This window comes from Adiantum capillus-veneris, chromosome 14 (assembly GCF_014529385.1).
Source record: "Adiantum capillus-veneris isolate H3 chromosome 14, ASM1452938v2, whole genome shotgun sequence".
Classification (NCBI taxonomy): domain Eukaryota; kingdom Viridiplantae; phylum Streptophyta; class Polypodiopsida; order Polypodiales; family Pteridaceae; genus Adiantum; species Adiantum capillus-veneris.
Genome location: NC_140944.1, coordinates 116,388,796 through 116,460,884, shown reverse-complemented (window position 1 = coordinate 116,460,884; position 72,089 = coordinate 116,388,796). Strand labels below are relative to the sequence as shown.

The following is a 72,089-nucleotide window of genomic DNA, read 5'->3' as shown; positions in this document are numbered from 1 at the left end:
AGCTTACTGCTGCGGATTCGTGCACAGCGCCAGAGGGGGAGAGGGCTTGTGTGTGATGGTGTGTGTGTGTGTGTGTGTGTGTGTGTGTGTGTGGAGAGAGAGAGAGAGAGAGAGAGAGAGAGAGAGAGAGAGAGAGAGAGAGAGAGAGAGAGAGAGAGAGAGAGAGAGAGGGGGGTTCTCCTCCTGCTGTCCGTGAGAAGAGGAGAGAGAGAGAGAGAGAGAGAGAGAGAGAGAGAGAGAGAGAGAGAGAGAGATTGGTCTACGCAGCCTGAGCGCCCAAGAGGGGGAGAGAGAGAGAGATTGGTCGGGCTGAGAGAGAGAGAGAGATTGTGAGGGAGAGGGGGGGGATAGGGTGTGTGGATAATAGAGAGAGAGAGTGTGTGTGTGTATTTCCTGTGCCTCCATAGGCTCGTGAGAGAGAGAGAGAGAGAGAGAGAGAGAGAGTGAGGGAGAGAGAGGGTGAGATCCGCGCCTTGTGGGCCGCCGGACAAGAGAGTGAAGGAAGGGGGGGGGGGGGGGTTGGCAATGGAGTGGGGTAGGGGAGAGGTGTGGGTGAGAGAGAGAGGGAATAGTATCTACTGTCTTGCATGGTAGCTTAAGGACGAGAGGAGGGGAGCAAGTCAATGGGTGGGAGTGAGGGAGAATATTAGCCGGCCAAGGGGGAGGGAATGAGGCCGAGGGGAGGGTGAGGCGAGCGGGTGGGGAAGAGGGGGGAGGGGTTGGGGAAAGAATATTAGCGGGCCAAGGTAGGGGGGTAATGAGAGTGGGGGGGGGCGGTGTAAAGGGTGAGTGTAAGAATACATGAGAGCCGGGGGGGGGGGGGGGGGGGGTTTCCATGCGGCTCACACAGAGGGAGCACGAGAGAGGGGTCGGGGGTGAGTGCTCAAAGCTTGCGCCTGGCCGGGGGGGGGGAATAAGTTTTTTTTCTTTTTTTTTCTTTGATTTTCAAAAGTTGGCTATCATTAGCCCTCTCCCTTTGGCTAGAGGCATTCATGCTTCTAGCCCTTCTTCTGCTTCCTCAGCTATAGAGTTAGAGGGTTCTCCCTCCTCTGGAATATCTAGCACGAATTCGGGGTCAAACCTAAGAAAATACCTTTTCAGTCTCCATCCATTGACCCTAGTCTTGTGAATTCTCCCATCTGCTTCCATCAGCTTATAGCTGCCGTTGTCATAGCGTTTCTTGATGATGAATGGCCCTTCCCATCTGGGTTGGAATTTCTTATCCTTCCTAGTGTCAAATCTGTTGTCGTATCGCAGTACTAACATGCCTCTTTCCAGCCCCTTTTCTTTCAGCCCTTGATTGAAAGTGAGCCAGCGTCGTTCTACTTGTGCTGCATAGTGATTGATTGCTTCTTCCCTATCCAGTTGGAGTCTCTCCAGATCCAATATGTGGTTTCGGAGGTTTACAATTGGACGATGTGTTTGGCTAGCCAAAACTCGTAAGCTGGCTATTTGTACTTCAATGGGTAGAATTGCCTCCTTCCCATAAACTAGATGGAAAGGAGTGAAACCTAGTGATGTTTGGAACGTTGTTCTGTAGGCCCAAAGAGCTGCCATGAGATGTTTATCCCAGTCCCCTGTGTGGTGGTTCACCTGTTTTGTGATGATTTTGCAAATCATTCCATTTACCTTCTCTACCAGACCATTGCATTGTGGATAGAATGGTGTGGAATGCTGACGTGTGATGCCTAACTTCTTCATCAGTTCTCCCACAAATCACCTCTAAATCCTGGTCCTCTATCTGATCTTATCTCAAGAGGAGTGCCAAAACGGAAAACGATATGCTCAAAAATGAACTTTGCCACCTCTTGGGCTGTAATGCGGGTGGTGGCTGTTGCTTCTTCCCATCGAGTCATGTAGTCTACACCCACTATGATGTACAATTTACCTGATTGGGCCCTTGGTAAAGGACCGATTGCATCTATTCCTCAAAAGGACCATATGAGATGATAGGGGTTTGTGGCTCGTAGGTTAATGTGCGATCACTGGCCACTTGACAAGCCTTGCATGTTTTACACCAATGGTGTACATCCCTATTCAAACTAGGCCAAAAGTATCCTGCTTGTAGAATCTTCCTATTGGTGATATCTAGAGCAAAATGACCGCCGCAGACGCCGTCATGGCAACTTGAAATTACCTCTGTGATTTCACTGGAGGTTGGCACCCGCCTGAGAATTTGATCTTTGCCCTTACAATACAAGTGGTCGTCTATAAGGCGGTACCTAGTAGCCTTCCTTACCAGCCATTGTTTTTGGCCTTTGGTGTGTCCTACTGGACATTCTCCTGTATCTAGAAAACTGATGACATCAAGCATAGCATCACTACCTTGGAAGAGGGGTAGTTTTAATTTGATCGCCCTTACGGGAACGTCTTCTATTCTTTCTTTACTAGCGCATCTGCCTCTTGATTTTCTGCTCTACGGACATGGAATAGTTTCACTCCAAAACTTCTTTAGAAGGTCCTTAACTTGGCGAAGTTGACCAAGTAAAACCTGATTTTTGCAATCCCAGGTGCCATTTATCTGCCTTATCAAAAACAAAGCGTCGCCGAACACATTCAGACACTGAATTCTTTATGAAATACATTGTTCCAGCCCAAGAATTAGGGCTGCATATTCTGCTTCATTGTTGGAGTGGGAGTGTAATAAGTGCCCCATGGAGAATACTCTTTCTTGCCGCTCATTGAAAATGACCATGCCTGCTGCAGACTGATCCATTGTTCTCTTGTATGCTCTGTCAAAGAAAAGAGAGTGAGCTCTCTCTAGCCTAGGACTTTCTATCGTTGGTGTTTCTTCCTTTGCTTCCGTGTTGACCTTCAGCTTCTTCTCATAGTGGCGATGAGTGAGAATTCCCACTAAACTAGCCCTGGTGGAGTTTTCTACTTGCATGGTGTAGTCAAACTCTCGTAGTCTAATTAACCACTTTGAGATCCTAGATGAGACATCCATGTGTCGCATTACATATGGAAAAACCTCCTCCATTGTTAGGATTACAAAGGGTCTAGGCAGGAGATAGGAGCGGAACTTTGTGGTAGCAAACATTAGTGCCATAACCATGTGTTCTACTTCGGTTAATCCTTTTTCTGATGGGGTCATGACACGACTAGAGAAGTAAATAGGGCGCATGAAAGAAGTTTTGGGGTCCTTTTGCATTAGCACTGCTCCAAGTGTATCACTTCCCACACTAGGGTTCACATAAAATGGCTCGTCCCACTTAGGAGGTGAAATAGTAGGAAGCTTAGCTAGGATTTGCTTCACCTCAGTAAATTGCTGCTTGTTCTCTTCACTCCATGAGAAGACATCCCTCTGGGTGAGTTGTTGTAGGGGAAGGATCACTTGAGATAGCAGGTGAATGAGCCTGCTTAAGTATCTTACCTTCTGAAGGAAAGAAACCAGCTACTTGGCGGTGGTGGGTGACGATAAAGATACCAGGGCCTGAATCTTGCTAGGGTTAGCCTCGATTCCGTTTGCTGAAATTACATGACCAAAAAGAGCGACTTTGCTCTCACCAATGTGACACTTGTCCACGTTGAGTTGGCCACCCAAGGTTTGCAGCCTGGTTAAGCCATCATAGACTTTGCTTAAATGAAGGGCTCGTGAGCTATAAATGCAAAAATCATCTATGAAAACCCGTATTGATGTTCCAAAGTAGGGTTGGAAAACAAAAGTCACATAGCGTTGAAACGTGGCCGGGGCGTTAGTGAGGCCAAACGGCATCACTCTGTAGGCAAAACATCCCCAAGGTGTGATGAAGGTTGTCTTCTTCTGATCCTCCTCTGCAATGCTAATCTGGAAGTATCCTGAGTAGCCATTGCATCCTTTGTATCACTCGTGACCTGCCACTTCATTGAGTATTTCATCCTGGAATGGGAGGGGAAAGTGGTCCCTCTTCGTGGCTGCATTGAGAGGTTTTTAATCCACACAGACTCTTCACTTACCATTATTTTTTTGGTGTGACTACTACTGGGGAGACCCATTCTGAGTCTTCGACAGGATAGATGAAACCTGCTTGTAGCAAACTTCTCACTTCTTTGAGCAATGCCTCTTGTTGGATTACTCCAAGTCTTCTGAGCTTTTGTACTACGGGTTTACTGCCTTCCTTGAGCTTTATGTGGTGTTGACTACTGTAATTCCTGTGATCTTATCATAGCCATCAATGAACAAAGTAGTGAAGCTACCTAGCATGGAGACGTACTCCTTCCTTTCTTCATTGGTTAACTCATTCGAGAGCATTTTTTGTAGCTTACCTGCATCCTCCAAGGACTGCATACCTGATGATCCCTCTTGGTTTGTCGAGGTTGTTTCAGATTGTGTTAATCTATTTGGGTCTTTAAGAATGACCCCCATCACTTCGATGCTACTGTCACTTCCGTCAGTGGTGGTCGTCTCTTCTCTTGAGGTAGACGAGTAGTCGCTGGTGGACTCGTCTTCTGAAGCCTCCAAGATCATGTTGCACTGCTTTCCAGTCCTCATGTCGTAGAATATGGACTTCCCTTTAGCATCCTTCATCTGGATCATCCCGGTGCTCCAGTCTTGTTTAGCTTCCATAGCCATAAGCCAAGGCCTCCCAAGAATGATGGGGTAGCCCTCCCCTTTGTGTGGCATGACGAAGATGTCTACCTCCACTTCTGTATTGAATTCTTTTACTTTGACCGCATTTACAATGCCTACGCATTTCACTCTTACATTGTTTGCCATCTTGGCTCGGCAGGGTGCCGGCCTACTTACCTCTAGACCTAGATGGTGCATCATCTTTTCACTCATGACGCATATTTGCGTGCCACCATCTATGTAGACGTTTGAAATTCGTTTCCCCTTGATGTGAGCGTCCATGGTTGGCAGAATGTCGTCGAGATCCCTCGCAGAGATAGCCCCAGCTATACTGGGCCTTGATTTCCTGGTACTTACCATTTTTGTCCATTTCCTCCTCATTCTGGGTGCAAGGTGGAGTAATTGGGGCCAAGTTATCTTCGGGCCCTCCATTAACACATCTTGAACTAAGTCATAGGGTTTTGCATACTCACCTAGTGAGAAGTCCACGATGTCTATCTTCCGCTGTGGTTTTTAGCTGCTTGCTTGCTAGACTCGGCCTTTCCTTTCATCTTCTCTTCTCTTTGAGATGCCTCCTCGTGCCTTGCACGTTTCACTCCCATAGCATCCACTTCTTCTACCTTTGCTTTTCCTTTGTGCTTCTCTCGAGATGATTCTTCTACCTTCGCCTTTCCTTTAGCTTCCAAGCTAATAACACTCACCGCTTGGTTCACAACAGGTGGTGGGGGTAGTGGCGGAATGAGGGGTTGGGGTGGTGGTTGCTGTTGTAAGGTGGTCGAAGGATTTGGACCGGTGGGATTGGTCTCCGTTACCTAGGTGGTGGTGGTCTTGCTCTTGGCGGAGAGATCTGATTCTGTCTTCCCTCTCTATTGAAATTCTGCCTCCTCGGGTGTGGGTAGTACTACATTCCATGGCCATCTTCCTCGCAGTTGTAACAATGGTACTCTGGGTTCTGCCTTCATTGTCCCCTTCCTTGTTCTAGGTTTCTGCCAGATGCATGCCTTTGCTGCACCAGATGCACATATAAACTCTCTAGTTGGGTGGTGATGCGACTCAGCAGGTCTTGTTGCTCTTCTGATGCCTCCTGTGGTTGGACTCTATGATTGGCTGTTGCAGCCACTGGGGTTGGTCGGGCCGAGCTTGTTTCCTCTGACTCGTTTACTCTTGCTTGCATGCGCAGCTTCTTGTCTTTAAGGCGGGCTACTTCGACTGCCAACTCATATGTTGCAGGAAACCTTCCCTTCAACTTCTCTCTAAGCGGCGACCATAGACCAGCAATGAAACGGACCTTCTTTAGGAAATTAGGCGCTCCTTCACCTTCCTCCAGTGAGGCAACCCATCTCTCCCATAAGTCCAAAAATTTGGACTCGTAGGTGGCATACTCCAACAGGCCTCCCTGCTTTAATTTTGTCAGTAGCTGCCATAGCTTCTCCGAGGTTGTGCCTCTACCAAACCTCTTTACAAAAGCAGCCCTTAACACATCCCATGCATTCTTGGTAGCCTGGGGCAATGCATTATACCAGGACTTGGCCTCTACTTTCATCAATAGAGGAAAAATTCTAAGTCGTGAAACGTCGTCATCTTTGTTGGAGACGAAACAAGCAATGTCGAAATCATCCAAAAAGTTGGTGGTGAGATCCTCTCCCTTCTTTCCACTGAACGTGGGGCAAGAAACACTTGCCATGGTGGTAACTTAGGAAATTACAAACCTTTTTTTTCCTTTTTTTCTTTTTTACATTAACAGTAGCGGCTCATAGCGCCTTTTTACAGGGGTGGGTGGATAGGTTAAAACAGGATAAAGATAGAGACATTAAAGGAATGATGGTAATCTAATATGGGGAGAATGATAGGGTTTGGGGAATTGAGGATTTCTCCTAGTACCGCCGCACCGAATAGATGTACGATCTTTTGTTGGTAGAAGACTTTCCTATCTACATAGATATTCACATGCATATGCTGCAAGAATCTGAACGGGAATGCCGTCGGCCCGTTTTCTATCATGCACAGAGGGTGGAATACTTACTTATTCTCTTACCGTGCCAGTGTTGATGAGTCGTCACATCCACAAGAGGTCGTCGCCTTTCATGGGCTCTATCTTTCTTTTGTTGCTCAGCACGTACGGGGTGATGGCGACGTGTCTAACCACTCCTAGGATCTTGGCTAACAGCAATTGTAGGTAATTTCCGTAGTCGGCGTGTTGCATGAATTCTACTCCATTCAGTTGCAACTCGTCCCCAGCCCACTGGGTTTCTCCCGTGGTAGAGAGTTTCTTCAGATAAGTTGTACAGGGAGAGGAGGAAGATCCTCCACTCGCTTTCCAAAACAGCGAGAGCAGTAGCCGAACCCCTCTTCTCTAGGACATGGGAATCTTCTTACCACTTCTTCTTCCGGATTGTTGAAGTGGATTGGTAGCACTCACATGCGTCATGTAAATCGGTAGGCGACCTTCCGCCGTTTAGCTTTGGATGACTTCTTCCTTGACAAAGTGGGTACAACCCGGCTTTCTGAGCTTGAAGCACTTGCTTGGCCAGATGCTTCTGCTTTCGGGGTCATGTGTTTCCAGACTGGCTTATCTTCTCCTTGCCTTTGGCTTGAGCAGCCCCTTTAGGCCACTTTGGAGTTATAATTTTGACTGCAGTTTCTTTAGGGAAAAGAGGTCTCGCCGTTTGCTTCCCTTCCTTGACGTGAATGACTTCTTCGCGATGAATGTCGATGTAGATGACTTCAGTCCTTTCGCTGCCTTCGTTGCTGGCACTCATTGACAGTGTGCCTTGGTTGACAACAGTGATGGCACTTCACCGACCTCCCACCTGATGCTTTCGATTTATAGTTAGAACGAGCGACACGAGATGGAGATTTTACCTCTTGAATGCTGATGACAGTGCAGCCTGGCAGTAGCACCTCAATGAAGGCGGCTAGTGCCTCCATCGTCTCATCTTCTTCCATCCTCCATTTAGAAAATTCCTTTAGCCATTCGTCCATGATTGATAGTGGGCGTCACTTTCAACATTGTAAACTGAAGGGTCTTAGAAACGCCCTCCTCCATGGGTGCACCAAATGACGGACGCAAAGCGGACCCCGAACCCTGACGGCCTCTAAAACGCCGGGGGCCGAATGGTGCGCCTCGAGCCTGCCACGGTAAAGTGAACAGGGGGCATCACCTAGCTTTTAGCGGCTAGGACGCAAAACCACGATGATATGAACACCGCAAACTTACACACACACACAGATTTGCAAATGATGAAAACCCTCGGGGGTGTGAGGGTGAATTATTTCTGCAATATTTACAAAGTGGCATGCCGTGGTGGTAGAGAGATAGGGAGAGGAGGTGGTGCAACCTACTTGGTGCGTTCTCTAAGATGACTCAATGATTGTGAATACTTACTACCAAGAGCGTGTATACATGCGTGCATCGACCATTGGAGTCGAGAGATGGATGTGGTTCCCTTCGCATGGTGCAATTCCCAAGGCAAACCCAACACACAAGCCCCCTCCCCGTGATGGTGATAGTGTCAATCCTTCCCACTACACTCTACCAAATGCTTGACTCCTCATGAATTGCCCGCCCCCCGATAGTGACCTCTCAGTGCCAATTTATAGGTGTTGGCTGCTTGGATTATGGTAATCCTAGTGTGGTTAGGGTAAGCTTAATCGAGGAGACAAAGCAAGTGGTGGGCCTGGTGTGGTTGACCCTTGCTTTGTTTTGGGAGGTTATTAAAAGATGGGAATCTCTAGGTGGGCCTTTGTGATCATCACCTAGAGAGAGGATATTTACAAAAAAAAAGGGAATTTACAATGGCTCGGGTGAAAACTGAAGATAATGATGAAAATAACCTATAAATTACTGGAATGGCATCGTAGTTGCGTGTTGCCGGCGAATGGTGTGCTGCCGGTGCGTTGATGTCGAGCATACTTCTTTTCGAAGCTGGCCGGGGCATGCCTTCGACGCATTTTCTCTTTTTGTTGTTGGCGGCGCGTGCTTTTGATCCTTCTTCTTATTTGTCAATGTCGTAGTCGTAAACCTTTGGTTTTTTTCTCTTTTTTTTAAGGTGCGGTGCGTATACGCATGTGTGTGTGTATTGGTGTATGAGGACGGATGTGTGTGTGTGTATATGTATGTGTGTGCGCGTAAACGTGCGTGGGAAGGGGGGCTTATTATTAATATACACAATATATATATTTATTTATTTATTTTTATTATTTATTTATTTTTCGTCGATGATTGACGGCCGGCTACCTGCTAAACTATGCAAGGTGGGTGGGGGGGGGGAGATGGGGTCAGAGAGAGATCGTGGGTGTGTGTGTGTGTGTGTGTGTGTGTGTGTGTGTGTGCGTGTGTGTGTATTGTGTGTGTGTGTATGGTGTGTGTGGATTGAGAGAGAGAGAGTGTATTTCCTGCGGTCTAAGCGCCCGTGAGGGAGAGAGAGAGAGAGAGAGTTACTGCTGCGGGTTCGTGCACGGCGCCAGAGGGGGAGAGGGTTTGTGTGTGATGGTGTGTGTGTGTGTGTGTGGAGAGAGAGAGAGAGAGAGAGAGAGAGAGAGGGGTTCTCCTCCTACTGTCCGTGAGAAGGAGAGAGAGAGAGAGAGAGAGAGAGAGATTGGTCTGCGCAGCCTGAGCGCCCAAGAGGGGGAGAGAGAGAGATTGGTCGGGCTGAGAGCGAGAGAGAGAGAGAGAGAGAGAGAGAGAGAGAGAGAGAGAGAGAGAGAGAGAGAGTGTATTTCCTGTGCCTCCACAGGCTCGTGAGAGAGAGAGAGAGAGAGGGAGAGAGAGGGTGAGATCCGCACCTTGTGGGCCGCCGGACAAGAGAGTGAAGGAAGGGGGGGGGGGGGGGGGGGGTTGGCAATGGAGTGGGGTAGGGGAGATGTGTGGGTGAGAGAGAGAGGGAATAGTATCTATTGTCTTGCATGGTAGCTTAAGGACGAGAGCAGGGGAGCAAGTCAATGGGTGGGAGTGAGGGAGAATATTAGCTGGCCAAGGGGGAGGGAATGAGGCCGAGAGGAGGGTGAGGCGAGCGGGTGGGGAAGAGGGGGGAGGGGTTGGGGAAAGAATATTAGCGGGCCAAGGTAGGGGGGTAATGAGAGTGGGGGGGGGAAAAAGTGTGTGTGTGGGGGGGGGGGGGGGGTTTCCATGCGGCTCACACAGAGGGAGCACGAGAGAGGGGTCGGGGGTGAGTGCTCAAAGCTTGCGCCTGGCCGGGGGGGGGGAATAAGTTTTTTTTCTTTGATTATCGAAAGTCGGCTATCAACACCTATGCTTCTGGGTAGGTGTATCTCATTGAGTAAAATAAAGGATACCCCTCACACCGCCCTCCCAAGCGGCGGCCATATCGTGCAATGGAGCTTCTAGCATCTGTATACCTACCCCGCCTTGCTCTCATACCATCTAGCGATTCACACTCCACACCTTCCAAAATATGGTCACCTACCTATGTCCACATCACCCTTAGGTCCCCATCCATACATACCCCACACACATACTGCCTTCTAGCAAATTAAGTTGCCACACCTCCTTCAAGATGCATGCACTCCCCTCTCAGCACTATCAACACGGCGCCCTGCTCAACTCAAGTAGAATATGCAAACGCAATCAACATCTAACCTTGATGTCTACGTGTGTGTGTGCGCGCTTGAGAGGGAGAGGGAGAGAGATAAATGAAATGTTATATAACGTCTTCAAAAGGCCAAAGTGACCTATGAGACCAAAAATTTACAATATGGTGGATGTGATATAAAGTCTAAGCAACAAAATTAAGAAACTATAGAATCCTAAGCTGCTAGATGTAGGCTAAGTAGCTAGTTGGGCTTGTGTAGGATATGAGTAGGGGGTAGGTGGTGAGGTGAATGGGGGGCTAAGACAACATAGTGTGGATGTATCCTCAAAAAGTGATAAATCACAAGAGATCCAGCATTGGTTGCTCACAAATCTCATCAATCTCCTCCATGGTCAGTAGTCTGACCGGGCGTCATGCATGTCGAGCCAAAGTGATCTGACTCCTCTGATGAAACCTCCATCGATGTTGTGTAGTCCTCAATAGTCGTGGGCATCTGGATCTCCCTAGCTTGATCTCTCGCTCTAGTGCAAGGAGAATGTGGGCTCTATTGTGTCTAGCTGATTCAAGTCGTGGTAGATGAGCCTAATGATTTGGGACTGTGCAATAGTCAAAGAGGATGCACTCCAATGAGTCCTAAAAGGGGGGCAATTTGTACATGTTGGACCCATGTGCCTGAAACCATGATGTCATCTCCACATGCCAACATGTTGTATGTCCTTGCATGGCTAATTGTCGGGAGGACTCGAGCTATGTAGGCACATGTGGTATATGAAGGAGACTGATTTGAGCACCTCAACCACTAGTGGGGGACATCTAGCTCTGCTTTGATAATGTCACATGGTACTGAGGAATTGGCTTTAATAAGCTGCGAGATCATGGAGACCAAAGGCTTCTCCATTCATCTATCAATGCGACCTGAACGCCCATGATGGTCCAATGAAAGTCCCCATATCTCATCTCCATAAGAAGAAGAAGAAGAAGAAGAAGAAGAGAGTTTTAACGTTGTAAGACCTTAACGATCTAGCCGACGAGGAGTTGAACTCAAGACCTGCAATGCAAAAGCCACCAAAGTTTCAAAGAGCCAAAGCTTCATCATAGGCTCCTCAAACTAAACTTGTGAAAACACGTGTGCAACTGTGAGTTGGCAGTGTGAAATTGGTGCTGCATAGTAAAAAGTAAACAGAACCCCCTCCCCTGGCAGCAAGCAATGGATATCAGCCAGTTTCGAACTATCGACCATGAAGCAACTTCACAGTGGTGCTAGATTGCTTGGGTGAGGACAGCTCTGAACGATTTACAAATAGTGCGCTCCTCATCTGACAAGCAAGGCATCCCAAAATGAAAAATTGGCCTTGTCCGACCACCCTCGTGAGCAGCCTGCTCGTCTGCACGCGCGGACGACCGTCGACCACTGACCTCCACACACTGTCGACCAACGGCTTTCTTCCCAAAATGTCTTTACTTAGGATGCGCTGATTGCAAGGTACACTAAATATGGTTCTGTGAAGGACGCCTTTAAAGGCTTGTGATATGGTCGAATGTGGTGCCCGACCAAAAGCTTGAACTGCATCCTCTCATCCTCAGCACAATCAACTCTGTTACAATTTTAATCAAAATCGGCACCAAGCAACATCAACTAACATTCTCAAGAGCAGCCTGGTCGTCCGCGCGCACGCAGACGACCATTGAGCTCCACACACTGACAACCAGTGCCTTCCTTTCCGAAATGTCATCACTTAAAATGCGTTGATTGCAAGGTACACCGAACATGGATGTGGCAATGATGCCTTTAAAGGCTTGTGATTTGGTCGATATGTATGTCGAATGTGGTGCCCTACCAAAAGCATGAACAATTCTTGAACTGCATCCTCTCATCTTGTTGATTATAGAATATGCCTAGCATGTCTCTATAAAGGAAGCTCAAGGTTGTCTTGATTGGATACAATGGGAAGGCCTTTTTCTAAATGCTAAGGGAGTGCTTTCAAATGAGTAAAGACTCACAACATATGCTCAAAAGCAGCCCGATCATCCGCGCACACACGGATGATCGGTGAGCTCCATGTTAGTGGGTTTCTCATGAAAGATGCATATGTAGGGAGTGCATTGTTGAGTGCGTATATCAAATGTAAGCTTCCTTCTCGGAATGTCAGCACTAGGAATGAGTTTATTGTAGGATATGCCAAACATGGCTCTAGCACGGAATCTGTAGGCTCTTTCAACTAGATGCAAAGACGACATGCAAAAGACAACTTGGAATGTGTGCTCAAAAGGAGCCTGATCATCCGTGTGCACGCGGATGACCAGCGAGCTAGTTACTTCAATAAGATGCATATTTGGGGAGTACATTGTTGAGTCAAATGTTGTACCCTCATGTAGTCAAATTGTTGAGTCATCACTTGGATTGTGTTGATTAAAGGGTATACCCAACATGGCTATGGAATAGAAGCCTTGTGTTGCTTTCACCATATGTGAAAGGAGGGCTTGCACCTTGAAGGCTGCCTTATACGAGATATTTTCTCAGCAATGCTTTGGTAATATGTATGCCTGAATAGTTCTTGATGGGCATGCTCTCCAAGTCATCATCTCATTGATTGTAGTATATGCCCATAGTTCTTGATGGGCATGCTCTCCAAGTCATCATCTCATTGATTGTAGTATATGCCCAACATGCTGGCAAGGAATCTCTTGATGGGCATCCTCTCCAAGATTTCATCTCATTTATTATAGGATATGCTCAACATGGCTTTGGCAAACAAATCCCATTGCATTTCAACTAGATGTGAAGGGAAGACCTTTCTTCAAATGTTTTCACTTATGCTTGTACCTTGAGGATCTATGGCCTTATGAAAGACTTTCATATGGGTGAAAGACTTCACAATGAGATTGCTGATCAAGGTCTATTGAAAAAAGATTTCATGATGGGTTATGCTTTGATCTCTGTGTACATGACAAATGTAGTGCCCTTTCTTGGAGTACATTTAATGCAAGATATGCCCATCATGGCTGTGACAAAAAATCTCTGGGCTATCTTATCCAGATGCAAAGAAAAGTCCTTTCTCCAATTTCATTCACCTACGCTTGCATCATGAAGGCCTATGTCCTTACGCAAGACGTTTACATGGTCAAGAGAATTCACAATGGGATTTCTAGTTAGGAGCTATTGGAGGAATATGTGCTTGGTTAATTTTTGGTTTATATATATATATCAAATTAGTGTCCTTACAAAAGCACATAAAGTCCTTGGATGAGCTTTCTATCCACAACCTCATTTCTTGGACCATGTTGATGGCCGGATATTCCCAACCTGGCTGTGGCAAGGAAGCTCTAGGCTTTATAACCCAACCTTCATACGAAGGCCTTTTCTAGATGCAATCGCCAATGCTAGCAATTTTTTGAGAAACACATTGATCTTGGAAATGCTTATGTGGATATGCATATGGAGAAAAGGTCTTTCTAAAAAAGGCAATCATGCATACATGTACCATGGAGACCTTTGACCTTACACATCTTTACATGAGTGAGAGAATTCACATTGAGATCGCTCATTAGTGGCGGTTGAAGAAATATCATGTTGTGGTGGGCAGTGATTTGTTTGATATGTATAGTAAACATAGTGCCCTCATGAAAGCAAAAAATTCTCTTGATGAGCTTTTTGTCTGAAATGTTGTCTCTTGGAACATGTTGATTGCAAGATATGCCAAACATGGCTACGCCATGCTTAGTTCTATTGTTCATTGGATGCAAAGGGAAGTATACAATCACTTATGCTCGCTTTTTAAAGGCTTGTGGTCTTACACAAGAAGTTGATATGGATGAGAGAATTCATGACCCGGGGGATTCACTCTTTATACAAAACTAGACGCCACCTGCGAGTGGACAACTTTGATAAAAACCCTATATACGACTCATATTATGGAATATGACCCCCCCTTTTTACGCTTATATGACAATCAATGAAGAAAACTATTATACCCCTATCTTACATATAAAATTTAGGTCTCACATAATCTAGCTGAGTAAAACTAGTCAATGAGTGTGTAGCATAGTGACTGGCAACATATTACGGAACCACTTATGTTGATTACTAGATGTACCTCCAATGTGTTTTAGTTTGACTTTCAATCTATGTGCTCGATCAGCCTACGCTCTAGATACTCATCCAATTCTGACCCATCCAAAGCTAGTGCAAATCAACCCTTGACCTACTCTAAATCATCTCTTATCTAAGACCGGCTTGATGCAAAATTTGATGTGTGACTTGAAAAAAAAATTCTCCTAAATTCATCCGAGTTATAGTGCACACCGGTGACCAATCGTTACAAGTAATCAACCCGAGTCAACCCCCCCCCATTAATATGATACCCCCTCCCTTATTTTTAAGCTTGGGAGATAAATTATTGGGGCCTGCACCTAACTTATACACTTATGTAACTTGGTAAAAAAAAACCCTCTGCTGCACTTACGTGGTGCGGTAAGTTTTCGATGGTGAATCCCCCGGGATTCATGATGAGATTGCTTTGGGGGCTATTAGAGAAAGATGTCATTCTTGAAAAGGCTTTATTTGGTATGTATGCCAAGTGTGGTTATCAAGATGGTGTTGTCTCTTGCAACCAGACATACCAAAGAGTTCTAGGATATGATGAACATGGCTGAGGCAAGGAAGCTATTTCATGGGCGAAGAATTCAGGATGAGATTTCTAGTCAAAGGCTATTTAGGAAACATTTTGTGCCTGTTAATCTTGGAATGCATTGAGTGCAAGATACACCTAACATAGCTATGGCAAGAAGTAGTGGGTCGTTTTTACCAGATACGAAGTGAGGGTTTCTTGATAGACAAAGTCCCTAAGAGTCCTCTTATAGGAGGATATGCTCAGTGAGGGATTGTTGAAGAAGCATTGAATTGTTTTTGTTGGATGAAACAATAGGAAACCTCCCCAACTGTGGTCGTGCTAAGGGAGTAGGGTACCTCTCCAATTGCGAATGATCACTTTCCTTAGTGTGCTCAATTCATGTAGATATTGCAATCTTTACAAACACTCTAGACATATAGAGACTCGACTAGAGTTGCAATATGTAGCAAAGGTGAAATAGAGCCATTACAACACATTGGGATAATGTTTTGCACGAAAATGACGGCAAAAATCTTTAAAAAGGTGAAACAATTACAAAAGTACAAAAGTAGAAGCTCTTAAATAAAATACACTCCATTCCTTTTTTTTTAAAATCGACCATGCTCTCTTTATACGAAGGACTCTTTAGTCCGATACAAAAAATGGCCACCCTCATGCAAGCTTCCACGAGGAATTTATTGCATTTGAAACACTTGGTTGACACTTCTAATCATGCGTATACATTTTATAAAACCATTCAACAAAGTATCCTTTGTACGAGGGACTCATTTCCAAAAATAGTTTGGTTTTGAGGTTTCCTGAGTTGATTTGGTAGGTTACTTTGAGACTATGGTAGAAATGTTATTTGGTATTCCTCACAATATGATGTTCAAACAAAACTAAGTAGAACACCTTATCTCTGTTAAGACGACTTATACTGCAGACATTACGAGGGTATTTATCAAGGAAGTTTTAAGAATTCACGAATTGCCGAAAAGGATAGTAAGCGACCGAGATGCCAAATTTACTTCAAAATTTTGGACATCCTTATTTCAAGCAGTTGGAACCCAACTGAATTTCAGTACATCTTATCATCCCCAGACTGATGACCAAACTGAAAGGGTGAATCAAGTAATTGAAGACATCCTTAGAGCTTGCTGTAGCCGTGAACCAAAGAAGTGGATTCAATATCTTCCATTGGTGGAATACGCCTACAATTCATCTTATCACTCGAGCATTGATATGACTCCATTTGAAGCACTCTATGGACAAGACTGTTTGTCACCTTTGAAATTTTCAGATCCTACCATTAGAGTGGAAGCTTCTATGCAAATGCTTGAATAGATGAATCATCAAGTTAGAGCTGTTCCGAAAGAGATTCAAGCGGCAAATGACCGACAGAAGCGCTATGCCGATATCAATAGATCGGAAAGAATTTCCAATGAAGGCGACATGGAGTTTCTGCGAGTTAAACCAGACAAGAGCTCTCTGTCAATTGGAAAGTACAGGAAGCTAAGTCCTATATATTGTGGACCTTATGAAGTTCTGAGAAGGATTGGACCTCAAGCGTATAAATTACGACTTTCGAAACATCTGAAGATTCATGACATGTTTCATATAAGCTTGTTGAAGACGTACAACCCTAGACCAGATCATATCTTGAATGATGAACAGGTTGTACTACAACACAAAGAACAATGGAGATTCGACCGGATTGTATCCTAGAGACTCAAGAAAGGAATCTCAGAAATTAAGTGATCAGAGAACACTTGGTTCAGTGGAAGGAGTACCTCGTTAAAGCAGCGACTTGGGAAGATGAGAAGACCTTACTAAAGAATTATCCAAAGATGTTCCTGAGATGAGGACATCTCGAGTTATTTAAGTATGGGAGGATGTAATATCCCAAGAAATTCTTGAAAAATTATCTGACTCCGGAATTTTTGTACTCTGAATTATTTTATTAATAAAGATTAAATTTCTTGATTTATCATATTTTTCGGCTTCAAAAATGGATTTTTAAAATTGCAGTAGGCTTAATTTCCCATCAAAATTAAGTCCAGAGAACATCTTTTTAATATTAATTGTAATTATTTGTGGGAGAGGCTATTTATGTGAGTGGATAAGTGTTGGAAGGTTCTAAAAGCTTCAAAATTGCAAAATTAGGTTCCCATCTACCAAAATTAGGCCAAAACTCATCAAAAAAGCTGGAAACTTGAGGAACAAGATTGGGCAAGCTTAAAAAAGCTGTAGAAACCCTCTAGAATCAATTTTGCGCAAATTTGATCTCTCTCTCTCTCTCTCTCTCTCTCTCTTGCTTTTTGTGAACCTTCTCTCTCCTCCTGGTGCTTATAAAAAGACAAGCACCCTCCCCCATAATCACAAGTTTGGTGAAGACTTTGGAGCGCAAGTTTGTGCCCTTCATCCCCAAGATCTCCATAGCCACGGGTATGTCTCTCTAACACTCTCTCTCTACCCTCTCTCTTGTTTTTACTGTTGTCACATGTAGGATGCATCCAGCGGTGCACAACTGCACACAAGTTTTGTTTGGCCTACCTAGATCTTGAAGATTAAACATCTATTAGCAACTGCCATATCCCAAGATCCATGGTGATGAACCCTAATCTTGATTTGCTATTTTCTTGCTTTTTAGGACAGTAAGAGATACTTTTTATGCTTTTTCATATCAAATAGACTCCAAATTGCATAAAAATTTATGAGCCTATTTCCTAATGTCTATATTTCATGCATATAATTTTTATCTAATTTATTTACTACTAGAAAAATTATTATTAATTTTTCTATGTCAAAAAGCCTATTTTTCAGAGATTTTTGAATTTTTCAGACCCTTTTCTGTGCTCAATACATTCTAAAAAAATTATCACATACTCTAGAATAGGATAAGATGCTGAAAAAATAACTCTCTGTTGGAAAACAGAAACCTAAAAATAGAGTAAATTGACTCTAAAAATAGGTTTTTGATGCTCTAAAATTAGGGGAGTGAAAACCCTAAGCTTTTATGGACTTTTGGTCGAATTCTAACCAAATTTATTGCAGTATTCTCCTTTGTTTATTTTTTACCTCAATATGGCACATGCACGAAGCGGTCGTGGTGGTAGCGGTGGACGAGGTGCTAGGAATGAAGCTCAAAACCCTCAAGAACTGGTTGTAGCACCCGAAGTTCAAGAAGGAGCCCCAGTTATACAAGTTGAAGTGCCAATTGTACAAGAGGTTGCGATGAACATAGTTTGGACGATGACAGCTCCAACACCAATGGCTTTTGTGCAACCTAATCGATTCGAAAGCCAGGTTCCAGCATTTTAAATTCATAGATAAAATTGCAGGCATGCATAAAAAACGATAGAATTGCCATAGGATTCCCGAGAATCGAACGATTAAGAATTGGTTATACCAATCACGAAACAACGAGCATGTGTTTTGCTGCATCTTAGGAAAGTAAGTTGTTTTCCTAAATGAACACTGTTTGATTTCAAGTTTGTTTTGCAAAGTAGCTTAAGAAAAGGATATGAGAAAGATATGGTTGAATCCACCAAGATTATGGCAAGGAAAAAGATATGATTCAATATGAATACTGCCAAGAACATGGTGAAGATGATATGGTTTATGATTTGGAATTCCACCAAGAACACGACGATGATGATTATGATTTGATTATGGTTTGAACAAGGAGTTGAATCCCTACTCTCCTATGTTCCTTATCCCACTCAGCATGTGGCCAAGGTCATGAAGTGGATGAGGTGTTGGTTTTTGCTGGGCTGAGAGACCAATGGTGCAAAGAGTGCCCCCAAGAGATGATCACCACTTTGGAGGGGCAGAAAAGCTTAGAATGTCTATGAGCATTAAATTTTTTGGCACCCATTGAAGAAGGTCGAGTTGGTCCCTTGGTATCCTCTCCTAGTTACGGGTAGCTTTAGGAGAGAGGTCAGATTCTAGATACATCGACTCTGTTTGAAAGAAAGTCTGAGGACTGTTGTGAGAAGTCTTGATGAGAAAAGACTCTGATTGAAAAGAGGTCTAAGAAAGACTATGCTGAAAAAGTCTTGTGGAGACTGCTCTTGAAAAGATTAATTTGAAAGATTCTAATGATGGAAAGAGCTCTGAAAAGAAAAGAATGTCTAAGGAAAGATAAGCTATGGAAGGAAATCAAAGATAAAATTGTTTATTTGAAGTAATGAATACTGTTTTACTTGGACGTTGTTTTCAACTGTTTGAAGGACTGATTTAATGAATGATTGTTCTGGGAATAATTAAGGGAGCTGTTTTTATATGTCACATAGTGTGGTAGCTTAGTTCACTAAAAAAGAAAAGAAGGGTGCATGCGGGGTGGAAAGTGGGTGATTGGTTTCCCCGACTGTTAACCATTCTCCCACCCCTTTCCCCTTACGCAGGCGGAGTGGATGCGGGAGATGCCCTAACCATCATCTTCTTTGCTTCACCCCCTTATGCACGAAGGCTACACAAGTAAGAGGATCATTACCGAGACTTGTGCCTTGACCGTGGGTGAGCATACACGCATACACACACACACACACGACCAGAGGGTTGTTCTTGAACGAGAAGAAGAAGAAGAAGAAGAAGAAGGTGTGTCACTCACCTCTTTGCCTATGCTTGTCACCGGATAAGATGAGACTCTAGTGCGTCATAGACACCGATACCGAGCCAAGGCACATAGAGAATGCCTCTTTGGTTGCCTGCAACACCTCTCTCACCTCCCTCTCACACACAATGAGAAGCGGGATGTAGAGAACATAGAAAATCTCTCACGTTTTTGCACTAAAATCTCAAATTATGAAGTCTAGATTAACAATTTTTGGCTTTTAAAGCACTTGAGTAAGTGTCCGGGCGCCCATACTATGACCCTAGGCCATTTTAAACATGTTTTGGCGCTCCCAAAACACTAAGAACTCCTACTTTTTAGCTGCTAACGAGAAAAATAAAAATTACAAGGTTTTGATGGAAAATGCTTAAATTACAAGAATTCGGCAAAAATTGGGCATGGATTTGGCATTAATTAAAAGTACAAATTAATAGATATTTCCCTGCTTGATTCCACTTTCCACTCGTGCTTGTTACTTATATCCCGCTTCTGAGTCCTTTGAGCTTCGATCCCACTTTGATCCATCCCGCTTTTGAGCATGTTGAGGTGTCGAGTTAACATCGAAGGCTCCTTTCAATGGATGGGTGGACTCGATTAGTCGAGTAACTTTCCAACAGATTAAAACATTTAAACATTGAAACACTATGATAGATTGTTTTCTTTTATTTTTGTTTGTCTCGTGACTAAACATTCTAGAGAGACAACGGCTGTGCCTCAAACATACATGAGGAAAAAAGCGTTGGATCAATGGGATGAACTATCCAACTAATGGCTGCGCCCTAAAAATATGGGGAAAAAGCATTAGAAGGACCAGTTATGTCAACAACCAGCGTTCCTGTCAGGACCTTCCTGAGTACTTGAACAAAGGTGAAGGGGATTATTTCACTTCTTCTTTTATAGCTTCCGACTATGAGGTAGAGCTAAGCTAGGCATCAACGGCTTGTATTCCATGTTTCACGAGTGGAAATGGATGTCATCAATTGGATTACCACAAATAGATAGCCGACTATCGAGTATAACTCGTCCTTGGGCTGGGTGGTCAAGGCGTCATCGCTTGGTTGGGATGGGTTTCTCACAACAAATATTAGAGGACCATTTTTCTCAATGCTAGTAAAGTTGTATTTTTTTTCCATTGCCTTCTATAATAAAGTTATGCAATAAAATATAATATTACCTTCATTACATGAAATATGCCTATCTTTGTGATGGAATATGCTAGTTACAAAATATGGCTCACCAATCATCTCACTTATTTCACTGTTGAGATTTACTCTCTCTTTTCTTACATGGTATGGTTTGGGAAGTATATTTGTATGAACTTTTTGTCCTTTTAGTGTTTTTTTTAATACACTAAATAGCTTTGTATAGCCCCCTCTACTTATACGACAATCATCTAGTGTCTTTTGGACATCTCGTGTGTGTGTAGTATTTCTGCCCATTCACAATCTTAGATGCAAGATATTTATACTTTGCACCTTTTATCATACTGCACGCCATAGAAGGAGTTATAAAAGACAAATAACATGAACCAAGTCTATCTTTCTTGTCAACTTTTTCTTGGGGGTGCAATAAAGTTCTGCAAATCCATAAACACACATTTTCAAGCTTATGGAGCTTGTGAAAGTGCACACAGATGATAACCCTGCATATCTTCTTACCAAAGGTCTAGCTTCTGAGCGGTTTGCACACTGTCGGGCACTTATGGGCGTGTGTTAGATAGATGTATTCTAACATGATTGTACATACTTGTATATTTTACACCCCATACTTAAAGGCACATTGTCCTTTAAGTGGGAGGTTGTTGGGGTGGTAAAGTCCAATGTGCTAGCCCTAAGTAAGTGGGCGGTCAAACACTAACACACTGACCATTCATACTATACAAAACAATAAGGACTCAAACCCTAGCTCACTATTGTGAGTGAGTCCACCACATCTGTGTCTCATCTTCTTCTCTACTTCACCTCCATTGCACCGCACACTTGAATGCTTCCACGGTGCACCTTCACTAGGTGTGGCCACAATAGTAGGGTGGAGCTGACAGAGAAAACAAATGTGTGTGTGTGTGGGAGTCTATTCCCTTGATTTTGCAAGAAATTTTAGGACTCTTGTAATCATTAGTGATGGCCCCACCCTTCTCTCTCTCTTCCCCCCTCTCCCCCCTCTCTCATTCTCTCTCTCCCTTTCTCATCTCTCTCTCTCTCTCTCTCTCTCTCTCTCTCTCTGTCTCTGTCTCTGTCTCTCTCTCTCTCTCTCTCTCTCTCTCTCATTTCCCTCTCTCCCCATTCTCTCTCTCTCTCTCTCTCTCTCTCTCTCTCTCTCTCTCATAGATTGGTTATCTCATTTCCCTCTTGAATCAAAGCTCTTGAGTTCAAAATTTGTCAAATCGATCAATTTGGTCTCTTGGGATAGTTTCCTATGACATTAAAATATTTCTCTTCTCAATGTGTGTGTGTGTGTGTGTGTGTGAGAGAGAGAGAGAGAGAGAGAGAGAAAGAGAGAGAGAGAGAATAAGAAGAGAAAAATGGGATAACCTTTCTATCACCCAAGTGTGGTAGATTGATTATCTCATTTTCCTATTGAATCAAAGGTCTTGAGTTCAAAACTTGTCGAATAGATCAATTTGGTCTCTTAGGATAGTTTCCTACGATGTTTAAAAACTTCTCTCTCTCTCTCTCTCTCTCTCACACACACACACACACACACACACATTCAGGCCATTTGTAGACATTAAGATATCATTTCATCTTTCTCTCTCTCTCTCTCTCTCTCTCTCTCTCTCTCTCTCTCTCTCTCACATTCAGGCCATTTGTAGACATTAAGATATCATTTCATCTTTCTCTCTCTCTCTCTCTCTCTCTCTCTCTCTCTCTCTCTCTCTCTCACACACACACACACACACACACACACACACACACACACATTTAGGTCTTTTGTAGACATTAATATATCATTTCATCTCTCTCTCTCTCTCCCTCTCCTCTTTTCTCTCTCCCTCTCCCATCTCTTTCTTTCTCATTTTCTCTCTCCCTCTCCCTCCCTCCCCCCCATCTCCTCCCATCTCTCTCTCTCTCTCTCTCTCTCTCTCTCTCTCTCTCTCTCCAGTCCCTTTCCCCATTCTCTCTCTAATATATCATTTCATTTCTCTCTCTACTCTCTCTCTCTCATTCATCTCTCTCTTCCCCCCTCTCTCCCATCTCCTTCTCTCTTTGTGTTGGCATCTACGTCTATTAAAACAATCATTTGAACTTAAATAAAACAATCTTTTCCTTTGTCTCTTCCAGACTTCTCATATCATCAATTTTTCCACAAATCATGGACTATCTCAAAATATAACATTCATCAGCAAATCCTTTTTCATCAACGTCCTCAGACTTTCTTTCAACATAGTCGGTGTATCTAATATCCGACCTCTCTCCTAAAGCTACCCGCAACTAGGAGAGGGTACCAAGGGACCAACTCAAACCTTCTTCTTAGGGTGCCGGAAAATTTAACGCTCATAGCCCTTCTAAGCTTTTCCGCCCTCCAAAGTGGTGATCATCTCTTGGGGGCACTCTTTGCACCATTGGTCTCTCAGCCCAGCAAAAACCAACAGCTCATCCACTACATGACCTCAGCCATAATTCCGAGTGGGAGAAAGGAACACAGGAGAGTAGGGGTTCAACTCCTTGTTCAAAAATCCATATTCAAAAATATACTCTTCACCATAGACATGGCAATAAATCAAATAGCTTTCCTCGCCATAGACATGGCGGCATCAAATCATATCACTTTCCTCGCCATAGACATGGCGACATCAAATCATATCACTTTCCTCGCCATAGACCTGGCGGAATCATTTACTTCTTGCCATAACTTTACCATAACTTTTCTTAAATCTACTTGCCAAACAAACTTGAAATCAAACAGTTTCCTTTAGAAAAACAGCTTACTTTCCTAGTGATGCATGAAAACATATGCTAGTAGTTTCATGTTTGGAAAAACCAAATCTTTAACGTTCAGTTCTCGAAAATTCCTACAGGCAAAACTAGCGTTCGTTTATGCATGCATGCAATTAAAATTACAACTTAAAGTTGCTAGAACCTGGTTTCTTGCTTGATTTGGTAGAACGGGAGCCACTGCCACTGGAGTAGTCGTCGTTGCTACGTTTGCCGCTTCTTGAACAACTTGAACTTCCTCTTGATGATCTTGCACGACCTCTTGCACTTTGGGTTCATTGATTTGATCTTGTGGGTTTGGAACATTGTTATGGGCACCACGTCCACCTCTGCCACCGCGTCCGCTACGAGTACGCGCCATAGTGATAAAAATACTCAAAAATTCCCGAAAAAATATTGAAACTTCTCGAAGGAGAATACTACAAATAAACTTGTTAGAATACATCTAAGAAAATCTTGGAATTTTATTTCCTTATTTTAAGAGCTTAAAAATCCAATTTTTAGAGTTAGATTGCTCTAAAAATCACTCTTTTTACTGTTTTCAGGCACTAAATGAATTTTTATAGCGCCTAAAAATATTCAAAAAACTCCATAAAAATTACAAAAAATCACACATCTCAGCCAAAATACGTGATAAATTTTTCAGAATTTTTGGGGTAATGGGAAAGGGTCTGAAAAATTCAAAAACTACTGAAAAACAGTCAAAAACAGCCTTTTTTGACACTGAAAAATCAATAATTAATTTTTTAGCAGCAAATAAATTCTAAAGAAAACATATTTGTAAAATATAGGTGTTAGGGAATAGGCTCATAAATTTTTATGCAATTTGAAGCAACATAGCTATCAAAAAGCACAAAAACTAATGCTTGCTGTCCCAAAAAGCAACATAAAAGCATAAGGGAGTTAGGGTTAGCATCAACATGCACATAGATCATGGGATTTGGGAGTGGTTAATGGATGTAGCACTCCTTCATCAACAAGAAATAAATAAACAAGATGAGGCATGGGTGTAGATGTGCAACAATATAAGCATCATGTACCAAACAACTATAAAAACAAAGGAGAGGGTAGAGAGAGAAGGTGGGGGAACGTACCCGGCTATGGAGAGCTTGGGGGAGAAGAGCACAACTTGCAGAGCCTCAGTCTTCACCAAGAATAAGTGAGTTATGAGGGGGGGGGAGTGCTTGTTCTTATATAGGCCCTAGGTACTCCACAAATAAAGCAGCAGGGCAAGGGGGGATGCTTTTTCAAATTTGCACAAATTTGAGCTTTTGGGCTTCCTACAGCTTTTTTTAGCTTGCCCTGTGGCTTGTGCCCCAAGTTTCCAGCTTTTTTTGCAATTTTTGGCCTAATTTTAGCAATTTTCACCTATTTTTGCAAATTGGATCTTTCTGGAACCTTCTAGAAAATTCCAGCACTTATCCACACACAAAAATAGTCTTCCCCACAATTAAATACGGAAAAATATTAAAAATACGTGCTCTGGACTCAATTTTTAAGGGAAATTAAGTCTACTGCACTCAAAAAATCCAATTTTGAATCCGAAAAATACAGTAAATCAAGAAAAATAATCTTTATTGATAAAATGAAATGGAGTACAAATTTTCCAAAGTCAGATAATTTTTACAAAAATTTTCGGGATATTACACCCGGGGAGTCATGGGCTGAGGTAGAGGAGAGTAGAATCCTCCTTAAGTTTGAAGAGGGATCAACACATATAGAAGAACTTTTGTATAGGAAATCATTGCTTACCGTAGTCTCCTTTAAAAGAATTCTCTTCCCGGCTCATAGCGACGGACTGGATGCTTCTCCTCCTTCTCCTTGATGACTATGGAGTACCGCGAGAGGGATAACTCTTGTGTGTGTGTGTGTGTGTGTGTGTGTGTGGAGTAGCCAAGCTTGAGAGCTTGTGTGTGTATAATGCTAGAGAGGAGAAAGCACCCAACTTGGAGCCCACTTGATGAAGAAGTGAAGGAGAGAGAGAGAGATATTTAACTCAATCTAATTGGAATTAACTGAACCTGAACTGCCTGTAACTAGATTTAACTAGATTTAATTACTTTACAACTGTTAGGAAGGCTTCCATTGGCTTGCATGTCAGTTACATGGTGATCTCACTATTTGGGTTTGCATGTAGGTACATGTAGCTTGCATGTACTTGCATGTGGGTTGCATGTGTCTGCATGCAGCTTGCATGTACTTGCATGACACTTACGAAGACTTAAACTCTATTCACAGTCACTTGTATGCACTTGCATTTTCTCATTTGAGCTGCAGGGCTCACTCCTAGTCACTTGCATGTGGTTGCATGTGCTTGCATGTAGCTTATTTGAGCTGCAAGGCTCACTCCTAGTCACTTACATGTACTAGCATGTAGTTGCATGTGCATGCATGTGCTTGCATGTAGCTTATTTGAGATGCAAGGCTCACTCCTAGTCACTTGCATGTACTTGCATGTGCATGCATGTGCTTGCATTTGCTTTTTTGAGCTGCAAGGCTCACTCCTAGTCACTTGCATGTAGTTGCATGTGCATGCATGCGCTTGCAAGTGTCGCCTGGAGTGCTAGTGAGCTCAGTCCTACTGTTGAAATGAGGATTTTAGCTGCTAAACCCACTTCATTATCACTTACTCCTCACTATACCAACTAAATAGCCCCATTATAGAGCTAGTGAGCTGGAGTGAGCTGGAACGAGTTAGTTTTAGCTGCTAAACCCACTTCATTATCACTTACTCCTCACTACCATGGACTTTAAAATACAATGGCACATACATAATGGTTTTAAAACACAATGGTATCGATAAATGCACTAGCTTCACTTCATGACTCATAGTAAGATCACAAAAAGTACAAAAAGTATGGTGATTACTTTTTGGGATCTTACATCCTCCCCAAGTAGAAGAAATCAAGTTGTCCTCACCTTGACATGAATTTGGGGTAAAATTTGAGGAGAGAGTCTTCACCTTCCCAAGAGGCATATTTTTCTGGATAACCTGTCCATTTGATGCGGTGCTCAATTATGTTCCTACTGCGAAGGATATGCTGACGGGTTTGAAGGATTCTTACGGGGTTGATATCCAGAGTACCGTCTTTTGAAACAAGGGCTATTTTGTCTCCCAAAATGTGGTTTTCATCTGGAACATACTTCTTGAGGAGACTCACGTGGAAGACATTGTGTATCTTGATGTGTGGTGGTAACAACAACACATAGGCTTGGTTGTTGACTTTCTTCATAATGACATAGGGCCCACAGTATCTTGCGCTTAGCTTTTTGAATTTGCCTAAAGAGAGCGAACTCCGCTTGGGTCTTACCTTTAGGAAAACCATGTCGTCTTATTCGAATTCGCATTCAGATCTATGGGAGTTGGAATAACTTCTCTGTCTATCTTGTGCAGCTTGGATTTCGAATCTAATGAGTTTCGTTTGTTGTTGCATTTTGTCGAGCATTTCTTTGGAGGCTTGGATCCTGATCATTGGATCTGTCCATTTAAGGGGCATCAAGCACTCTTGGCCATAAAGTGCTTTGAAAGGAGACATACCTACAGAGTTCTGATGAGAGGCGTTGTATGAAAACTCCACTAGGTAGAGATATCAGGTCCATTTGGTAGGTTCCCTCATGCAGTAGGATCTCAACATATCTTCCACTACTTGTTTCACACGCTCTTTTTGGCCATCTGATTGCGGGTGGTAGGCCGTGCTGAAGGACAATTGCATTCCTGTGGCTTCAAAGATGGCTTGCCAGAAGTTTGATGTGAACTTGGAATCTCTGTCAGAGATGATTCTCCGAGGAAGACCATGCTATAAGAAAATACCTTTCATAAAGACATGTGCTATGTCTTTGGCGGACGCATCCTTGTGAACTTGGAATAGATGAGCCATTTTTGTGAGTAAGTCTACAACTAAAAAAATAGAGTCATACGCTTTTGAACGAGGAAGGCATATGATGACATCCATGGAAATAGTTTCCCACTTCATTTGGGGGATATCATTGGGTTGGAGCTTCTCGGGGTATTTGAATCGCTCAACTTTGATTAGCACGGTAGACAATGAGTGACATAAGATAAAACATCTTTCTTCATCCCTTTCCACCAAAAGCTTTTGCGGAGGGTATTGTAGGTCTTTATGTAGCCTGGGTGGGCTTCTATGGGGATATCATGGGCTTCCGCTAAGATCTGGTGTTTGATGTCTTTATTGGGGGGAATGTAAAGACGATCCTTAAAGTAGAGGAATTCATCTACAAGCTAGAAGCCTTCCACTATCCTCAACTACTTCTGTGACTTAGTTTGGGCTAGAATCGTGGATACTATCTTCTTGAAGAAGGGATCTTTGAGAGAAGCCTGGCGTACTGTATGCATGATGGTTGTGCGAACTAGAATGATGGTTGCTAGGGTGCTTTTCCTACTCAAGGCATTAGCTATGAAATTCTCTTTCCCCAATTGGTATTCTATTGTAAAATCATATTCAGGTTGGGTAAAAATCCATTTAAGGCTTTTGTGATCGGTTTTGATCTTAAAGGCGTTACCCAAGAGATAGTGGCGCCAAAGCTTTAGAGTGAGGACGATGGCAAGTAGCTCCAGATCATGAGTCATGGAGTTGAGCTCGTGAGTTTTGAGCTTCCTAGATTCATAAGCGATGGGTCTGCCTTCTTGAGTCAAAACTCCCCCTATGGCTTGCCCGCTTGCATCGGTGGTCACCAAAAAGGGTTTTGCAAAATTGGGCAGAGCGAGAATGGGGTCAGACATGAGGGCTTCCCTCAAAATATTGAAAGCTTCCTCGGCGGTCGTGGTCCATACAAAAACTTTGGTTTTCTTTAAGGTGGAGGTGATTGGTGAGGCTATCTTTGCATAAGATTGAATGAAGACGGGGTACCAGCTTGTGAGACCTAGGAAGCCTCGGACCTCACGTATATTCTTGGGGGATGGACAGTTCTTCACTGCCTCTACCTTTGCGGGATCGGTGGAGACTCCCTCTTTTGAGATGATGAATCCAAGGTATTCCACCTTCTCTGTGAAAAAAGTACATTTGCTCTTTTTAGCAAATATCTGGTGTTGGCATAGAAGCTCAAGCACTCGTCGGACATGCTGCTCGTGCTCTTCTAGGTTTTTGGAGTAAACCAAGATATCGTCAAAGAACACAAGCACAAACTCATCCAAGTGCTCTCGAAAGATATTTGACATTAAGCAATTGAAGTTGGAAAGGGAATTAGTTAATCCAAAAAGGATAACTATGAATTCATAGTGCCCATACCTAGTGTTAAAGTCGGTTTTGGGAGTTTCTTCCTCCTTGATGCGGATTTCAACTTGAGATTGATCTTTGTGTAGATGTGAGAGCCATATAAGCGGTCTAGCAATTCATCGATCCTTGGTATGGGATACTTGTTCTTGATTGTGCTTTGGTTGAGGCCGCAATAATCAATACACAGACGCACAGTTCCATCCTTTTTGCGATTAAATAGGACAGGGGCACTCCAAGGTGAGATGCTTGGTTCAATCAAACCTTGCTCAAGCAACTGTGTGAGTTTCTCTTTGAGTTCAATCGCCTCTGACAGGGACATTTCGTAGGGCCTCTTGGCAACTGGTTGAGCTCCTGGGACAAGCTCGATTGCATGGTCTACGTCTCTAGGCGGTGGCAGCTAAGTGAGTTCCTCAGGAAAGACATCTGCGTACTCAAACAGACACTCTAGTTCATTGGGTGGTCGAGGTTTATCTGTAGGGTTTAATTTGACCACATAGATCATTTACTTCTTGTGGTAAGCCTTCAAGAGTTTTGTGGCAGTGACTAAGGGCAGCTTGGGGTCCCCTCTAGTTCCCGTTGTAGTCACCCTTTCCCCTAACAATGAAGTAAAAGTGAGCTTGCGAGGTTGGCATTGTTTAAGGCTAGCCAGTCCATGCCTAAAATCCTATCATAGATTCTCAAGGATAGGACTCTAAAAGAGGATTTGGTTGGTTGACCCCCCGATTTGAAGTCTAAGCTGTTCACAAATGCTGAAGAATGAGTATGTCTACCCGTTGCCAATTCGACTGTGAGTTTGGTATCATTTTGAGTTGTTAAATTTAACTTTTTGACAATAGCAGGTGAGATAAAAGAGTGAGTTGCACAGGAATCAATGAGTAACTTGAACTCTTTACCTTCATATTCCGCAAGGGTTTGCAATACGACATATTGTCTGTTTGGCCCTTGATGTTCGATGGCTGCATTGAGGCGGCCAACTTGCGTGTCATCTTTAGGGGTTGCTTGCAAGTGGTGAACTTACGTCTTTGGAGGTGGGTTCCTAAGGTTGACGTTGGCATTAGATCTTTGATTGCCTTGGTTTTGAGGTGGGCGGGGCTGGTTTTGATAATTTGCACCTTGTGCGTTCCCCACATTGGTTGGCCTCTGGTTGGAGTTTTGATTGTCAAATAACTGGGATGAAGTTTGGGTTTGCATTGCGATATTGACCTGACCTTTCATTGCTCCTCCCATTTCTTGTCCCATTAGTTTGGATTATTGGCCTAGGGTTGGGCCTAACATAGGGAGTCTTTTACGCGATGGTCTGGGTCCATACATCCCAAGAACAAGTGTTCCCTCCTAGCCTTTTTGAATACATGGGGCGGTAACCTCGGCCTTGGTTCCTGGCTTCAAGGAGGTAAGCCTTCAGCTCCTCTCTTCCTGCTAGGTGTTTCTCGTGTTGTACCCTCTTTCTGAGGTGGGGCCTTGGTGTCTTTCTGGGCAAGATTGGCTATTTCTTGTTTGATGGGTCCCCCTACATCAAGCACGTCCGCAAAGGTTGTAAGCCTTAGCGACTGTAAGAATGTATCCATGGGAGGGTTGAGCTTAGATAATAGACACAAAACATGCAACTTTGGCTTCTTGGTCCATCCCTGAAGGTGCATACTTCAGAAGTCTCAAGAACCTCTGATAGAAGATGTCAAGGGTATCATTCCCTTGCACACAATCCAAGAATTCATTTATCTTATCAATGTGGTATGTGCGGCTTTGATAGCTCTTAGAGAGTTGGGTACTGAGGTAATCCCATGTAGCATGGTCCGGGTTAAGAGCATTCTCCTTACAATGGTCTTTCCACCATAGTTTAGCAAATTTCTCTAACTTGAAGCGGCCCATCATGGCTTTGTTTTCTTCAGAGGAATGGAAAAGATTGAAATAATCTTCCATCTTCTCAAACGAGTCTTCCAGTTGCTCACCCACATTCTTCCCTTCTCCGCTAAAATACCCTGGTTGGGATTTGCGGAGCATGGCCTCCACATCGCGGTCAATTTGGTTCGTGGCCATGGCTAGCCATAAGATTGATTTTGCAATCAGCAAAATAAATCTTAATATAGGAAGGTAATCTTTCTCGTTATATTTTTTATGAAAGATCCCCAATCCTTGGCCTACTAAGCAAGATCAAAGAAAAGTTTTTCCTATTTGGCGTTAAAAATGGTTAGGCCTGATTAATTTGGAACAATTTCCAAGACAACAAGGATTTATGAAAGAGAAAAATTGCTCTTTATTTCATCACTTGAAACACTCTAGACTTATTACATTGGGTAAACCTACTATTCAAGGTCAAAACATAAGAAAGTTTCTTAATCCCTTACATTTCTAGTAGCTAATCCCGCATCTCTGATGGATTTGGCTCTAAGGTTGGCTGCGCGAATCCGGACAGTCTGGGTGGTCATCATGCAAGGTTTCCTCATTCGTGGACATAATCTAGGACTATCATGTGTTTTCCCACTACATCTTCTAGTTCCTAGGTCTTGGCGAGGACTTCGCCTGCTAAGATAGAGGGGTGGACCATGTTGACCCTCAAGGAAGTGATGAGGTTAAGTTTCTTTCGGATTTGGAGGAGGTAGAGGTTCTTGAACCACACGTTGGGCATAGCTTCCAACGAGGTGGTGATAGGGCAATACAATTTACTCTCCATTGTAAAAAGGGTTTGGTCAAAACCCCTCCAAGAATCAAGCCTTACGTTTGAAGGAAAGGCCGTGTAAGAGGCGATCTTGAATAACTCTTCTCACTCTTCTATTGGCCAAGTCGTGCCAATATGCTCAAACATGTGCTCCAAGCCTCGGTGTGCCCCTTTTGGCAACCACTCCCTAGTAACGCGCTTAACCATCTATTTCAAAACAAGAGATCATTTCTTAATGCCTTTCAAAAACCTTTGTGGAATAAATATTAATTCTTAAAAAAAAACATTCTTTTAGCAAGCGCAAGCATATATGAGTGCATTCCTAGAATGATTCCCTTCATTAAAATGCATGTTGCTGTATTACCCTTAATTCCTATGTGTAGAGATTCTGGAGGGTTAAACCTCGCGCTTTGATACTAGGTGAGAGGTCCCCAACCCTTACTCCTAAAAGTTTTACCTTATTTTCTTCCTTTACTTATGTAGTGTTAGAGTGGGCTGGACGACCTCAGTGCCCACCGTGTTACTGGTGAACTGGCCCAGAGGCATCCACCAACTTTAGTGGTTGACTCTAGGAGAGAGAGAGAGAGAGAGAGAGAGAGAGTAACAATTGTGGAATTTCTAAATGCTTCACACTGTGCAATAAGTTGGCATTAAAATAACTCAAGAGTACATCACTAAGGATATCGTAAACTCTCCCACAGGCGGGAGTTCCCTACTACATAGACATAAAAAAAATAACACTAAACACGATCATGAATTTTTATCAAGGCAACTTATCTGTCAAGTTCACCTGCACCATTTCCAAGAATCACGAACATATTAATTTCTCATACACATCTCTCTTTCACCTTAACATACTTCAAAAAAAACACTTTTCCCATTTGTTGAAGCCCCGCACCCATATGGGCTCGACCGGGCCACCCATCCTCCCTCTCCAACCTACATATGAGGAGAAACTTGCTTCCTAGTGACACGGCTTCAAAACGGCAAAAATGGCATAACTAGCGCCCCGGGACTCGAAATCACGAAAGATTCTACCTGTAGCTCAAGTATAAGGTCTAATGAGCACAATGGTATAAGGTCTAATGAGCACAATGGTGTAAAGAAACAATATGGGTAGGTCGGGCACACACATGGGTATGGGTATAAGCACTTAGAGCCAAAAATCTAGTCATTTGCATTCACGGGGCTTAGAGAGAGCTTGCAGCCTTCTTGCGCACGAGACTTCCAGCAGTTCCTGCGACCTCCACGAGCACCCCATCACCGAGCCATGAGAGGTAGGCCTTAAGCACTTACAAAAGAACTTGTGTATATGCTCTAAACTCATTTGCATCACTTGCATCACTTGTAATCAGTAAAACCGTGACCGCACGCACTCACACACAAAACACAGGAGTTGAACAGGTTTTGAGCATCCAACCTTGATGAAACTTGCATCAGAGGGTAAAACAAGCATGGGGAACACACTCATGAATCCAAATCCTGCACAGCTCACCTGTGCCTTGGACACGAGTGTCCAAGGCACATCACTGAAACTGACATGCAAGTATGCCATCATGTAGCTGGGCATTTTGCCAGCATCCGAGGACGGACACTGAAGTAGGTGGGGGGGAGTGTTTCAGGGAATGGAAAGCAGCAGAAAAAGATGGAAAGCAGAAGGAGCACAAGGAGCGGAAGCGGCAAAGCGGGAGTCCCACAAATTTTGCCTATATTTATTTCCCGCACCCAAAAAAGCCGTTGTAATACAAGCCTTGTAAAAAAAGCCCTTTTTATTATAAAAAGCCTTGTATAAATAAGTGAAAGGAGCCATGGGCTTCCAAGTTATAAGAATTGAGCTTTAAAAATTAGGTCCACCCAATGTGAAAGCCCTATTTTTAGAAGCCCTTAGATTAAAAGAAGAGGAATTATTAAGAGGAGATAATCTTGTGTAGTGAGTGAACGTGTAAGAGCTTGAAGAAGAAGAAGAGCTCTTGTGTGGTGCTCCCCTCACGCCATTTGTACTCTCCCATTGATTCTAATGCAAAGAAGAGGTGTTGCTCCATCTATTGTCTCTCTCCACATTGTTCTTTCATTGCTATTGGTGAAGAAATGAATGATTTAAGTGTGTACATGCTCTAGGTAAAGAGTGATTAATCCTTGATTAATGTGGATTCTAGTGCTTGTAATGTTCTATTGGTGTAACCCACGCATGCTCTAGGTAATGGTAGCATTGATTTCATGCTTGTGGAGGTGTGTGCGCGTATTGCCTCTTTCATGAATGAGAACAAGCTTTCCATTGAAGCTTCTAATATGGTTATTGCATCATTAGTTGACCCACAACACTCTATTCATCCCTTTGGTCCTATTAGCATCCATTAGGAGAGTTAATAGATAGGTCATGTTCTCTTTGGCATAGTGTAAGTGTGTACATTGGCTAAGTAATGGTAGCATCCTTCCGTTCATTAATGCATGATTACCATGAGCTTGACACACTCATGAATGCCTCCATGCACTAGTTGGGTCGCTTCCTCGCATTGACATTTGTGTTAGTGTGAATAGCTATGCTATGGACGTCCGTCGTGGCGATCCGCTAACAATAGTCGAGTTTCCCACATGCTCAAGCATATTCCATAGCCTTGGTTGGCTCTGATCTTGCCTGCTCAATCCCTAGCACTTGCTCTGAAAATGGCACTTCTCATTCGTCCATCTCTTTGGAAAAAGAGTCCGTGCACCGCAAAATGTGTTCTCTTTTCTCCTTGTGCTACTTCCAAATGGAGACCCAAATCCCTCTTTTAGGACATGAAGATCTATGACTTCTTCTGCCCTAACTAATTGTCGAAAGGACGCCAAGTGATCATAGGGATCACCTGACCCATCGTATTTCTTTACCCATTTTTGGAAATGTGATGGCCGTGTTTTGCTTCTCATGGGTGCACCCATTACTCCTGATGGCCTAAAGCCTGTGGTTGTCAAGGGTGTATGTAGAGATGATGTTGGTAGTGGTCGTGAGGGCACTCTATTTGCCTGATGACCACTCGATCCGCTCATGATTCCTGATCCCATTCGTCGTGTTCTTGGTATTCCCGTAGGTAGTGGTCTCATGTCCACAAAGGAAACTCTTTGAGTACTGGGTATAGGTCTATGTGTGTGAAAGGAAGGCGTATTCATAGGCGGCATGTAGATAGGACCAGGATTACGATACACAAAGTTGGATGGACTCCCCATATCATCCCAGTATCTAACTATAGGCGTGCCTTGAAACATTAATCCCCTTATGTCACTGGGGAGCTTTAGATCCCATTCCAGATTATATTTATCTAGAAAGATAACGCTTTTGTAAGCCCCAGCGGTTGTGTCCAAGAATGAATACAGAATTTTCTCTTCAGTGGTGGTATTATCAGGTGGATTGTTTCTCAAGTAGAAAAACTTCGTTACTGCATCTTCTCGCTTGTACAAGACCTTGGTGTTGTCGTCTATCAGGACTCTATGGACCCAAATAGAATTGACTTGCCTAAGTCCTGCCCTGTCGGTTATTACAGGGGGATGCTCCTCAATGAGCTTCTCTTCTCTAGGGACAAGATTTCCTAGCGGATCCACATCTTCCGGATTCTTAGTTATGAGGTACATGCACCCGCACCCATCCCGTCCCATGAATCGGTCATCTTGGAAGTTTACCCATGGAGCCTGGTCGAAGTCAAGAGGGGTGATCCTCCACTTTGACCGCATAAAGACTTTGATAATCCTTGTATATTTTGGCCCCATGCGCATTTTCCATATGAAAATACAACCTTACATCATATTCCAGCTCAAGATCGATGGACTAGGATTGGTACGATGCCGATGTTTCCATGCTTGAATCGGAAAGATGATCCGGGAGGTTCTCCTCAACCTGGTATGGCCCTGTGCCTTGTGTCCTAGCTGTGCTCTCTTCAGTGGATATTCTGCTTATGTTCTCTCGTTCAACAGGGTTTCCTGACCTATAAAAAGCTCCTGACCTAAGGTGCATAGAGCAATGCTGCAGTCTCAAAAGCTCAAAAGTTTGTCAAGGAAGAGATTGACCTTCCGGTACGCTTGAAGTTGATGCTCCAATTGCGTCGGCGCTTGATTTATGTCCTGATTCCTGTCACGGAATGCATGCAAAAATTGTCAATTCTCTCAATTCACGAGCTTTTCAAGTTTTGACTTGATATACGTGTTCAAAAGACCTGTTCTAAGAATTCTGAAAGTGATTGTGATGAATTCTGAGGTTCCTAGCTATGGTTCCCCAGACCCACGTGTCCAATGATTTTTTGGAGTTTTTTACACTTTTCTTGTACTAGATGGCTCTGTCTAGGTTTGTAGCTTACTACTATGGCCTAGTAATTATTTTTGGTGTCCTATTTGACTATGAACAGGGTCTTTCCGTCAGTTTAGTCCTCAGATTTAAACTGCAACTAGATGATTTTCTTGTCCAAATGGCTTAGGAATTGGTATGTGTACTGTACAGGGGCACAAAGTCACAGTGGCAAAGTCAAATGCTCAAAATCAGTCAGGTGCCTGGGACACGCGTGTCCAAGGCACATTCAAGTTTCTGCAAATGTGGCCTCACCAACTTGAGCTGCCTATTTCCTAGGTTTCCCAAATGCCAAGTTTCCCTATGTTGTGCTTTTATTTGAGCCAGAAAAGACAATTTTGTTGTGAACGTGGCTGATTTTGACTGAAACTTGAAGAATTTTGTGATTCCTTTGTCCAATTTCAATCTTCAAAGCATATTTAGCAAGCCAATCAAGGAGCAAAGGTGCAATTTTGTGCAAGTTGTGTCCAAGACACTTTTGGATTTTGGCAGCACTACCCCCTGCAGGTTGTAGCTGATGGTTTCCTCTTTCCAAATGTGCTCTCACAGTTTGGACAAAAATCAGGTGGTTAAATGACTGATTTGATGCATCATAAATTCTTCTGCGGTTTTTTTTGCCCTTCTTTCAATTTTTGTGCACAAACACCTACAAAATCTGATTCAAATCAAAATATCAGCTTGGACAGGTGATCTACAGGCCCTAGGGGAGCTGTGACTGAAATCTGGACCTATTCTGAGCATGTGCCTCGGACACACGTGTCCAAGGACACAAGCTGAAAATGAATAATTTTTCAAATTTGATATTTGCAGGTTTTAGAACTTGTTTTTAGCTTTCCATAGACACCTTGATCACTAAAATCGGAGTTGGTTTGCCCATCCAAACATCTATCCAAAGATATGGCGTTTTTTACCGTTTAGTGTATTTGATGCCAAACCAAATGGGTTTTGGGTGGTATCTACTTACCCTACTCCTAGCAAATACACATATACACCTATTCTATGAAAGAGAAGTACAAAGTAACTCGAACAATACAAAAAACACAAAAAATAGATGCTCCAAAGAGCTCACAAAACACTAAGTCCTAAAATGATATGCATGTGGCGTGCTATCAAGAATGCAATGAATGTCCAACACTCACTCAATCTCAATCCACTCTCTAAATCCTAAGTGAGAGCCCTTAGTAGTCCACGACCCTTGGCTACTCTCGAGAGCCTTGGAACCCCATTCCAACCTCTCCTACTCTAAATGAATGAATGTAAAATGGTGAGTAAACCCACCCGAGAATCTAGGATAGAGCTAATGCAATGACTACCTAGTCTAGGAACTCTTCCCCGGCAACGGTGCCATTGTTAGCGGATCGTCGCGACGGACGTCCATAGCATAGCTATTCACACTAACACAAATGTCAATGCGAGGAAACGACCCGACTAGTGCATGGAGGCGTTCGTGAGTGTGTCAAGCTCACGGTAATCATGCATTAATGAACGGATGGAAGCTACAATGCATACCCAATACACACACACATACTAAGTCAAAGAGGACATTGCCTATCTATTAACTCTCTTAATGTATGCTATTAGGACAAAGGGAATGCTAAGAGTGTTGTGAGTTAAGCTAATGGCCCAATACTTTCATTGGAAGCTTTAATGGAAAGCTTACTCACATTCATGAAAGAGGCAACACACACACACACGTCCACAAACATGAAATCAATGCTACCAATACCTAGAGCACGCGTAGGTTACACCAATGGAACAATGCAAGCCTTAGAAACCACTCTAATCAAAGATTAATCACACTCTTAATCACTCTTTACCTAGAACACACACACACTCAAAACCTTCATTTCTTCATCAAAATCAATGAAAGAACATTGAGGAGAGAGACAATAGAATGGGCAAAACCTTTACTTTGCATTATAATTAAATGGAGAGTACAATGGGCGCTAGGGAAGCACCACAAATAAGCTCTTCTTCTCTTTGAAGCTCTCACACGTTCACCTCATTCACAAGATTATTCTTCCCTTAATAATCCCTTCTCTTTTAATCTAAGGGCTTCTAAAAATTGGGCTTTCACATTGGGTGGACCTATTTTTAAAGCTGAATCTTTACAAGTGGGAAGCCCATGGCCCCTTTCACATCTTCACACAAGAGATTTTATAATTCAAAATGGCTTTTACAAGGCTTTGTGTTACAAAAGGGGTATTCAAGTGCAGAAAATAACAATGGGAATTTAATTGGGACTCCCTGCTTTGCCGCCTCTGCTCCTTGTGCTTTCCTTCTTTTTGTGTTGCTTCCCGTTTGCTTTGAAACAAGGCCCTATCGAAGTCATTCTATGAGCGACAGTAGTGCAATACAAAAACTTCAAAGGAGAATTTCACATTACATCGATGGTGAATAAAAAAAGAGGGACATCAATAAAAATTTGGAAATTCAAGGGACAATGTTACATTCAAAATATACTCATGGCCAAGTGGAACTTAAAATATATACCATGCAAAGTAAATGGGACAATGTGTCATCACAAAGAGGGTCTCAAGGGGCATGGACATGGCATTTTCGGGGACCTATGGGACATCATGGCATTGCAAAAATGGGCTCAAGTGGCTCATGGGGGCATAAATTTAGCACAAGGCAACAAACTGCACAAGCCCGTCAAGGGGGCCTAGATAGAAATCCCTACCAAATACCGGTGTGTAGATACTGACCTCCCCACCGCTATTTTGGATTTTCAATTGCTTTGATATGCACCGATTCTCTTGTAGTGTAAGGGCATTATGCCCTTCAAGATGATGGGAGACAAAATCATGGACACAAGTTATGTGGAAACTAGTACCTTGGAAGACCACAACACTTTAGGGAAGATTTTATGACAAGCAAGCAAGGAAGGTTTAAGTGGTCGTGACATTGGACACATTCTTTAACATTCAAAAAAGTAAGTGTTGCAAATGAAAATATAAAAAGCCCAACCATATGAGGAGAGACTAGACAAGTCCACAAAAAATTGAAGATGATGACTAAAAAGGTCCATGAACTTGAAAGGGCACCTAAGAAAAAGGCATAAGGGAAGGAGCTATAAGAAAATTAATCCCACTATTGAAAGAACCCTCGGGTGGGTCACGTATGGAAAATGTTTCTATCACAAGAGTTCAATAGAAGGGAATTTTAAATATTTAAAACTTACGTAAATATATTTAAAGAGGAGATTCATTCATTAAATTTTGGAAAAAAAAAATTGAATAGAAAAATATATATTATATTCATTCAAAAATTCACTAATAAGGGATTTTCAAAATAGGCCTTGAATGCAGGAGATAAATTAAGCTTTCATAGAGTGAACTCCCCGAGAAATAAACCCCTATTTGGACTCCCAAGCCAAAAGAACATAATGAGGAAGAGATGGTAAGCCCATGCAAATCAAAGCAACTTTGTCAGACAAATGATTGGATTGTCATGCCACCATCATGTTAACATTATATTGAGTCATCACTCCCCAAGAAGGGTAAGGAAATTTTGGAGGAGAAAGGTAAATTCTTTTGTATATAAAAGAATATATCCACAATGGATGAAGAAGCCACCTCTACCAATGGAAGAAGATCCACATATGACGGAAATAAGCCTCTTGAAGAGAAGGATGAAGCAATCCCAAGTGGCACCAAATATGACAAAGAGGGTGAGGATTCACGAGATGATCAAGAGGAAGATGATGATGTTGAAGATGACATCCCCAAATGCCTTCGTAGAATGTTTAAACAAATGAAGACCATTAAAGATGAAAAAAAGACCAAACTTTAAGAAATTTTTAGAGGGATACATATAATGGCAGTTCAAGAGGGCCAACAAGATTGATCAGTGCATTGAACAAGTGGTCAATAAAAAGAGCCTCTTTGAGACTAAAACAAAGTGCACACACTGAGAGGGAATCATCTATTGTGATAGTCCCCAAGAAGAATGGAAAATTACACATTTTTGTCAGTTTTGAAGAAGTAAATGTTATCACTATACATCACCACTATTGTCTACCAATCACTAACCACTTGGTGGAAGAGTAGTAGGCAAGCATGCCTATAGCTTCTTAGACAAATTTTTGAGATACAATCACATTTCCATTGCACTACAAGACTAGCATAAAATGGCTTTCTTCATAGAATGGGGTATCTTTGCCTATAGAGTCGTGCCTTTTGGGCTAACTAATGCTCTTGCCACATTCCAAGGCTTAATGGCTCATGCATTGAAGACATATCTTTTGGATTTCTTGGATATTTTCATGGATTACCTCTATGGACATTCTTACAGAAGAGCCCACCAAGGTATCCACATAGCTGATTTGGGGGATTATGGCACTCTACAAGTCGGTGAGGGGACAAGTTCACACCCGAAGGAGTTATTTCATGCACTTCACTCCACTATTGGGGTGAAGCAGGGATGCCCAATATCTCTGACACTCTTTGGCATGTATGTGGATGGGGTTTTTTATTACATTGAGAGGGGAAGTGACTGAGGAGCTCAATTGGCTAGGACATGGATTCTGTTTTTACATATTGATGATATTGTGCTCATTTTTAATTCCCAAGAGGGATTGCACTCACTTAAATGCTTTACATGTGTTTGCCCACGATAGTGGATTATCGATCAATCTTGGCAAAACCAAGGATATGGTATTTAATACCGCACCACAATGGGTTGGGAGATCAACACCCACATTTTTATATGACCAGGAGTCAGTAGAGTATACACATACATACACCTACTTTGGGATAGTCTTCAGTGGGTTAGTGTTTTCATTGACGAGAGTAGCTGAGACCAGATTGACCAGAGTATATGCGGCCCTAGACATATTAAGAGAAGGTGTGTTTCCACATTCAGTTCTAGGAACCTTGAACAAAGCTATGGCTCTTTGATACTTTAGTGGCATCAACTTTGCTTTATGGAGTCTAGATATGGGGACCTTCAGTTGACCACCACAACAGATATGGTAGCATAGATGGGTGGAGATGTATGGAGAGGCCTTTAGTTTCTATGATCTCTCAGATTATTAGAGCTTAGGCTTCAATACCACATGAGATTATCAGAGTAGAGCTAGGTGCATCTCCACTAGTGGTCAAGGCACTCACCAAATGAGTCTCCTTTCTGCATAGTTTATGAGACCTCCCCAAACATAGATATGCTTGCTAAGCTCTCAAGTCTCCTTGACAGCTAACATTGTGGGGAGATACTACTTGCTGGTATGGATAGATAGCATCATGGTTTCAACTACACACTTTCAATATGGAGAGATTACCTCCTTTCCAGTACTCTTTGGATGCACCCTCTCTATCTATTATGCACACGAAGATCACCAGGCTCATTCGTCAAGACTTGTCTGAGCTTTTTTGGACTCGGATTCAACTGACACGAGTGGGACACAAAGATAGCTTCCTATAGACAACATCTTCTCCAACTCACAGAGGATGAGTTTGTGATTAGACCTAGTGACATAGATACACATTTATCTTGGGGAATAAGGTGCGCTATTGGTTACTCACCTCTTCACATCAACTTGAGGTCGAGACTGGCAGATTTAGGGGGATACCTACAAAGGCTACTGGGATATGCCAGCTATGCCCATGTCTACATTACATATGTCACTCCCTGGTATATTATGAGATACGAGGAAGATTTTATTGTCTCTTTAGAGAAGGTTTTGGACCACTCCAAGATCATGAGATGCTAGGATCAAAGATATCTTGGCTTACTTTTACTCCAGCTATCCAGACATAGAGAGAGCCTATTGCAGAGACCTATAGAGAGTCTCTGGGCTAGATTACAAATTTCTTTAGACCACCTACTGAGTAGACAAAGAGAGAGACCACTCAACAAAGCCCAGGTATAACCCATTCCAGAGATACACTGATTGATCGAACAACTGAGGTAGATGCCCGACAGGGAAGGGGCTCACAAAATCTAGAGGACACCAATGATATTCTATAGCGATCAATGCAACACATCCTCGCACAACACTCGATGCCAAACATACTAAGACAGTGATGTTCATACACTGAGATTGTACTACCCATTTTATCACCACCACGCACTTTATAGTGCTACACATTTCTAGGTGACTTAGATTCATGATAGTAGCCATTTAGTCTTCATTTTAATTCATTTCATTTTACCTCGTACTGAAACATTGTATGAGACTAGTACGGCCGGCCGCCTTCGGCGGCCTCTCTCTCTCCTTCTCTCTCCCTCTTTATCGCGTGCAAAGGGGCTTGTTTTTGTTTTGGACTTTAGCCTTCAAGTCGCAGATTGCGACACGTGTAAAGGGCTCCCCTTTCCGCCATATTATGTTAGTAGATTCACCAGGATTGTAACATTTTGGTCTCATAGATCATTTTAGCCTTTTCAAGACGTTTCATATAACATTTCATTTTATTCTTCTTTCTCTCTCTCTCTCTCTCTCTCTCTCTCTCATGCACACAACCGTGTGATCAAAGCTTCTGCTGAAAACCTTCACAAATGAATTTCTCAAGAGTCAACATCCACAATATAAAAGTTAATGACTACACCAAGCCGCCCAATGGAAAGATTTATGACTTTTTGAAAAGCTTTAGCCATATGTAAATGAAGTCACTAAGGACCCAAAAACAATTTAATTGGTACCTCAATCAAGACCTTCCCTTAACCTCTCTTCAAAACCCTACTTTTTGAGATCTCTTATAGTGTTTGATCAAAAGCCTTATAGTACTTGAAATCCATTGAAACAACCTTCAAATCAGTTCATTTCTTGGTTTCTCTTAAGTCTCTGAGTGAGAGAGAGAGAGAGAGAGAGTAAGAGTAAAAGAAACAAAAGAAATTTTCAGGGAAATAAATCCAAACTATTATGGCTTGAAAAAAGGAAATTGTTTACAAGCATTACCAAAACACAAGCACAGATAGGATCCAGAATTCATTAACTTCATATATATCAAGAAAAGGTATATAAACAGACACTCCAAATTGTTTGCAATTTTGGGCTTAATCTAATGCATCATTTCGAGGATAAGTATTCATTTGTCCTTATGATCAGACTGTACACGTTTTCGGGTGGCTAAAATTGTGCTAGATGTTCACCCCTGGCTCATGATGGACAGTTGCTTCGTAACAGCTGGATACTGCATGTGCCATCACAAGAAGATATAGAAATTTTCTCATGTAGGAAAACGGAGTCTTTCTCAGTGTTTTTCATACAATGCATAACATCATGAGCTTCTACTCGAGAGGCACCACATACCTAGCTAGGTATGCGGTGCCTCCCTCACAGAAGCTCATGATGTTGAGGTAAGTCACAATGTGGGAATTATTGTGAGAATTTGTCCAAAACTTCTTGTGCATGGAGCAATGTGGCCGGACACTCCAAATTGTTGCTTCGTAACAGCTGGATACTGCATGTGCCATGCAGCAATGTGGCCGGACACTCCAAATTATTTGCAATTTTGGACTTAATCTAATGCATCATTTCAAGGATTCGAGGATAAGTATTCGTTTGTCCTTATGATCCGACTAAAATTGTGCTAGATGTGCACCCCTGGCTCATGTTGGACAATTGCTTCATAACAGCTGGACACTGCATGTGCCATGCAGTGATGTGGCATTGAAGTGGAGCTCCAGAATGATCATTCAACAAGTGAGATTTTCAACAGATAAGATTTCATTTGCAATGCTTCTTAGCAGAACAAAACCTATGTGCATAGTGTACAAAAACCATTATCAATCTATACATTTTACAAACATTTGATTACACACATACACACAAGGAAAATATGTGGCTCATTTCACAAGGGCAAGAATGACAGATAGTAATGAATCTTACAGGTGTCTAGGTGCTAGATCCACCATTCAAAGACCCGATAGGCCCCAGTAACCGAAGATAGGCAGGGGTCACACAAAGGAGGAGGTTGACGCTGGTTCAAATACAGAGGCTCCCCATCTAGTGAAGCATATGAGAAAGCCATGGATGAATCAAGTCATGGAACCTATTTTCACCAATATTTAACGACCACCGCCAATATTTAACAACTGCTGAGGAGGGCAAGACTTGCTGGCATCCTTACAGCGCATAAAATCTCACTTCTTGCCAAACTGGTGGCATCCTTACAGAGGATATCGCATGGCGGAGTAACCTGCACCATTCTCAACATGCTAAAGTTATATTAACTAGATTTTCTTCTCACCTGTTTTTAATCAAAGACACCAAGAAGATAAAACTTCACCAATATACCCATAAACTTAATTGTTGCTACTTGTTTTAAACAGTGCAGACATGCACTCGCACACACACATGCAGACACGTCTATTCAATGTGAAACAAGCTAATCCCTAGTGCCTTGCATAGGTAATAATATCATAGTGCAATTGTACTGACCTTGATAACCATAGCATGCCACGAGATAAACATATAACCCCTTCTTTTAGACATGGAGTTATCTTTTTAGAAGGGTTTGCAGATAGGGCATTCTTCACACTGAAGACAAGGCTATCTGATGAAAAGTGGGAAAATCAGGAGGTATATTTCATTATTAGTACCTTCAACTCATAGGCAAGCACAATAAGAGATGCTTACAATGAAAAATACAGAAAGAAGCAACAAAAACATGCACCTACCATTTGCCATGAATAGTTCACCAACATAGGAAGAAATAGGTGATCTTTCCTGAAGGATTACTATAAGCACAAAAGGTTTTCTAAAATACAACTCTCCTTCATCAAAAGTATATTTAATCGAGCACACAGTTAAGGTGCAAAAGAGGTGAAACTCAGTCTGTGCAAAACAACTCTTCTTGCTTCAGCACCCATACATTATGTCACGTCTCTTGAGGAAAACTGCAAACACCCAGTACTCTATCTGCACCCATACAGAGCTTGCAAGAGCTTTCTAGTGCATATAGATCAGCCCACACACACCCACACTGCAGTAGGTTTGCAGAAATTGATTTGCGCAGGAGCGTTTTTTGGCCCAAAAAACACGTTTTTGGTCATAATTTGCTCATACGAACTCAGACCTGCGCAACCCAGGACTCTTTTTTGGGATTTTGGCACGTTCCGGACGCAATGGTGGTACCCATTTGACCTAATTCTAATCACAGAATTTTCTGCAGCAGCACAGGCAGCTCATGTGTACGGACCGGATGGTCTCTTATGGTGTCTTTTCTTTCACAGGAGAGATGCACAGGTTTTGAGCAGCATATATACTCCATTATGCAGGTTGTATACTCAGTTTGACATCGGATGTTGATGTCAGATGTATGTGTTGACGTTGTATTGGTAGCTCAGTGTGTGAGCGATGATACTCGTCGCACAGTGAATGCTTAGAGTAGTGTTTTGCTGGACATGTATGCCTATTGTGGTGCTCATTTTTGAGTGCATTTGTAGCACACAGATTTGCAGAGATATGTATGCATCGTTGTGGTTTGATGGGCTTACATAGCTCTTGGTTATGAGCTAGTAGTTTACTAGTTTCAGATAGCCGTTTTACTGTTGGGACTCTGCCGGATTTTGGCAGATTTTATGCGCATCATTTGGCATTCCGATTTGGTTTGCAGGTGGCACTCCAGGGATTGCATAGTGCAGATATCTTTGCAGGTGGGAGATTTATACGTGTATGTCTCGATACCGCACATAGTGAGCTTGGTGATTAGCTCACAGGTTGCAGTGTTTGTTAGTGCATTGGTTTGCCTTATGTATAGACATTGCAGGAGCATGGTTGCTCAGTGATCCAGAGGTTACATTCTTGGATTGTTTGTCACTCATTTTGGCATTGTTCTCTACTCTGTTTTCTGGGTGAGATTTACTCTCCGTGCAGAGGAGATTCTGTCCATTTTGTGCCAGGGATATATGCGCTTTGTTATATGCCTTTGTGAGCCGTTTGAGCTTGGTTTAGCTCGTGTTTGCAGGTGGTATTCTTGCTTCTACGCTCACAGGTTATGGTTACAGGCATGCGCTATTGGCATTGATTTTGACAGATTGTTTTGGCACTTTGGGCGCTTAGTGCCTCATATGCCATAGTGGTTTGACAGGTGTTTGATCAGCAGTTTAGCACTTGTGGTTAGTGTATTGTTGGTTGATCAGTGGTAGACTCTATATGCTTTCAGTTATGGCATCTAGCAGTGACGCTATGTCAGTGGACACACAGGTTGGTGTGTCAGGTAGATCTCATATGCGCAAACGTATGGTTTACTGGCATTGTGGCAGACCAGGGCACATGAGGAGACCCTGTTTTCGATGATGGAGACAACAGAGGATGCATAGATGTCAGGCACACACATTGGCAGAGAGTACGAATGCAGTTGGCACTCCTACATGTGATAGTTCACCCAGTGATACGTGGACTATGTCTCACGATTGGCAGCTAGATAGTAGTGCTATTTACCATGTTACTCCACACCGGGAGTGGTTTAGCACATTTTCTGCTCTGAGACAGGATGGTGTTCATGGTGTGGGTGAGATTCACTTGCAGTTTGCCAGTGGGAGTATGCTTGTACTTCATGATGTGCAGTATGTGCCGAATGCTCAGTAGAGTCTGATCTCCATCTTGCAGTTGAGAGATCATGGATGCCAAGTGCATTTTTCAGATGAGTCTTTCATACTACAAAGGGGTTTGCTTGTGATAGCACGAGGCACTCGTGGTGCTCGTTTGACCCTTCTTTCAGTTGTTGGTGTTAGAGATGCCATAGTCTCTGTGAGTTCGTTGCCATGCATATGTTCGCGGTCTAGGCGAGTACACTTTGCGGATGAGCAGCGTGACACTTTGCTCGTTGTGCATGCAGGGTCTGAGGTCAGACATGTAGAGCAGGAGAGCTCTATGGACGCACGACTTGAGCAGTCATCGGTTTTGGTGACAGATACGGATGCTTTGCAGACAAACCAGAGTATAGATCTTGTTGTGCATGATACTCCTATGCTAGATAGATAGGTAGAGCAGTCTTGCTCTAGTGAGACACGACAGGAGATAGTTGTGCAGGAGTCTATGCATGGAGAGATAGAGCAGGTTAGCTCTAGTGGAGATACACAGCGATGCGAGTCATCTACTCGAAAGATGGTGATGGCTGAGGACTCAGTCATACAGGTTTTTCTTGAGATGCTTGACAGTGAGTGTATGAGTACAGCAGTGCAGGATACATCTTTGTGTAGACAGGAGTCAAAGCAGGTTGGCTCTGAGGATGCACAGCTGTGTGTGTCTCTTGTGGACAGTCAGGAGATACAGGAGGTTAATTTTCCTAGTCAGTCAGTTTTGATGACGGATTATGATTGCATAAGTGCTGATTTTTTGGTGGTGCAGTCATTTCTTGATATGCTCGATAGTGAGCATGAGGATTTTGTTGTGCAGGATTTGTCTTTGACTAGACACCTAGAGCTGCCACCTTGCTCTGAGGTTGCACAGCAGGTTGATGCGTCTTTTGTGGACACTCAGGAGATACATGGGGTTGACATGCCCATTCAAACAGAGATGCCTATTGCCAGGGACATTCATGTTCATGCATGTTCATTACAACTAGCAGGTTTAGCTAGTATTGCGTCAGCATTTGGTGGTCTCATGTATGAGATGTTGATCTCGAGGCCGGATATAGCAGCTGCAGCGGGAGCATTCACAGTGAGTGCTATCAGTCTTTCAGTGACTGATGCTGGCATAGTGCATGGGGAAGCTATGCAGGTCTTGTGTAGATACTTGCAGGAGGTGTGTCCAAGGTCTGGTAGTGTTGGTTACATTGAGGCAGAGCTACCATCGACTAGCTTTGTAGGTCTTCACCGTGGAGGACAGCCAGATGCACACTATTTTCGACAACCAATGGGCATTGGGTGAGCAAGGTTTCACTCATCACCGTGTACTTTTGTGTACAGTAGTCTTGTGTAGACTAGGTGCTCTTGCTTAAAGGCACATCTGTCTTTAGGTGGGAGGTTGTTGGGGTATAGGCGTCTGTGCCTGTGCCCGGCCGCCCACAGTCTGGGCGCCCGCCCACTTAGCCTTTATACTTATAGTTAAGTGTACAGGGGGCTGCTCATTATTGGAGTCTCCCCACCCATATCTGTGTGTGTCTTGTGCTCTTCTTCTTCCTCTTTGCTCCCGCGCATGATCCTTCTTGGGGTATAGGCGTCTGTGCCTATGCCCGGCCGCTCACAGTCTAGGCGCGCGCCCACTTACCCTTTATACTTATAGTTAAGTGTACATGGGGCTGCTCATTATTGAAGTCTCCCCACCCATATCTGTGTGTGTCTTGTGCTCTTCTTCTTTTTCTTTGCTCCCGCACACGATCCTTCTTGGGGTATAGGCGTCTGTGCCTGTGCCCGGCTGCCCATAGTGTGGGCGCCGCCCACTTACCCTTTATACTTATAGTTAAGTGTACATGGGACTGCTCATTATTGGAGTCTCCCCACCCATATCTATGTGTGTCTTGTGCTCTTCTTCTTTCTCTTTGCTCCCGCACACGATCCTTCATTTGTTGAGGTGTAAATCCCAATGTGCTAGTCCAACCATACAAGGTGGTTGTACACTAACAATGACCTATTCTTTGTACTTTATAATAATAAAGACTCACAAACCCTAGCCAACATTGTGGCAAGGAGTCCATACATATTGTGTCTCTCTTCCTCTTCGTCATCCCCATCTTTATGCATGCACACACGCTCCACACGCGCACTTCATTATTCATTTGAAGAACCCTTTTTGATGATGCTTTGCTCTGGTAAAATCAAGTGCCAATACTTGTACTAAAATATGCAGCATTGAGTTTGACATTGAATGAAAGCCTAGGTAGGACATTACTAGATTCTATCATAAAGAACTTCTGATTTGTTTTAAACCCATTTAAAGCCACCGGGGCTCCTCACATAGAAGTTGAGACATCATAAGGCTACATGGAGAAGACAGTGTTGGTGTTGGTGTACATCTATGATGCCCTTATCTAGTCCACAACAAACCATGATGAAACTTTGATAGCTATAAGTGTTGGGCAACTAGATTGTGAAGACATTGGTTGCCCATAGCCTCTCACCTTTCAAAATGTAGGGTGAGATTTTTCCCTTCTCATCAACACTTCACCGACATTCAAATTGATCAGAAGGTTGTAACACTCATCTTAACAAATATCATGGTGGATGACAACGGCTTGATCTTCCTACAAAATCTCCTAGCTTACAATGTAAGTTCTTGAATCCCTCAATAGTGTTTCGTTATCTCATATGTTGATTTCATGGACCGCCTAATTGAATAGAGTTATGATAACGTGGTACATGCCTCTCTCTCTTATCCCCTCATGCGATTTGAGAACCACCTACCTACTATCATGATGCACCTTTGAGTAGCTTTGGGGGGGGGGGGTTCTCAGCCATTGTTCACCACAGAAGAAGCTGTGTTAGTGACCTAGCCAAGGGTCAATCAACCTGCATGGAGGCTACAGTGGTTTGCCAGCCACACTTGAAGCACACTAGAGTATAGTAGAGCTCTAAGGGCTATCCGCATAGACCCTACCTTTTTCCCTATGTCACGAAGATGGACGTGGGAGAATTTCCTTTATTACTGCAAAGAGTGCCATCTGAACTAGCTGAACTACTCAAAACTCCCAGGATCCATAGGCTTTCTCACTCTTAGTTATTCCAGAAGGACCTAGAAGAGGACAAAAAATATATATCAGGGAGTGACAAACCTTTCATGTAACACAAGAAGTTTTGGACAAATTCTCACAATAATTCACACATTGTGACTTACCTCAACATCATGAGCTTTTGTGAGGGAGGCACTACCTAGCTAGGTATGCGGTGCCTCTCGAACAGAAGCTCATGGTGTTATTCATTGTATGAAAAAAACATGAAAAGACCCCGTTTTCCTACATGAGAAAATTTCTAAATCTTCTTGTGTAAGATGCTTTTGAAGTTCATTGCTCGATATGTTTCAGGGGGTCATTGACACATTCAAGGATGAGCCATCGTGACTAACACTCCTTGAGAGATGTTCCTTGAAGGAGACCAAGCACTGACATTTGACTTACAAAGACTAACTTGTAGATCATGGGATTCTATGTACGGTGCCAGTTCCTTTTGTCTTCATTCTTGGCCACCTTTGAAAATGTTCCACATGGGTTCCATCAAAATAGACTCACATTTGTTCAAGCCATCCATGGCATCCATAGCCTTCAAGGATGCCTAAGTGCAAAACCCTATGCATAAGCAGACTAAAGAGAAAGAAAGACAGCAACAACAAGCAAGAGCAATAGTTGCATGGATCAACCTTCAAGAAAAGAAGGCTTCTACATCAACACAGTGATCTCAGCTAAAGAGGCCAATGTCTACGAATGGACATACATTGAAGTAGGTGCAGGGGGAGTGTTGATGGGTGTGGGTCACAAGTGGCAACATATTTTTTGCCACTCATATTTTTTGGTAAAAACCCTTGTAATGAAGATGATGAGTTTGAAATGTAATTTTGGATGAAAGGAAAGGGGCCTTTTATGCTTCCAGCTTTTAAGGAACAAGGGTAGCATGCCTAGGTGAATGCACTCTGGCATATATGCTGGGGAATGGACGTAATTTGGAACTTTTTGACCTCTTTGAAGAGAATCACTACAATACTAAACGAAGATATCGATGCGTCTATATCGACGGCCATGCCTTTCCACGCGTATATCGACGACATTAGCGGGCGTCGTTATACGCGTCGCTATACACGTCGCAATGAGCGTCGATATACGCGTGGAAATGCTTTATTTGCCACGCGTATAGCGACGTGTATATCGACGCCAAAAAAATTGGGAGAAAAAAGCGAAACTCGCGCGCAGGGGCCATTTTCGTCTGCTCGGGTCTTGGCCGAAACCTGCCGCGCAGGTATTATGTCCATCTTCACCCTCCCCGACCCCTCTCTCTCTCTCTCTCTCTACCTCTACATCGTATGTAGAGAGAGAGAGAGAGAGAGAGAGAGAGAGAGAGAGAGAACGGTGTGTGTGTGTGTATGTAGGAAAAAGAGAGAGAGAGAGAGAGAGAGAGAGAGAGAGAGAGAGAGAGAACGGTGTGTGTGTGTGTATGTAGGAAAAAGAGAGAGAGAGAGAGAGAGAGAGAGAGCGGTGTGTGTGTGTGTAGGAAAGAGAGAGAGAGAGAGAGAAGTGGAAGTCCAGGAGTTATGGCAGAGAAATAGGAAAATAGAGAAATAGAGAGAGATAGGAAAATAGAGAAAGAAAGATAGCGAGAGCGAGATCGAGATCGAGAGAGAAAGAACGAGAGATAGGGTACATAGACAGAGAAGAAACTATGGAACTAAAAGAGGCAAAGGGGTTTTGCTTGCTACATGCATTGCCATGTACATCTGGGAGTGTACGTATGTGTCTACCCATATAGGATTTGACCAAGAAAGACGAGATTTTGACTCGGTGGTCCTGATCTCCGTACACCTCTGGACCGAAGTGTACGGAGATTGGGCAAGACTAGAGAATGCGAGGTAGTTTACATTGTGAGGAGTATATATATATATTAAAACAACATTCATAATCATTGTAGATGGCAATGTCATCAACTAATATGGAGGAAAAGATTGCATGCTCGTGCACGCTCTGCAAGTATCAAATCCTGCGCAAGCGTAGGATATGTAATGAGCATGTGTATAAGTACGAAGAGTTTTCTAGAGAAACCGTACAGAATCTGCGATACGACTCCTACGGAACGGGCATTGATTTCCGCGACATAGCACCTACATCTGAGAGAGAGAGAAATCTATTGCAGTCGCAAGGGCTAACTCCATTGAGGCAGTTTGCATGATTGAGAAGTATCTACCCACGAGCTGCCTAACTATCCAAATGCACTTGCTTGTCCATGTAGTAGATGAGGTTGTAGTGGCAGGTACAGTCCACAGCCGTTGGATGTTCTTTCTAGAGCGGTTCATGAAAACACTTAAGGGTTTTGTTCGCCAAAAAGCGCGTCTAGAGGGGAGCATGGCAAAAGGATGGCTGGTGCAAGAGTCTCTTGTATTGACGACCGAATTTCTATCCGTTTCTGACCCAGAAATGCCTCGACTGTGGAGCGATGAGGAAGATGCAAAACTGGTGGGAGAGGAGCCGCAAGAGCAAGGGGTGCCGAAGAAAATGAACCTGGCCATGCGAGAAAAGATCATGAAGTCCTGTATACTAAATTCAGCGCCGATGCAAAAATGGCTTGAAAGGTACGAAGAAGAGAAAGAGAGACGTAATCTAGAGCGACAGGATTTCAGGCGAAGTCGAACGACTAAAGGCTTACCCTTGCTAGACTATCTCGCTCCTCTACGTGAATTCCCTACAATGGCATGGTTGGACAAGACAGTGAGAGTAGCTCGACAGATCGGAGAACCCATATCTCTAGAAGAGGAAGAGCTGGCTATTGGATGTGACTGGAAGTATCATACATACATGGCACTTTGGTCGACACTTTTCGCTATGAGTTTGTGAGTTTCTAATCCAATCTCAACTATGAAGTTTTTTAAAACGCGATGAATCATGTATTTTTATTACTTTGATTTTTGTATAAACACAGAATCTTGCGATGCATCGAGCTCCATCACGCGAGGAGGAGTCAGATGGATATCGTAGAGGTATCTATGAAGTACTGAATGATCTTGAAGCTTCAAGAGAGCCTGTAGACTGAGAGGCCTTACAGTCTCGCTGATCGTTTGAGGTGAGACGTTAATATGTGTGAGTTGATTTAATTAAGTCAGTATATGTGAAGTAATATCAATACTAATTTTGTGAGTTGTCCTATGTGCAGGTTGCGACGCCTAGTCATTAGTGGATCAGATTTCATCTATATGCTTTGTGAGACATAGACACGCTTCTGTGTCTCTTTTTTGTACAAACAGTTAGTGTTCAGACAATTATTGTTTCCCTTATGGTTATGATTATTGTCATTGTCACTGTATAAAAAGTTATTGTTTCTCTTTCTGGTTATGCTTATGGTTATTGTTAATTTTGTTTATGGTTATGGTTATCTGCATTATGGTTTTGATCAAAGTGGTTATAGCCGATTATGGTTTTAAGTTATGGTTATGCTTTTAAGTTCTGGTTATGGTTCGTTATGGTTATGCTTTTAAGTTATGGCTATGCTTTTCAGCTGGTACGGTTGTCTTTCATTGGTCTTAAATCTCATGTGAGATCCTACATGGATAACATGTAAGAGGCGTATACATGATATGGTTTTTTTTGAAAAGTTTATGTAAAAACAAAGGGAACTCTGCCGAAATTTCTGCGCGCGGGAGCATGGTTGATATTTTGGTACTGCTCGCTTTCTTGGGCAGAGGGCAGGAAGTCTGGCTGTGGCTGTGTCCATCTTTTAACTAGGCACAGGCCAGGCTACCTGTCCTCTGTCCAAGAAAAAATTTTTCTGCTATGGTCGTCGCTATCTGCGTCGCTATGCACGTCGCTAATAGCGACTGGTTTCACAGCGACGCGCATAGCGACGGTCGTATACACACTAACACTACTACATGTCTACAAATCCCCCCTATAGTGATAGTGTGAATCCGTACAAGGTAGCAGATCATCATGTGTATGAGAGTAAGCCCAAAGCTTTGATACCAGAAAGGACACCTTATCTCTTAGGGTTTCATATAAGTTTTGTAGCTCTGAGTTTGTATATACACTATTATTCCAATACAGAGAGAGAGACTACAGAGATCTCGTACACAAGCTCTGTGGCTTCTCCTTCTCCATCTTCTTCCTACTCTGAGTTGCTGTCTTCCTTCTGTTTCCTGTTTCATCATCTTCAACAATTGGTATCAGAGCGAGGTGATTTCCAGAGCCTCTACTTGCGTTTTCGCGTCCGCGCGCGCAATCGTAGTTTTCATGCAGTTTTCGGAAAATTTGCTCGTGGGAGCATCCTCGACGTTCCGGGAGTATTCTGAGTAGGTGACCTGGGGTTTTACCCCCCTTTCGAAGCCGTTCGAGCCCTCAGAATTTTGTTCTGAGCAGCGTCGCAGAAGTTATTTTTCGAAGGCGTTTAGATCAAGAGGGTGTGCTTTTTGACAGATTTTCTTCAGGTAAACAGTTGTTTTGGGAAGCAGCTTGTCTTAGCTTTGTGCTAAGATTTTTTGTAGAGTTTTGCTTGCATTGGAGAGGAGATTTGTGAATCTCTTGGAGGTTCTTTTGCTCTCTTGTGTGCATCTACAGTATGGCTCAATCTACGGAGAAAGAGATTTTTGGTGCGTTTACATCCGAAGACAAATTGGATGGTACCAACTATTCTCTTTGGTCTTTTATGGCCAAAAATGTTTTGGTTGGTAAAGGATTGTGGGATTATGTATCTGGAGATGAAGTTCATCCAGGTAGCATTGCACCTGCCACGCCTGGTCGTGGTGCAGCTGTTGGTGCAGGACCCTCACAAGTCACTCTAGAGCAAAAGAGATGGGATACTAAAGATGCACAGGCTATGGCTGTGATTGCCTTAACCATAAAGAGGACAATCACACCACATATCAGATCTTGCAGAACTTCTAAGGATGCTTGGAACACTCTGCAAGCTATGTTTGGAGGAAGAAACGCTACCAGAATAGAGTTTTTGAAGAAACAACTTGACAAAATACAGATGGACGAAGGTGATGATATTGTCGAGCATCTTACAAAAATTAGGGATCTTAAAGAGCAATTGCTTAGCATTGATGAAGTGATTCCAGAGAAGGACTTGGTTTCCAAAACACTCAATTCACTACCACCATCTTATTTGACTTTTCAGACTTCTTTGACTCTGTCTTTGCGAGCTAATCCTGGGCCTCTTCATTTTGAAGAGTTAGTGGCTTTGCTATTGCAGGAGGATCAATCACGTAAGAACAAGTCTTTACAGGTGGATGGTATGGATCATGCTCTTGTTGTACAGAACAAAAACAGGGATAAAGAGAGTGCTCATCACTCCAAGTCTGGTGCAGGACAGTCTTCAGAGAAGTCTAAAGGTGATTCCGACAAGTCCAAGAAGAAAGGTAAATGTCACTACTGCAAGAAACCTGGTCACTACATTAGTGAGTATAAAAAGCGAATTGCTAAAGAAAAGAAGAAAGAGTCAAGTTTGGTTGTTTCAGCTTCTGGTGATTCTTCTACAGCTAAAGAAGAGTCTGCAAACTTTGTGCAGGATTCTTATGCTTTTGTAGTATGTTCAGATTTTTCTGCTTACAGTGTTGACAAGACACAAATGATTTGGTACTTTGATAGTGGTGCATCCAGGCATATTACTTCAAGGAAGGATTTGTTTTGTTCATTGGATGCAGCTCCAGCAGGAAAGAAGGTGACATGTGCAAATAATGCTTCTTATCCAATCAAAGGCGTTGGTAAGATTTTGATTACCATTTCAGATGGTTCAGATTTATGCTTGCCAGATGTCTTATATGTTCTAGGGATCAAGAAGAATTTGTTGTCTGTATCCTCTCTTGCAAAAAATGGTCTTCGGGTCATTTTTGAGGATGACAGATGTGTTGTACGAGATCGAGATAATGGTTATTCTCTTATCACTACAGGTACGCTGGAAAATGGACTATTTGTGCTAGATCATTATGAAAATCAGATTCAGGTATGTATTGCAGAAACAAAGACTCAGGCCATGCAGGATGCTGAGTTGTGGCATGCTAGATTTGGGCATGTTGGTTATGGCAGTTTGATGACTTTACAACATCATAATATGGTGCATGATTTGTCTTTATTGGAGATGCCACCAAGACATGTATGTGAAGGTTGCGTTCTTGGAAAGATGCACAGATTTGCATTTTCGCAGGATGGTTCAGTTAGAGCGACACAAAAGTTGCAGCTTGTACACAGTGATGTATGTGGTCCTATGAGGACGCCATCTATAGGAAACAGCCTTTATTTTGTGACCTTCATTGATGACTTTTCCAGGTTTTGTTGGGTGTATCCACTCAAAGCAAAGTCAGATGTGTTTGCAGTTTTTCAACATTATGTCGCCATGGTTGAAAATGAAACAGGTTGTAAAGTACAGACTCTTCGTACCGATCGAGGAGGTGAATACATGTCAGGTGCATTTAAGGATTTTTTGGGAAAGAAAGGCATTAAACACCAATGCACTATGCCATACACACCACAACAGAATGGTGTTGCAGAAAGGAAGAACAGGTCTTTAATGGAGACGGCTAGATGTATGCGCAAGGCTAAGAGTTTGCCTCATAAGCTATGGATGGAGGCAGTTGCTTGTGCAGCACATGTTTTGAACAGGTGTCCTACTCGTGCCTTGAAGACCATTACTCCATATGAAGCTTGGTATGACAGAAAACCTTCAGTCAGTTATCTTCGTGTTTTTGGTTGTCTTGCTTATGCTCACATCCCTCAGCAGTTACGTGGGAAGCTTGATGATAAGGCAATCAAATGTATATTTGTGGGGTACAGTAGTGGAAGTAAAGGTTATAGACTTTACAATCCTGCTACAAACAAGATTTTTGAAAGTCGTGATGTAATTTTTGCAGAAACTACTGCTCAACCTATGGTTGCTTTTGATGTACCTCATATGCAGACACATGATGTATTTGAAGGTTTGCTTCCTTCTTTTGTGGAGAATCAAGAATCACAACATGTTGATAATCTTGATCAATCTTTTGATCAGCATGTGACACCTCATGATGTAGAGGAAATTGTGCGTGAAGAGCAAGAAGTTCTCAAGGAAGAAAGAACCTTGCCTAAATGGGTTCAGGAAACTTTGCAGGATAGCAAGTTGGATGCACCGTTGCCACGAAAAACACGTGCTGGTACTATTTTTGGTAGAGAGCAAGTAGATTTGGCTTGCTTTAGCACTCTTTGTGATGCAGATGAGCCTGATTCATTTGAACAAGCTTTAGAGTGTGTTCAGTGGAAAGATGCTATGCAGCAAGAAATTGATTCTATTCATAAGAATCATACATGGGATCTAGTGGACTTGCCTATAGGTAAAAAGCCTATGGGTACAAAGTGGGTTTTTAAGGTAAAAAGAAAACCAGATGGTACTGTTGACAGGTACAAAGCAAGGCTTGTGGCAAAAGGCTATGCGCAATAGAAAGGCATAGATTATGGTGAAACCTTTGCTCCTACTTCTCGTGCATCCACAGTTAGATCACTAGTTGCAATTGCTGCTCATCATGGTTGGAAAGTGCATCAGTTGGATATTAAAACTGCTTTTTTGAATGGTGATTTGCAGGAAGAAGTTTATGTAATTCAACCAAGTGGTTTCGTTGTAAAAGGTCAAGAGCAAAAGATATGTAGATTGCGTAAAGCTTTGTATGGTCTCAAACAGGCTCCAAGAGCATGGTATGAGAAGATACATACTTATTTGATTGGCCAGGGATTTCAGAATAGTCCAACAGAAAGTACTTTGTATGTCAAAAAGAGAGATGGAGTTCTCATTATGCTAACACTTTATGTGGATGATATGCTTCTTACAGGCAATAGTGCAGATGAAATTGAAGCGTTTAAAGATGCTTTGAGAAAAACCTTTGAGATGTCTGATCTTGGTTTGCTACATTATTACTTGGGTATTCAGTTTGTGCAATCAGAGGATGGCATATACATGTTGCAGGCAAAATACTTGCATAAAATTTTGGACAAGTTTGGTATGCAAAATTGTAAGCCAATCTCTACACCCGTAGAAACTGGATCAAAGTTGAGCATGCACGATGCTGGAGAACCTTTTGATGTACATACTTATGCAGCAGCCGTTGGTTGCTTGATATATTTGGCAGGCAACACTCGTCCAGACATTCAATTTGGGGTTTCACAAGCAAGCAGATTTATGCACAGCCCAGGTATGCATCATTGGCAGGCTGTGAAGTGCATACTTCGTTACCTTTCAGGTACCCCTAATCTTGCCATGTTCTTTCCAAGGGGGGATATGTATGGAAAGCACAGTTCTATGCAGCTTCTTGGTTACAGCAATTCAGATTGGGCTGGTGATTTTGACACACGACATTCCACAAGTGGAAATTGTTTTTTCTTGGAAAATGCATGTATATCTTGGCTAAGCAAGAAGCAACCCACAATGGCTACATCAACTTGTGAAGCTGAGTACAGGGCAGCTTTCACGGCAACAGTTGATTGTGTATGGATACGCAGGTTATTGGCAGATCTTTGTGAATGTCAACAGGCACCCACTACCATTTTCACTGACAGTCAGAGTGCTATGGCAGTTGCAAGGAATCCAGTATTTCATGCAAGAACAAAGCACATAGAGGTTCACTACCACTATGTCAGGGAAAGGCTACATGCAGGGGAGATCACACTAACTTACTGTCCTACACAGGATAACATTGCAGATCTATTTACGAAGGCTTTATCACGAGAAAAGTTTGAAGCTTTCCGAAAAGCTTTGGGCTTACTCTCATACACATGATGATCTGCTACCTTGTACGGATTCACACTATCACTACAGGGGGGATTTGTAGACATGTAGTAGTGTTAGTGTGTATACGCGCTTCACCAGGGGCACTTTTCTCCCACTGGGTTTTTCCCCCTGGACATCCGGTGTGAAAGGACACCTTATCTCTTAGGGTTTCATATAAGCTTTGTAGCTCTGAGTTTGTATATACACTATTATTCCAATACAGAGAGAGAGATTACAGAGATCTCGTACACAAGCTCTGTGTCTTCTCCTTTTCCATCTTCTTCCTACTCTGAGTTGCTGTCTTCCTTCTGTTTCCTGTTTCATCATCTTCAACAATGGTCCGCGTCGATATCTACGTCGATAACACGTTTTTTTGTTGTAGTGAATAGTGTGAATGGTGTTCTGTGAAATTGTGTAGGGAGTTTGCTCTTGCCAATCTCTTGTTTTTTGCTTTGAGTATGATGATGATTCTTTGCACACATGTTATCTATGTTATACTTTTATTGGTCAATGTGATTATTGCATGCTTTAGTTATGTGACCATATATTGCATGCTTTAGTTGTGATTAGTATGTGATTAGCATGTGACCATATATTGCTTATATCTTGAGCTAGGATTATCCATTTTGAGTGTGGGTTAGTGTGTTAGGATCCCCTCTTGATGCTCTACACAATATACCACTAGTTGATTAGATCTGTGACCTACAGGACCCAATATGCCCTTTGGCTAAGTGGCTATAACATGTTGATTAGAGAACCGAATTCAGTTCTAGACACATATTTGTGATCCTTATGCATAGGGAACCATGTTCATGTGCTCAGAGGTGTATGTTGTTGACTCGACCCAATACGCCCTTTGGCCATACCACCTCATATCAGATTTCACCTAGATTTAGCATCTATATCACATTCTTAGTCATTTCTAGTAGCATTTGATGCATTTGGAGGAGTAGTAGAGTGGTTAGACTAGACATTTTTGCTAGATTAGCATACTTGAGAGTAGATAGCAATTAGGTGGCAATTGTTAAGATCATGCTTACTCTTAGATACATGATGTTATGGCTTGACAACCCACCAGGGCCTCGAACCACCCACCATTTGGGTCAAACTCCCTCGGTATGGATTTTTCTTTTAGAGATGGTCTTACTGACATCCACGATACTACATGAGTGACGGTGATGACTACTGCATAGCATGGTGGCATTGAATAGTGTAGATCATTTTTGGATTTCCACTATGAGCTTCTTGTCTCATTCTACTAGATTTATCGCTTAGGTGATAGATCTAGCTTAGAGTGGTGACTTGGAGTTATGTCTTGTGTGTCGAGTGTGGGTCATAGGCAACAATAATTGTGAGCCTATTTGGACTTCTTTTGGATATATTTTTGCACTGTTTTGTGATTGGTTCACCTCAGGTTTGTTTCAATGATGTGTGTGACCTAGGGTTTTCTATTCTCACACATGCATGCATACAGAACTTCATTAACATGCCATGGACATACTTGATGCTCGGTGAGTGCGACTGTCATGTGTGTAGCTCACATGAATGCATGGTAGGTTGATGCACTCTAGGTCACAAAAGCTCTCTCTCTCTCTCTCTCTCTCTCTCTCTCTCTCTCTCTCTCTCTCTCTCTCTCTCTCTCTCTCTCTCTCTCCCCCCTCCGTACCACACTTGATTACCCGAGCGGAACTAGCGGCCCCTCCGATAGAAATTGAAGCTCTTACCAGATCAGTGTCCTTTATACATGGTTTGTGGGATACAAATAATGGCCGATATACTAGACTGGCCCTCGAATCCTCTTGACAATTGGCAATGAAAGGGGATACATCATGCTGGTATGCGCAACTGTCCTCGTGGTTTCAGAGACACGGGCTCAATATGGAAAGATTACCCCCCTTCCAATACTCTCTTGAGACTCCATCACTGGCAATTACACGAACGCAGATTAATAAAATCATCCAACAGGATCTTATACAGTTGGATACTAAGAGGACATGGGTAGACCCTACACAAGAATTGGGCACGAAGATGGCCGACTACAAAGAAAACTTCCTACAACTATCTGAAGATGGATTTGTGATTCACCCGAGTTACATGGATACCCACCTGTCTCATGGTTTGAGATGTGCTATTGGTCAGATTCGTACATCCTCACACCAGTTGGAAATTGAATTTGGCAGATTTAGGGGAATCCCACCTGAGAGCAGAATTTGCAAGTTATGTGGAATGGAGCCGGAGACAGAATTACACTATATATGCCACTGCACAGTATACTATGAGATACGTGGGCGTTTTCACTGCCTCTTTAAAGAAGGCTTTGGACCTCTAGATAGAATCATGCGATACCAAGATCAAAGATGATTAGGCTTGTACCTACTGGAACTACATTGGCACAGGGATAATCTAATGAGAAGACAAAGAGCACTACAGCCTCAGAGGCAGATCACAGATTTCTTCAGATCGAGAGAAGCAGGAGTGGAAGGGGAAGCAAGAGGCCAGCAGCCAACACAAAGGAGTACCCACATTCATACCAAAGGCACCCTAATTGATAGAGCGATTGAGCTTAGGAAATCGAGACGACCACGACCAAGATGCAGAAGCACACTCCACCGAAGGAGACTACAACAAAGGATTAGAAGCATTCTAGCCAGACACCTAGAATGCTCCTAAGAAGTTTATTTAATAATTTGTATTTAGTTTTTTCACATTTACTTTCACACTTTCACACTTTTCACACTTAGTACTTTAGTAAGGTACCCAGACATTGTAACAGATTCACCACTTTTGTATCAGTTTGGTCTCATAGGTCATTCTGGCCTTTTGAAGACGTTAATATAACATTTCATTTCATTTTCTCTCTCTCTCTCTCTCTCTCTCTCTCTCTCTCTCTCTCTCTCTACAAAAAACACAAATGACTTAGAGCTAGGATGTTATGTGTTTATACCCAATGAACCGACCGACCAACCCCTATGGTTTCAGTGTCTAAATGACTCTGAAAGAATGCATACATACATCATGAATTGAACGGTCTATCAATCAGAGTTTGGATGACCCCGTTAGTCCATTATGCCCAAACCATGCTAGCCTACAAGTAAGTGGAATTTTGAACTTTCTTCAAACTTTTCCCAGATTGTTTAGATGGTTGCCCTATCAATGTATATGGGATGTTTGTAGTCACTTCCTTTTTTGGAGGCCGTTTACATGCTCTTCTTATTTTTTGAAGTTTTTTTTATTAGAAAATAACTTAAACAACAAAAATAATAAAAAAGAAAAAAATGGTCAGAAAATACCAATAATTACCAATAAAATAAAATAAAATAAAATAAATGGCATCAAATTTTGACTTGGACATTGGATCCTTGAGGAAAAGTTTTGATTATTTGTTTACAAAATATAAAGAAAACACTTATTTTTATACATATATATACACACCTAGAGGCTTATATTAGTATTTGCCTCTTATCTCTCACTTTAAGTAGGACACTCAAATTCAAAATTGAGAAGTTTTAAGCGTAATCAAACATAAAAAATGCTAACAAACAAAGAAAAAGTGCCCTTTAAACTCATGCCCTTCTTTGTTAGGCTTGCCTTTCTCCCCCCCACCTATCCAAGGCACTTTGTGCCATGGCATTATGGCATTTGTGCACGGATATCAAACAGTGTCTATGCAAGGTTGTATAGTATATCCCTATCATGCTTTTATAGTAAATACAAGTGGTAAGAATATGCTATGCGAAATTGAGGGTTTGGAGCAATTTGATCCAAGGGCATTTGCCAATGAACCTTATCACGCTCCTTCACAAAAGTGTAGGTTTCTTAACTGCATCATCTGATAATGAAATTCCATGGGTAGTATGTACAAAGATAGCTATGTATCCAACTATGGCCTCCTTTATGGCCAAAATTTTTTGACGTAAGGTGGTGGGTTTCTTTGTGAATGGCAATGTTTGTTGTGCTTGAAACGAGTTGTTTCCAGTCTCATTTCTTATTTGTAGCTCTTGTTGAGTACTTTGCATGATTGCTTGGGTTGATTTTGGTTGCCAAAATTATCGTTTGTCTTGATTTTGATGTGATAGATCATTTGCTTTTATACATATTGCTTCAGTTGCTACACCCATTGCTTTATATCCTTCCAATGTTTTGTGCTAGATCTGGTAGTGTCTTGGTTGGGTTTCCATAATGTGTTGGTTGGTAGAGGTATGTTCACCAGTTGCTTTGGAATCCATTTCTAATTTTGGTGATGATGGATCATTTGCTTTTGTATAGCTTGCTTCGGTTTGCCGCACCCACTACTTTATATCCTTCCAATGTTTTGTGCTAGTTCTGGTAGTGTCTTGCTTGGGTTTCCATAATGTGTTGGTTGGTAGAGTTATGTTTACCAGCTGTTTGGAATCCGTGTAGCAATTTGTGCTGCTAAAACCTTTTTAGGACCCCAATATATTTACAGTGCATGTTTGTTATATGTCTTGTCCAGGCAATCAAGACAAGCGACCAAAATCAACCTAGACAATCATGCAAAGTACTCAACAAGAACGATAAATAGGAAGTGAGATTGGAAATAGCTTGTCTTAAGCACAATAGACATTGCTAATCATCACAAATAAACCCACTACCTTACGTCAAAATCTTTTGGCCATAAAGGAGACCATACTTGGATACATGGATACATATCTAGCTTTGTTTATTCTACCTATGGAAATTCATTACCACGGATGCAACTAAGCAGCCTACACTTTTTTGAGAAGAGTACACAAGCTTCGCCATAGCAAATGTCCTTGGATCAAATTGCTCCAAGAACCTCAATTTCGCACAACATATTCTTACCACTTGCATTGACTATGAAAGCATGATAGGGCTACACTATATAGCCTTGCATAGATAGTGTTTGTTACCCATGCACAAAAGCCATAATGCCATGGTACAAAGTGCCCCCAGATAGGTGGGGGGGAGAAAGACAAGCCTAACAAAGAAGGGCATGCGTTTAAAGCCATAATGTCGTGGTACATAGTGCCCCCAGATAGGGATATACTATATAGCCTTGCATAGATAGTGTTTGTTACCCTTGCACAAAAGCCATAATGTCGTGGTACAAAGTGCCCCCAGATATGTGGGGGGGAGAAAGGCAAGCCTAACAAAGAAGGGCATGAGTTTAAAGGGCACTTTCTCTTTGTTTGTCAACATTCTTTATGTTTGATTATGCTTAAAATTCTTAATTTTAAACTTGAGTGCTCTATATGTGTATATATATGTATAAAAATAAGTGTTTTCTTTATATTTCATATCAAATAAATCAAATTTGTTTGTCAACATTTTTTATGTTTGATTGCACTTAAAATTTCTCAATTATGAATTCGAGTATCCTATAAAATGACATATAAGAGGAAAATGCCAATATAAGCCTCTAGGTGAGTGTATATTTGTATAAAAATAAGTGTTTCCTTTATATTTTGTAATAAATCAAAATTTGGTCTCGACGAGGACATTGTGTCCAAGTCAAAATATGATGTCGTTCATTTCATTTTATTTCAATTTGTTTTCTAGTAAATTATTTGTATTTTTTGACCAATTTTTATTTTTTTGGGATATTTTTGTTATTTTTCTAATAAATAAACTTCAAAAAATAAAAAGACCAGGTAAACGGCCTCCAAAAGACAAAATGACTAAAAACATCTCATCTATATTGATAGGGCAACCATCCAAATAAGCTAGGGATAGTTTATAGCTAGCACGGTTTGGGCATAATGGGCTAACGGTGTCATCCAAACTTTGATTGATGAATCATTCAATTGAGGGTGTATGTATGCATTCTTTTGGAGTCATTTGGGCATTAAAACCATAGGGGTCAGTTGACCGGGTCATTGGGTATAAACACATAGCATCCTAACTCTAAGTCATTTGTGTTCTTTGCATTGTGTGTGTGTGTGTGTGTGTGTGTGTGTGTGAGAGAGAGAGAGAGAGAGAGAGAGAGAGAGAGAGAGAGAGAGAGAGAGAGAGAGAGAGAGAGAGAGAGAGAGCTTTTGTGACCTAGATATGACCCACACATGTGACACCCGCACTCAGCAAGCATCAGATATGTCCCTGGCATGTTAATGAAGATATGTCTATATGCATTTGGGGGAGTATAAAACCCTATGCCACACACATCACTGAAATGGTGCCACGATGAACGAATCACAAAACAATGCAAATACATGTCCAAAATAAGTCCAAATAGGCTCATAACTCGCAAACACAATCCAAACATAGGTCAGAATTCATGGGCAATAAAAATTATCAGAAAAGGCCAATAACGATGGATTGCAATCCATCGTATCTGGTGATGGTTTATCAAACTTGAGATATGCAAGATGTTAACCTAGTTGTAAACCATACTTTGAGGCCTCAAATGATACATATAACAATGGAAAGGTTTTATGTGTATGTAACCACCTCGGGAACTTGGGTTGATGATGGGTACATATATCCCTTGTTTTCAATTAAGGTCTTTTTCTTAACGTACATTATTCTAGGGTTTATAATAAAGGAACTTGCTTTTATGTGTAAAGAGTGTGGTAAGAATATTGGATCAAAGAAAAATGGGAGAGTAGATGCCCCGATGGCAAACGCTCTAAGGCTAGGTGGACCCAATCAATCAATAACTTTCCACCAAACATTTTAGTTAGAAAATACCTCACCTTAGGGGAAGAAATTCTTGGTTGTGCCTCACTTTTGATGAGGAAAAAGATGATGAGTTCTATGAACCAAGGGTGGAACTTAGGGGAAAAAGTTCACGACCATGTCTTGCATTTGATGGGAAAAAAGGCATGAATTCCATGAAATAAGGGTCACTTAGATGGGATATGCGACTATCCTGAGATCGTAAGACTCTTAGATCTCTATGTCTCCCCTATGAGATAGGGCCATGATTCTCTCATACACTCACTTTCCACTATCACTCACTTTCCACTATCCAATAGGGTTCTGGAAAGTATTGTGCGGGATCGGTTGATTGTCTATCAACATGTCTCAGTCCTTGGTGACTTGGGTATGTCACATGTGGTATTAGAGTGGTAGTTTTGATTTTCAAAAATGATTCTAATTTTTCCAAGATTGATTGTACTATTGGGATACATAGATAGGAAATGTGATTCCAATGAATAGCTATCTTAGTGTACATATGTTCAAGATGAGGACATCTTGAGCCCTTTTTAAGGGGGGTTGAATGTAATGTCTCCATTACTAAGCTTTTTTAAGGGGGGTTGAATGTAATGTCCCCATTAGTGAGCCTTGAACATATAGCCAAACTTATCATATACATATTTGTCGAATAAATAAAGATGGGTCTTTTACAATCATTCTTGTTTAAGTATGTACCCCAATGCAAATTTGTGCATACTTTGAGTGTCTTATTAGTTAACCAATCTGCAACGGTTGTTTAAATAAATAAAATGACCTTAGAAAAACATGGAATAATTTAAAAAGTGCTTGAGTAATCTAGAAGGTTCTAGAAGGATGTGAATGGATAAGAGGCAGTGATTGAGTCCATGAGACATGTCATGATGAGAAAGGGAAAGTAAACTTTGTCCTATTTCCTATTGGTCAAAAAAGAGTTTAGAGGAGGCTGTGAATGGAAAGGTAATTAGCAAGAGAGGAAAGATCATTAGTGAAAGGGGGCTAAGGAGACTATAATAAGAAAATATCAAGTTGGAGGTCAAAGATGTCGGTTTTCACCTCTATTAAAAGGTAGGCTACAATTTAGTCCAATTCTAAAAGTAGGCAAATCACAAAAATGTACTATTTTGACCTCCTAGTAACTTATATAATCATTGCCTAGACACCATGTCCCAAAACTCCTATAAATAGGTCCTCCCACACACATAATTTTCCATAGCTTCAATCCAACCCTCAAGCTTGAAGGAAGGCCATCACCTCACTGAGAATATTTTTCTCACATAACAAATTAATAGTGTGGTAAGTAAAATTTAAATGAATTTTTTATTTTTAATGTTATTTCTTTTATGTGCTCATGTTATACTACTCTCTTATAGAATTAGTCTCTTACATGAATAATTCCAAGATTATGCTTACTTATTTGATTGTCATATAAATAATATAAGAAATCCTTGTATTACTTGGGGTTATATATTGGTTATGCATATTATTTTTCTATATCCATGATAATTAGAGTTGGATACTCTATTACTCATAATGCCACATTTTAAATTGAAATACTTTATTATTAAAAAAAGTAACAAAATAATGATAAATTTTCTTTAAGATATTACCCATAATTACACGTTTAATTCACTTATGCATTTAATTATATAAATCAAAGCTCCTAGGCTTAGTGAATGCATGGTATTTTTCCCAAGGAAAATTAATTATATTTGGACATGTTAAATGCATTAAATATATCATTATTAACTATTTTCTTGAGAGGAAAATAGCTAAATATTTATTTAGATAATTATAAAGTGTTTTTTAGGCATAGAATAACACTTTTGTGATTTAAAATCACACAAGGAAAGCTTTACTTATCAAATAGGGTCAATTTAAGCCATTTTTAAACATATTTTTGTATATTTAATAGAAAATTGCATATTTTATAAGAGAGAAAATTGGAAAACTAATTAATTGCTAAAATTATGAAGTTTTTGAGTTTTTAGTAGTTTTCAAAAATTAGGAATTATCTTTCATGAATTTTCAGGCATAAAAATACTATTTTCTGTAATTTTATGGGGGAAAGCAAAAAAATGGAAAAAATCAAAAAATTCAAAATTTAACCAAAATTTGTAGAAATGGATTTAAAGTATCTAGAGTTAATAATTATAATAATAATTTTTTAAATACCTTCATTTTTCACTATTTTTCAAAGAAAAGTCGAAGGTTGTTCCTAAGTGTGCACGACACGATCCTAACGCCAAGACGCTACCTAGGGATGCTCCCTTGCCATCCACACATGAAGAAGAAGATGTCCAAGTGGGGAATGTGGTTGGTACTTTAACTTTTTAAAGTTATTTACCATTTATATAGGAATGTTTTCATTTACATGAAGTGCACATCCTTTTTGTCGCATCAATTTTCAGCCAACCACATGTTTCTATTTTGAGCATGTGCGACCGTTTGCGCATTAGAGTAATGGCTTTTCTAGCCATGTAAGGCATAGGCGTACATATGTGTGCTTGTACTGCGGGGTGACTTGTCTTGTAGTTTTCCCAATACCGTGGGTTCACGTGCTTGCAATAGTATTCAAATTTAGATAGGTGTGTATGTGTTTGCCATTTATTATGAAGATGGCTGAGAATCTTGATATCAAAATTCAGCATACATTCCCCTTCTTTTCCTTTCTCAATCGGTAAGTCAACATAAGCTTCCACTCCCCATCTAGTAAACCATTTTCTAATGTCTTGAAGAAGACTAGAAACCAGAAATTTACTTTTCTTGGTTTTTTGTGGAGCGCATCCGGTTTCCCATGCTATGTGTGGGATACGAGTGGAAGGCATCCTTTGGACTTTGATAATATATGCATACATTTGTTTCAAAGCTAAAATTTCTACGGGCATGAGCCCGTTCTCAAGCAATAATACCGAGTATGGTGTAGTTTTCTTTACCCCCAAATGTCTACATAGAAATTTCTTTTGTATTTTCTCAATGTCATTCCAAGTGTGGGCTGAAATGCTTGCTCCCCACACTTCCACTCCATATAGTATGGTTTGTATGACACATGTTTTGAACACAATTGCTCTTAGCTCCCATCTTTTAATGTTGTTTTGCATGCACATGTTCTCGAATTGATAGTACTTAGCATGTCCTGCATCGATTCGACTTTTGACGCATTGCCCCCATGCATGATTTGAAGGTATGTCAATTCCCAAGTATTTGAAATTGTCCACTCTTTCAATGGACTGCCCTTGATACATAAGTAGTGGCTGATTTGCTTGTTTGTGTGTCCTTATAAGCATAAACTTTGTCTTGTCTACATGTATTGAAAGGCCCCTAGCCTTACAAAAGGCATGAATGCTGTCCACAAATGTTTGTAAAGACACAATATCATAGGCGAAAAGAACCACATCATCTGCATATATGAGTAGCAATAAGGTAAAATTCCCAATGGCTGGTCCATCTATGTCTTCTAACAATTCTTGAGGAATAAAATCCTCAATTTGATCAATGCAAAGCCCAAAAAGAGTAGGGGATAGGGGGCAGCCCTGTTTGACCCCCATGTTGCTTGAGAACTCTTCAAAAAACCCATTGGCTGTTTTGAAATTGCAACGTACTTGTTGATATAATTGTGCTACAACCACTTTGAGGTGTTTGGGGACCCCTATTTTTTCCATTTGCTGCCAAAGCCCCGCTCTTGGAATCGTGTCAAATGCCTTTGTAAAGTCCACAAAACAACAATGTAAGGTCTTCCCTTTCAGTCTACTTTCTTCCGTGAGGACTCTAAGTGATACAAGGTGGTCGATTGTGCTATGTTTGAGTCTGAAACCCGCTTGTCCTTTCGCGCTTTTATTGTTTGCCTCTACCCATGAGCTTATAGTTTGTTCGGATATGCTCCCTAGGAGCTTAGCCATGCAAGACTCTATCATTATAGTACGGTAGTTCGTGGGCTGATTCACGTCTCCCTTCTTGAACAATGCTTTGACCCAATTTTGTTGCCAATCATTGGGTAGCCCTTGACTGACCGCTTGATTAAGGAGTTTTTGTATCCATTTCCGTGCTATGGTGCCGGACCATTTAAGCATTTCCGCATTAAAATTCAGCATGTCGTGTGCTTTGCCATTAGCCATCTTTTTGAGAACTTTTGCCACTATACTAGTATCGAAAGGTTCATCAAATTGGACCTCTTCCTTTATTTCGGGCATGAGTGAGTCCACTACATCTGTGTCTCATCTTCTTCTCTACTTCACCTCCACCGCACCGCACGCTTGCACGCTTCCACGACACACCTTCACGTTTCATTAGCATTTGTAGTGGCTTGAATGCCCCTATGTCCCTCATTTGGAGCATGGGATTCTAGCATAACCTTTGCTCTCAAATCCTTTGTAACACATAGCTTTGAGCCATAGAGAAGAAATCCATCTTTTAGCAAATATGGATCTTGTGTCTTCTCCATACTCAAAGCGGACATGACATTAGCAAAATCTAGATCCATAGCATATGCATCTACCATGCTAGATAGATCATTGTGGTATGCAACCAAAACAACATTTGCTCTTGGTGGTCATGAGAGAGCATCAACAACAACTGTGTTATGCTTACTTGGGATGTGAGCAATGTGAAAGTGAAATTGTGACAAGAAATTTTCCCACCTTAGTGTTTCCAAGAATCTAATGCATGAATTACCGCAAGTAATTCCTTTTCATAGATTCCTAAACACTCTTGCTCTTGTAAACGGTGACTTTTATATGCTATAGCATGTTCTCTTGCAATAGATTTGCTCCTTGTGAGATCAGGGAGCACTAGTATGGGATCTGACATAAGCTTCTCTTTAAGCTTCATGAAAGCGTTGTTCTCTTTATCCGTCCATTGGAATTTCACCTTTTTTTTGTCAAATCGTGGAGTGGTCGTGTTACAATGGAGAATTTCTCAATGAATCTCCTATAGTAAGAGCACATACCAATGAAGCTTCTTAGTTCATGGAGATTCCTTGGTTGAGGCCATTCTTCAATTATCTTCAACTTTTCTGGATCCATGCGGATGCCATCTTTGGAGATAATATGACCTAAATAATGAGTCTCTTGTAAGAAGAACTCGCTTTTCTTGCCATTAACATAAAGCTTATTATCTCGCAGTTCTTGAAAAACCTGCCTTGAGATTACATTTATGTTCTTCTAGACTCTCGGAGTGGATTATGATATCATCAAAGAATACTCCCGTGTAAGCATGATGCTTACAAAAGATGCGGTCCATCATTCTATTGAATGTGGCCGGTGCATTTGTGAGTCCAAAAGGCATCACAAGAAACTCATAAAGACCGAAAGTCATGCGAAATGCGGTCTTGTGAATGTCTTCCGGTACGATGCGAATCTGATGATAACCGCTCTTGAGGTCTATCCTACTAAAGTAGGAAGACCCTTGAAGCTTATCAAAGAGATCCTCAATCCTTGGAACCGGGAATGATTCTTAATAGTGTTCTTGTTTAGTGCACGATAGTCCGCACACATACGGTATGAACCATCCTTCTTTTGCACTAATAACACAGGTGAGCAAAAAGGAGATGAACTAGGGCGTACCATCCCCTTTTTAACTAGCTCATTAACTTGTGCCATAATCTCCTCTTGTTGAGAAAGAGAGACTCTATATGGTGGCTTGTTGGGTGGCAAGCTTCCTGGAATGAGCTCAATCTTATGGTCATCTTCCCCCCTTGAAGGAGGAAGTTCCCCTGGGATAGAGTCAATAAAACAATCCGTATACTCATCAAGAAACAAATTTAGATTTGATTCTTCTTTAGATGAGTCACTTACACTAGAAGATAGAGAATTAACTTGTGGCATAGAGTCTTTAACAAAAATCGAGTACGCGGAAAGAGTAGACTTTATTGATTTATGTAAAGCATCTTGAGATACAAGAGGGATAGTATGCCCCTTTTCATTAACTTCTAAAGTAATATCTCTACCTCTATGATTGAAAGTAATAAATCTATCTGGAAATTTAATAGTAGTAGCCATACGGTGAAATCATGGTGCACCCAACAAAACATCTTGATGCTTAAGAGGAGAAATGAAGAAGTCCTCTTGATCAACATAGCCTTGCACATGTAGGCATACCTTCCCAATCAAAGGAGTGACTGGAACAGCTGGTGTATCAAAAGCACCGTCAGCTTCAATTGCAAGTCCCATTTGATGAGCATGGATACCCAAATTGCTAGCTAACTCTTGAGAGATGAAGTTGCGATTGGAGCCTGGGTCAAACAAGATAAGACAATCTTGGTCATGTACTTTTCCCCATGCATAACACGGGTGTGATGCATCATCTTCTTTGATCTTGTCTTGCGTTGCAATCTTAGATGCTTGTGGTCAATGCCAAGGATTTTGGTTCCACAATCATGATTGTCAATCATCATAGCCTTGAATGCTAATGAGGTCCAGTCCTTGTAGGCTTTTGACTTCACACTCTTTGCCTATATCTGAGAACTAGGGTTTTGCTTTTACTACTGGTCATCTAAAATAGTCTTTATTACCATTGCATCCATATCTTTACACATGTGCCATCTATAGGTTGTTGCCCAATCCCCATGTTGTTGTTTTTCCTTCTTTGTCTTTGATTCAATTTTCTTCACCTTTTCTTTGATTGTGGGGTGGTTGTATGATTCCTTGGATGTCTTCTTGTTAGCATTGTTGGCTTGGAAGGTTCTTTGTAAGTTATGGACACCGATTTTGGTAGCCATAAATGTCTGTTTCCCTGGTTATATTCTTATGCTTCCAATGACTTTTGACTAGATATCCATCCACTTGACTTGATACCATTTAATGATTAGTGCTCTAATGTTTTTGGCACTAAAACTTGTCTTGGTTGTTGAGTACTTCTTCTTGATGATGGGTACTTTGGGTTGATAGAATTTTTTGCATTGGTGGTTTCATTATTCTATCTTGCTTATGGTTGTTGAAGAAGATACCTTTTTTTGCTTAGGGGGATGATTAGTGAGTTCATTATGGATGGCTGTTAACACTAGGTTGGTAATGGGACACTTTTATGTCCTGTTAAGTGACCATTTTCCTTGAATTATGTCAAGAGTTTCAAAATGGATTTTGAGGTGCTATCTGTCTATGAAGTTGTCTCATGAGCTGAAAAAACTCGACATTTTTTTGGAATATCAATTCCATCTTTAACCTTGTCCTTGCACAACATTTCACAACCTAAACTGTGTGGAAAAACCGGTCCTGTTTTTGGCTTTTTTCAACTTTTTGCAACTATACGACTCTAGAATTCATGTTTGTGAGGTCTATAATGCTAGAGAACTATCTTTAGTAGTCCTCAACATGTCCTGATGATTCTAGGGAGAAATAAATGTTAAAGTTGTAAGTTATGACCAAATTACAAAAATTGTCAAATCCTGTTTTTTAGCCAATTTTAGCTCTTCTATTATTTTTTTGGTGGCTTTCATGATATCCAAATGCTTGATTTTCTATGTCGCATATTGTAACATAAAGCTAATATTCCTTGAGTTTTGGGGCACCTAACCTATTTTTCATAGTAGACAACGATGGTTGATTTTTTCAATTATAGAAGAAAACGAAAAATTCTAGTATATCAAGTATAGCTTTTTCAATATTGTTAGTTTCTTGTAACAACTACATGCATTTTGTAGGTAGTAACCATATCTAGTCATAAGGATCAAATTT

The 72,089-nt window shown here is 41.8% G+C and overlaps 1 protein-coding gene and 2 long non-coding RNA genes across 3 annotated transcripts; all 3 read left to right on the top strand.

Moving 5' to 3' along the window:
• Window positions 1–16,055: 16,055 nt before the first annotated feature.
• On the top strand, window positions 16,056–16,573 carry LOC147442999 (uncharacterized). Its single transcript, XM_086529462.1, has 2 exons — window positions 16,056–16,385; window positions 16,490–16,573. The coding sequence occupies exons 1-2, from the start codon at window positions 16,056–16,058 to the stop codon at window positions 16,571–16,573; spliced, it is 414 nt and encodes a 137-aa protein (XP_086385588.1).
• Window positions 16,574–34,604: 18,031 nt separating this feature from the next.
• LOC147442998 (uncharacterized) lies at window positions 34,605–35,865 on the top strand. The gene is made up of 3 exons (XR_015190305.1): window positions 34,605–35,019; window positions 35,094–35,192; window positions 35,614–35,865. It is a non-coding gene; the product is annotated as an uncharacterized LOC147442998 (long non-coding RNA).
• A 12,521-nt stretch (window positions 35,866–48,386) lies between these two features.
• Window positions 48,387–52,313, top strand: LOC147442997 (uncharacterized). The gene is made up of 3 exons (XR_015190304.1): window positions 48,387–48,614; window positions 51,964–52,104; window positions 52,195–52,313. It is a non-coding gene; the product is annotated as an uncharacterized LOC147442997 (long non-coding RNA).
• Window positions 52,314–72,089: the final 19,776 nt, after the last annotated feature.

Bases quoted from the DNA above. Each gene is read 5' to 3' on its own strand.
- LOC147442999 (XM_086529462.1), top strand. From the start codon at position 16,056: ATGAATCATCAAGTTAGAGCTGTTCCGAAAGAGATTCAAGCGGCAAAT. The intron at 16,386-16,489 runs GTTGTACTACAA...CACTTGGTTCAG, and splicing joins ATATCTTGAATGATGAACAG to TGGAAGGAGTACCTCGTTAA.